Raw genomic sequence first — 72,089 nt, 5'->3', positions numbered from 1 at the left:
TTAAATACTAGGACAACTAAATATACATGTATATGTTTTGTAATTTACAATTTTATCTATCTGATGAGAATTCAGTTCCTGTGTCCTCGCTTATAATTAGCTAACAATGATATGACAACCTGTAGATGATCTCGAACATGTCGAAAGGTCCTTTAAACAGAAAGTATAACGGAACGTTGTCAGTCACAGCTGCAGTTTTTCAATTAAATTGCAAATTCGTTGTAAATAAACTGACCTATAACTGTTAATTTCTGTGCCATTTGGTCTCTTGTGAAGAGTTGTCTCTTTGGCATTCATACCACATCTTCTATTTTATATGAATTATTTTTTATGATTTATTGATAATTTGATTTTTCCACGATTCACATCTCTGCTCACTCATTAAATCATTTAATAAAAATTAAATCCCACTTTACCTTCTATAATATAATTGTAATAGTACGTGAAACAGATTAAAGGAAAACGTAACGAAAAACTTTTCATCTTTTATTTTAACAACAATAATCGGCATACTGTTAAACATGGTATCACGTGGTGCATCACGTAGTGGCATGGCATGTGGTACCTTGCCATACATTTTTTTAAGGTATGCCCAATTATCACCAATAAACTGGTCCGCCATCCCATCTAAATCTCCGCACCGAGTCACGGTAGCGATAAGCAGTGGCGGATTCAGGGGGGGGGGGGGGGGGGGGTCCGGGGGTTGGACCCCCCACCCTTTATTTTGACGATCAATGCATTTGAATGGGGACATATAGTTGGAACCCCCCTTTTATAAATGGCTGGATCCGCCCCTGGATAAGTGAACACAACGGGGGTCCAGTTTAAGTAATCAAGGGGTGTTTACTGCCACAAATTACTATTATACATAATATGTTATTGGACTTTGCATATAGTAGTATGTTCTCTAAACTCGTACCCATTTTTCGATTCAAAATAAATGTTGATGAAATAAAAACAGACATAATCAATGACAATAATAATTTTAACTAATATAAATTGCAGAGCCTTCCAAAAGTTTAACAAACTCCCGGTAACAGGACAGTTAGACGATGCTACTATAGAAAAAATGAACACACCGAGATGTGGTCTTCCAGATATGAAGGTTGGGACAGACGGTTTACCCAAACCATTTGTAACTGGTAATTATATATACAAGATTAATATTTTATCATATCTTAATTATGAGATTGTTTTAAGAAAGATTGATGAAAGGATTCTGGGTTTTATTTTCGGGCTATTTGAAAAAAAAGGTTGGAGGATAATAAAGGAAGAACCAAAGCTCATACATCGAAGACTGACCAACAAAACCATAAAGAAATTAGACTAAAAGACTGAGCAACACGAATCCCAACAAAAATCGGGTGTTATTAAAAATGAAACTACCCGTTTTTATCTTCCTTGGGTGTGTCCTGAAATTTAAGTACTTTTTGATCAAAGACCTGGTATATTTTGGGTGTTCGTTTTATTCATTTTTTGGTCTGTGTTCTAACTACTTTGCTTCATTCTTCCTTTTAAAAAATATTTCTCTACCCCTTAAAATCAAATGGTAGAAATTTACTTCAAATCAAATTGACACATACATGTATAATATATTTTACGAAAAACATTATAATCGAGTGCTAACAATATTAGAGATTAATAGATATGCATAAACGAAAATAAAATGGAATATTTAGACAAAAATATTAAGATGCTTAATTGTTTATAAATAACCTTTTGGTGGGGATAATTTCAGGAACAAAAACATTATAGGAAAATGTGTTAAGATTACCAATAAGACAACCATCCATCAGAGACCAAATAAGGTTGATGTCACCTAACTGCCTTCAACAATACGCAAACTCCATACCTTGAAGTAGGCTACATCAGTACTGTAGCTTGCTGTTCAGTGTGAGCCAAGGCTCCGCGTTGAAGACCGTACTTTGACCTGTAATGGTTTACTTTTTACAAACTGTGACTTGGATGGAGAGTTGTCTCATTGGCACTCATACAACATCTTCTTATATCCATATGCATAAGGCACTGACATGACAATTCAAATTAGAAACCCAACGGTACTATTTATGCACAAACCAATAAAAGAAAAACAAATATGACCTTTTTAAAAAATGTTTAAATAGATTACATATGTATATTATTTATATCTTCAGGTCCAAAATGGAGGAAAAAGAGTTTATCATGGAGAATTACAAAGTACACCAGCGATTTGTCAAATTCAGTAGCAAGGTAGATATCGGTTACTTTGCTGTATTTACTAATTTATAAATATAAATTGTATAATAAAAAAAATCCACAAAAAAATAAATAGAAAATAACAATTATAATTAAAAGTGCATGATCAAACACTCTTCCCAAATAATTTTCACTTATAAAGTGACCGATCCGGTTGTCCTTCGTTATTTTTGTTTTTTTGTTTGTTTCATCAGATATGAATTGGTAGGTACCAGCAAATATGCTTTTTCTTTTAATCGTCATCGGAACTCGACTTGTTCTCAGAAAAATGTGACATGGTTAAAATGTTGCCACTATGGTTATGCTATGCCAGCTCAAGTTGGAATTTCCGGAGGAACTCTGTGCGAATTTATAAACATTAATTATATCTATAATGCAAATTAATGAGACTAGTATTTATAAACAGGTAAAAACACGGCTCTAAAAAAGCGAATTTCTCGAAAACAATTTGGAACAACTAACCTTACAATGTAAATATATTTTATTCCGAAATTAATTCATTAAGAAGCATGGTGATAACGTTTATACTGAATCACTATATTCAGCATGTACTTGTAACATATAGATGGGGTTACCTTTGAGTGCACCCTGTGCCTCTGATATAATTATGAAACGTATATATGGAGTTACCTTAGGGTGCACCCTGTTCCTCAATATAATTTTGAAAGATATAGAAGGGGTGACCTAAGGGTGCACCCTGTTCCTCTCAAAATACGTTGAAACATAAAGACGTGTGCCTTGGGTGCATCCTGTTCCTCTAAAAATACTTTGAAAGATATAGACGTGGTCCCTTTGGGTGCACCCTGTTCCTCTGAATTATTTTAAAAACATTTCGACGTGGTCCCTTAGGGTGCATCGTGTTCCTCTGAAAAACTTTGAAAGATATAGAAGTGGTCCCTTTGAGTGCAACCTGTTCTGTTGATATAAAATTGAAACATATTGACGGGGTCCTTTTTGGTCTTCAGCCGATTGGTAAATAAATTAAGGTGGTTCATATCACTAAAGGGAGAAAACTCTGTAAAAATCAGCTGAACGTTTTAATCACGTTTTATTGTTAGGGAAATATCAAGCTTCTCTATGATCAAAATTAGTGTTTGGCAAACTGCTATATATCCAATAAAATTTCCGATAAAGTGTGTGGTTCAATTTTTAATAATTTTTTTTTTTATATATTTGTCAAAGGGTCAAAGTAAATAATTTGTAAAATATGAAAATTAAACAAGCCAAATCAATTTTAGTCAAGGTGTTTGGTACCACCTTAAGCAAATTCCAACAAAATATCTACTGTCAAGTACAAATTCATGAAGCACATCCACATCCTCTCCTCATCTTTCCGATTATAACATTGATTTACGAACTGTATACTAGACATTATGATACTCAGGAGTAGTGGTATTTATATAGATTATTAAATAACAATTTATTTACTCGTAGAATTTTTTATTTCTGCTTCCTAGATCTGAAATAGAGAGATCGATGCTAGCTTGGTCTGATGTGGCAGATTTGACCTTTACAGAGGTAACCACTGGACAGGATCTTAACATTAGATTTGAATCTGGAAGTCACGGTGATGGTAGCGCTTTTGACGGTAGAGGTGAGCCTCCTCATGGAGTTATTGATTATGTGATTACTTGGCCATTTTTATGGTGATTATTTGATTACCAGACAAAATATTTCATGATTATTTGATTATTTGATAATCTATGACTATATTTTTGATTATTTTATTATCTTGTTTTAAAAAAAAATTAATGATTATGTGATTATATTGGCAAAATAATTGTGATTATGTGATTACTTGGACACCTCCATGAGGGACCTCAGATGTATTTGCGACTTACATTTACTTAACTTAGCTACTCTACTGTTCAGGGATACATTACTCTAAGATACCAGTTACCGTCACTTAGCATTTCATGCAACAACACATGTTGAATAACAATGGCATTACTTTTGAAATTGATTTTTTTTCTCCAATGATTTTGTTATTTATAGAAAACATAAAACAATGTTTTTTCCCCCAAATTGTACCGATTGTAAGTTTGATTAAACTACTTTTTGTTGCTCTTACTTGACTGATTACGAGAATGTCTTACCAAAGAGTAGTTAACCTGTCGACAAAAAATATATATTACTCGGATTTGAAAAGTCGGTAATATGAAAATAGTCTATTGTTATTCTTACGGTATGATAACAATGAAATACAACTTTGAACTGAATGAAGAAAAACAAATTGAAACTTTAAATGTCTGTCATATATCATATTCGCTAGCCAAGGATTGCCATCCAATCCCATCCTGTGGGGAGGAGGGGAGTTGCTAGCAAAGACGGTGCATTACGTTTGCGCGCATTACCATTACATTTGCGCGCAAAAATCATTACGTTTGCGCGCAGCTTTTGATTACATTTGCGCGCATTTGTTTTACAGGTAAACTCAGGTAAACTGAGGTAAATACAGGTAGATTATACTTATTTATTTAACTATTATTTTCGAGCAGTATAAGTCCGCTTTATTCCTGGTCCTTAGGCTTAGTCCTGGAAATATATACAGTATGATAAAATGTAAAAAACATAGCAAATCTAAAGATTAAGGTGGCCGGGGGTCTTATTTAAAATCCATAGAATTTATTAATAATTTGTCAAAATGTAGTTTTGATCATGCTTTTTTCAAAAATATAATAAAAAGTATGGGTCACCGGACTTTTTTTCACGCTATAGGTTGTGCAAAATTGTCAGATTTTATATAGATTTTGCATGGAAAATCCAATTTTGTGTGATAAAAAGAAAACTACACCATAGAATTTTAAGATAAAATGTGAGAAGAGATCTCTTATAAAATGCTTTCAGATAAGAAAAAGAAAAAATGGAGTCACTGGACTTGTTTTCTTGCTACATATTAAAATAGGTAAATTCACAACACTTTCTATTATAAAAATTACTTTATCTAAGTTATCTCCCCTACTATCTGAGTTATCTCCCCTTATGTGGCAAAGTTGAAAAAATGAATCAAACAAAAATATTGTGTTTTATAGAAAATACAGCCGTAAATATGATAAAAGCACATACTTTTCTATATTAACATGAAAAGTCTTACACATGAATTACATACTACTCTCAAAATCTGCAGATTTCATTAAAGATATAGACCAATTGTTATCTGCTACTTCAAAATCAAAGATGGAAGTAGAAACCCGAGCCACCTTAAATGTACTGATATTACATGTCGTAACGTGCTGAATATTTGAAGCCCACTGCTTTATGAAACACAAAACTACATGGATGTGCTGAATAAAACTACTGATTGTAGTGAGCACGGAATGGTTCCGAGCCGTTTGTAGTACGCCTGGGTTCTTCTGACCATAGTGATGCCCAAGGAGGAAATAGAGAATCTAATGAAACATCTTTGTAATTATTTACGGTTTGGTCGCCATGAAATATCCCAGGACTTAAATGTTCTCTCGATACGGAAAGTAATTCATTCGTTCATTAATGATTTCCCCCCGATTTATTTATGACAAACGAAACTCCATGTTTGTGTCTTCACACAACCTTACAAACTGACTTAAATTATTTACTAAATCGATCACTATTCGATGAAATCAGGAAAAAGAATACAATTTATGTCTTAAGCTATTACGGGATTTTATCACGATCACTATATATTTTTAGAAGTCAATTTGAAAAAATATATAATTTGATATTAAAAATATTTTATCACAACAACTAAAAACATATTTACTATGAGTTATCTTTATTTTTACATGTGTTACCTGTAAAATGAATGCGCGCAAATGTAATCAAAAGCTGCGCGCAAACGTAAAATATTTTTATCCCCAAAAGCGCGCAAATGTAATGCGCCCAGCGAAGATGGTGATGTATGCAATTGAGAATTGCATTGTTAAAAAAGTGTAAGAAACACGATTATAACTGTACATTACATTTCCAAAAATATTTCAGAGGATATGCTATGTATTAAAAGGTGAATACAAAATATAAGTCATGGAACATCTTTGATATAACATTAAAATGTATGTTAAATTTTCCTTTTAATATTACTTATATTAACCTCCTCTACACAGTTTTGAAGATGTCAATTAATTACATTGTACTGATTTTTGAACCATGTCATTATTATGAGAAATTAGATTTGCATTTCCATCATAAATAAAATATGACTGCATACTTGCCTCTACTATCACAATTTTATAACATATTTTATTATCAATATTTCTTAACTGATTTACGTTATCGTAGGTGGAGTTCTTGCTCATGCATTTTTCCCTGAAAATGGAAGAGTACATTTTGACGAAGGTGAAACATGGGTTGTAAACAGAACCGGTATTGACCTATTTATCGTTAGTGCCCATGAATTTGGACATGCTCTTGGGCTGGATCATTCTGAAAATAACGATGCTTTAATGGCACCATTTTACACCGGATATATACCCGACTACAAACTCCGTCCTGATGATATAGCTGGAATACGATCCTTATATGGTATGAGTTTTAATATGTACACATAACTTGGAGAATAAAATACTTTGTTATAAAATAATTGTTAAAATCTATTCAAGCAGATAACAATTTAACGTTTTTCTATTTTTAAAAATGGGATTGATGCAGAAAATGGTAAATGAGAAGAAAACAAAAACAGTTGATCCCTTTTAAAGCAAAAGTGTTGCTCTTAATTAACCGTTAATGTCAGACGACTAATTCGTTTGTTTCTGTTAAAATGATAAAGAAACAACATTTTAGACTGATTTTAATCTGTCCACTTCTGTTTTGGAAGGTTGCTGTCTCATTGATATTAAACTTATATTTTATTGTTTTTCTTTAGTTTTAATGTCTCGCCATATAACTAAGAAAAGAACATTCTAATACCATGTATTTCACTTATATTACAGGTGCTCAACAGACGCCAGCACCAACTCAACCACCAACTCAAGCTCCAACTCAGCCACCAACACAGCCACCAACTCAATCACCAACTCAGCAACCAACACAGCCACCAACCCAACCACCAACTCAACCACCAACTCAACCTCCAACTCAACCACCAACTCAACCTCCAACTCAACCACCAACTCAAGCTCCAACTCAGCCACCAACACAGCCACCAACACAGCCACCAACTCAACCACCAACCCAACCACCAACTCAACCTCCAACTCAACCACCAACTCAAGCTCCAACTCAGCCACCAACACAGCCACCAACACAGCCACCAACTCAACCACCAACCCAACCACCAACTCAACCACCAACTCAACCACAAACTCAACCTCCAACTCAGCCACCAACTCAGTCACCAACACAGCCACCAACACAGCCACCAACACAGCCACCAACTCAACCACCAACACCTGCACCGACGCCAGCAGTGGACAACAGACCTAGACTTTGTAAACTTCGTTATGATGCCACGGTCAGAGGTATGTTTATTTCGATATCGCTTTAACCATGATGACATGGATAAATCGTTTATTTGGGATATGATAAAAATGTCAAAATAGAGGACTTTTTCTTGATTGATTTTATGTAATTAAATCATTCTGCAGTGGACATGCGAAAAGGTTGCATAAATTTTACTTTTGATCTTATTTTTTTAATATGAAATAAAATGCACTGTATTTTTTTACAAAACATAAAAAAATCTTGACAAATAATCTGTAATTGGAATATATTAAATGAATGGAGGCATCGTGAACAAAGAGATAATATCTAAGGTTAATCAACATAAGAAACAAGAGTGCACACACTGAAATGTCTCGCCTTCTTTACTAATCATTGATATTATGCTGATAGTCCTAAATATAAAGCTTTATTACAACTGTCACATAAACTTAACATTAACCAAGTAAACTAAACATTGACCAATGAACCATGAAAATGAGGTCAAGGTCAGATGAACCATGCTAGGCAGGTATGTACAGCTAACAATTCTTCCATACAACAAATATAGTTGACCTATTGCTTATAGACAGACCAAAACACAAAAACTTAACACTGAGCAATGAACCTTGAAAATGAGGTCAAGGTCAAATAAAACCTGCGTGACTGACATATAGATCATAAAATATTTCCATACACCAATTATAGTTGAACTATTGCATATAGTATTAGAAAAAAGACCAAAACTCAAAAACCTAACTTTGACCACTCAACCATGAAAATGAGGTCAAGGTTAGATGACACCTGCCAGCTAGACATGTACACCTTACGATCATTCCATACACCAAATATAGTAGACCTATTGCATACAGTATAAGAAAAACAGACAAAAACACAAAAACTTAACTATAACCACTGAACCATGAAAATGAGGTCAAGGTCAGATGACACCTGCCAGTTGGACATGTACACCTTACAGTCCTTCCATACACCTAATATACTAGACCTATTGCTTATAGTATCTGAGATATGGACTTGACCACCAAAACTTAACCTTGTTCACTGATCCATGAAATGAGGTCGAGGTCAAGTGAAAACTGTTTAACGGGCATGAGGACCTCGCAAGGTACGCACATACCAAATATAGTTATCCTATTACTTATAATAAGAGAGAATTTAACATTAAAAAAATCTCAACTTTTTTTTCAAGTAGCCACTGAACCATGAAAATGAGGTAAAGGACTTTGGACATGTGACTGACGGAAACTTCGTAACATGAGGCATCCATATACAAAGTATGAGGCATCCAGATCTTCCATCTTCTAAAATATAAAGCTTTTAAGAAGTTAGCTAACGCCGCCGCCGCCGCCGCCGCCGGATCACTATCCCTATGTCAAGCTTTCTGTGACAAAAGTCGCAGGCTCGACAAAAAACAATATTTATGACCAAGAATATTTATACTGAAATGATTGATCATATTTTGAGGGTAGAAAGAAAAACATAAATATAATGTTTTAACTATGTTTTTTTTTTTTTTTCAAAAGATGCAGATGGAAACTATTTGTTCTTTTTGTTACGTCGTTTTGTATTGGTATTGGATGAGGAAAATGGATTAGAACGCGGAACATTAACAAGCAGATTGTTTCGAGGAGCTCCACGACGACATAGTAGTGTGTTTAGGATACCACAGACAGATAAAACATACTTTTTACGGGGTACGTCCGCATTGGGTAACCATGTATACTTGGTAAATTGTTTTTTCGTTGTTTAATATTTCCTAATTATTTGACTTGTTGATAGTTTCACGGACTTCAGTAAAGACTATCCGAATTATTTATGCAAAGAATTCTGCTCAAGCCAGTGCTAGGGAACGTCTTAAACTTGCAGTGAGGTGAGAGTTTGTTTTGCTCCGTGTTGAAGGCCTCACTAACTATGAGATAAAGAACTCCCGTTTTGAGAGTGCAAAACCCATTTTTATTTTTATTTGCAAAACACGTTTGCGTATTGTTGCATGAGCAGAATACATATTTTGCTTACTTCAGTTTCAATATTATTCTGCCCTTGGCCACTTGACTCTCGAGTCAAAACGTTTAAATACCGATATCAAAATATTATATTTTTTTGTCGGGGGCAAAGGGGGAGGGGTATCCTGCTCCAAATTTACTTCGTATTGGGCTTAAAAATCGTTATATTGTTCGCCTAATTTTTTTTTAAATTACTTTTGCTTCAATTTTTCTTTTGTTATTTCGCCAAGACCGCTCTAACAGTGTTGTTGTAGTATCTTATTGGCCTCAAGTGCAGCAGTTTGAGGGACGAATCCTCAACCGGGTTAAGCTAATGGCTTTAAAACTGGCATATGCTGCTCTATACCAGACATGAAGCATTAATACGACCCAAGATCGGCGTCAGAGAAAATATGTACTAGTAGATTGATATTTCCTCCTGCGCAGCCGCATTAACATTGGGAGTAAACAAGCACGATACAAAATTAATTAGGCATATTGCTTTAGTTAAACAAATACAAAACATGTGTGTATAAAACACACCATCAAGCCACAAACAAACTAACAACGTAGACTACACAACTTGAAATTATTTTTTGCCATCATTGCTATTGAGCCAACGATAGACAAAGGGTATTTTTTTTACGTGTTTTCATATTTACGAACAGGACGAAGAGTGTATGAATTCAACTCGGAGGGAAGACGTACAAGGATGTTTTGGATCAGAGGAGGACGAAGCAGTATGCCCGAGAGACCACGTGCTGCATTTGCTATGAACGAAAATCGAGTTTATATCCTTGGTGTAAGTATGAAAATATCACATTTGAACCGTGTAAATCTTGATAACGATTACCAGTACAATGTACATTGTATGACAGGCGTGTACTTTTCTTTGTTACGAGATATATCAACTCCGGAAATTATGGCGACAACATACATATGTATATCATAATTGTTTGAAAATGATGATGAAACGTTTTTGATTAAATTCGCTTAGATTAATCGATAAAATCCCGAGAACACTTCACAGAAAGTATAACAAAAATTATTAAATATACGAGGCATTATCATTTAGAACGCCACACATGCGTTTCGTCTACATAAAACACGTCAGTGGCGCTCGAATAAAAACAGTTGGAAGATCAAATAAAATAAGAAGTTGCAATTTAAGAGCAACTAAAGCTGAACACCAAATTTGTGGCAAATCCTGTTTAACCTAGTTCAGTGCAATAGTTAGAAAAACTGAGTTTTCGGGTGGTTTTAATATATTATAAACAGTTAAATAAACACGGATGTTTTGAGCTCTGTAAAGCATAATTGCTTATTCAAAACCACTATGTTTTAAAAGTTTCCTTACCATGTCAGGACTTTGACAGTCAATCGCCGATTGTTTTTTAAAGATCATTTGAGAAGATTTCCACATATAGCTGCCCGTATACATGGATGTTGAATTTGTTAATAATAAATATATTGAAGTTATAATAAGTTCATTTGATATTCTTTATATTTTCAGTCAACTAAAGTGTGGCAAATAGATTTATCAACCAGACGTATGGTTGCTGATTCTGAGAAGCTAATTACAGAACAGTTTCCAGGATTAACAGAAGAATGTGATTCAGCTATGCTTTACGATGATGCTACAGTTTATTTCTTCCGAAGTAATATGTAAGTGTTAAAATATAATTCATAATTTATTTTTAAAAAAAAGAAGCTTAATTTATTTGAAGGACATATTTATTTCGTTTTGTGGACGCATTTTTAATACCATTGGAATTCGTTTGGGGAACCAACAGTGATCAACATATTGCCAAAATGTATCTTTATTCGTGAAAGGCAAACTATATATAGTAGAACGTCAAGGGTTGACTGGAGTATGAAAAATATGGTAATTCCCGGTCTTCTATCAGGCAGCAAAACCATTTGCGTTCGTTGGCTGTTCTGAATTGGGAACTTTATCCGATGACACGCTCTCTGCATAAGAATAAACCATTGCAACAATCCTTTCGGGGGTCCTTTAGTGGCCTCATGCAAGGCAATTTGTCTACCCCCGTATACCATGTCCTCATTTACTACTCATTCAGTCAGCATTTGCGTTCTTTATACTAGTGACCCACTCTGTAGAAACTTTTCAAGGTATTAAGTCTCCCAAACGAAGTTTTTTTTTCTTCTCTGATCTGACAATTATGAACCTGGTCGCGGCAGATCTCAAATACCTAAAGTCGAATCTTGGCAAAACATTAGATCATAATAACTCTATGTAGATATAAGAAGATGTGGTATGAGTGCTAATGAGACAACTCTCCATCCAAGTCAAAATATAAAAGTAAGCCATTGCTTAGTTGATTCCTAAAGTATAAAAAAGAAAGTTTTGGGTTTTAAAGTATAATTTTGAAGAATCAAAAGGAGGGCGTGGTGTACTTAAGAACCATAAAGAGCATTTATATTTTAATGTTTAAATGTTTATAACTTGAGAACATGAAGTGATTGAGACATTTGGGTCTTCAGTAATGATCATGGGATTATATGATCTACTCATAGGTCAATAGTCACCTATGACCATGAACAATACATTTTGTTTTCAAATTAAACCAAAAATCGTAAAAGATCCATGAGAATCTAATGATTAAAAAACATCGTTTGTCATGTCAAGATGAATTGAATGGTATGTACATTGAGTCCCTAGGGGTTATCCCTTCTCCATGTCATTTTATTATGTTCAAAAATCTTGCAAATGAAATGATTGAGGATATCCATCCTTAACTATAAATAGACACGTGTGTTACCGGTATATCAAGATTAAGTCACACGGTGTCATTTTGACCCCATGCTATTTGAAAATGTTCAAATATCTTGTAAATGGTTGAGACCCCCTCCATAAACCATTTTTGTTTTCTAATTTTATATATCAAGATGAATCGAATAATATGCGATGAGTCCTAGGGGGTATACATTTATGATGAGTTCGTTTAGGATAGCCCATAACAGCAGACATTTAAAAACTTCAGATACACTTCAGAATGTAATTAAATTTGACAAAAGAGGATTTTCAGATGAAAAGTGGAGTATTTTGTATGTCATTTAAAAAATCACAAATCTCCGTTGTCATGGGCGAAATGTACATGTTCTTGACTTTTCAAATTCATCAATGACCCAACGAATATCCAATAGCAGTCATTAATTATTAATTTGTTCTGTACTTACATAAATTATTTTCTTATGATCTTTTAAGCAATCAACTATAAAAAACCATATATTTGTTATTCATGAAGAATGAAAAAAATGTAGCATTATCATTTGATAACTGCACGCTTCGCCGTATCAATTCAGCAGCTCTTACATGTCTTTACTGACCAAAACCTAACTGGTTTCCCCAATAGTGTTACTGGATATAGAAATATTGGTTACATAAAATACTACAGGATCAAGAGAACTTTCTGTTAAATTTCAAATTATCTGTTTTCCTCTTTTTTGACCTCTTGGTAAAAATCCCTGCCTCTAAAAAAATGTGCTATACACTACAATCGATAATTGTCGACTGAGCAGAAACCTATGAGCACGCACAGGGATGATTGTTATTGTTTCTCTTCGTTATAAAAGGGGTGGGTAGGGTAAATAAAAATAATGGACCGACTGATGTGGTTGTGTCATTATTGTATATTTGTTTTAACTTTTTTAAAGAAGAGTAACATACGGATTCCTTGGAGGTTTCTATTTATTTTGCTCTAATCTATAAACCGTATTGAAAAATGTTTTCAACTTGTTATCATATATACATTCTAATGTGTCTGTTCTTTTCATACAGGTACTATACTTTTGACATGCAACAAAACACTCTTGCTGGACCATACGACGCCGCATCACATTTCATAAAGGACCAATGTACATTGTAGATAATGGATGACACGAACAAAGTGACAATTACATATATGTTCCTTTTCCTGTTCTTAAAACACTACATGTGCTTGAAAACCAATCATTATTCATCAAATCAGTTGCCATCTATTGTTATGTGATATTTAACTGATACACGAATGTTTTAATTGCTTTAATCTTAAAAATGTTTCATCTGAATAGAAGAATTAAAATTGTAAAAAACACCCGTTTCTGTTAACGTGCTTCTGCCTACCGTTTATTGGAATATATAACTGTTATTCTTCCATTCTGTATTTTTATATACAATTATAGTCTGACTCTAAAATTGGGAGAGAAGAGGGCTGTAATGCATTCACCTTGTTCCTGCGTTCAAAAAACCGTTAGTCCAACAAATATTTACTCCATGCTTCTCTCGTGTATTACATACAAAAATTGCTAAATATTTGGTCAGCACTTGGCAGTAATGACTTGTAACGTGTGAGCACTCTTCGGATCTCTCGGACACTTACTTCCTGTTTGCCGATACTTTGCATTTTCAATATATTAAATGACATATATATTTTTAGTCACACTGATCTCAAGTACTATTGAACTAAAATATTTCATAATTTGGTCAGTAGCCTCATAGTGAGGAGTTACAAGGTGTGATTGTTGTCCACTAGATACTTCCTGTTTGGTAATATTTTGATTTTTTTTTCAAAATGTTGCATTATCATAAATATTTTGTCACACTTTTCTCAAATACTGGTGAACAGTTTGAATTCATACTTAATCAGCAGCTTTTCAAGTTAGAGTTTAAATTTGTGATAGTTTACCGGATCAGTCGGACAGGTACTTCCTATTATCCAGTACTTTGAATTATGAGAGGGGAGTCCGAACATTTGACAAACATTGCTTATCTTCACCTATGTACATCTTTAACGATAGATATACGGCAATAAACGTCAGTCAAACGTACAGTACAGTACAATACCTTAAACAACTTCTCCTATTCTGTAAGCTGCTAGAATGTCATAAACATCAGCTGGAATACACCTTATCGCTAGTTAATCCAATCCGGATAAGTTCTAAAATGACACAACTTTTTCAAACCAGTTGATAGAATTGAAAATAGAAATGGGGAATATGTCAAAGAGACAACAACCCGACCAAAGAGCAGACAACAGCCGAAGGCCACCAGTGGGTCTTCAATGCAGCGAGAAAATCCCGCACCCGGAGGTGGTCCTCAACTGGCCCCTAAATAAAATTGAGTGCTAGTTCAGTGAAAATGGACGTCACACTAAACTCCAAAACATATAAATGAACTAAAATTAAAAAAAAAAACATACAAGACCAACAAAGGCCAGAGGCTCCTGACTTGGGACAGGCGCAAAAATGCGGCGGGGTAAAACATGTTTTGTGAGATTTCAACCCTCCCCCTATACCTCTAGTCAATGTAGAAAAAAGAAACGCATAGTAATACGCACAGTAAAACTCAGTTTAAAAGAAGTCCGAGTCCGATGTCAGAATAGGTAACAAAAGAAACTAAGCAAAATGACAATGATACATAAATGAACAAAGGACTACTAGCAGTTACTGACATGCCAGCTCCAAACGGTGAAATCTCAATTAAACTGATTGAAAGATTAGGTCTTCATCATATGAAAATCAAGTACAATCCCTCTTGAAGCCATCTGGGGCCCTGTTCAAACAATGTAATGTGCACAAAACTTTTCATAGATAAGTTAACACCCCCGTAAACTTATCACTGTCTCAGCTGATTGCTGATGACCTTTGTTTTGAAACACTTAAGCTTAACAGGATGTTGTCTAAGTAACTGTTTTTGCCGGATTAATTAACTAAATAGCGATAATTATAGGTTTCATAACGAGTGAGAATGGGATGTCGCTTTATATCAACTCGAGTTATTTAATTTCAATATTATAATAAACAAGCCTTCGAAGAGTTTATTATTACTATTTAAATTAGATAACGAGAGTTGATATCAAGCGATATCCAATTTTCTAAAGTTGTTAAACCTATTTCTCTTATGGTCAACACTCTCAATGTGTAAATTAAAAAATTCGCAAAATGTTGATCTAGTCTTTTGCACATTCCTGTATGACGTCATATGTCCTTTTCCGGTGTCAAACGTTAATATAAAAGAAGATTGTTTGGTGAAATGTGTAAGTGTTTTGTATATTATTGAAGAAATCACATATGTCCGTTGCCATGGACGAAATGTACATCCTGTAGAAAACTTATTTCAAACGGGATTGCACATCCTCATTTTTACGGCAATATTGTTTACCGTACCCGGAAATTTAGAAACGATCCTGGTAAACTTATCGATCCTTTAAATAACCTTATTCTAAAAGGTTACCAATTCAACACTGTAATTAGATCATTAAATATAGTTTTTATTGGTACTGATATTGATTTTGTTATCAGTAAATTAAAAGCAAACTAAATTTTAATTGTTATATACATATACACATTCATGGAATCTACAATCTGTCGATACCTGTATCTTGGCATTGCACAAGGTCATGCTTTTTCTGACTGTTTATGACGTCTTTACACTAAATCCATTGGATGTTGGAGGTGTACGGATTGATAATTTAGTCTTAGATGCATGATTTTTTTATTAGTTGTTAGTGGCTTTAAACTAGCTGTCAGTAACTGCGAGTACTCTCAGATCTGTACTTAGTGTCTTTTTGTTGTTTGGATGTACAAGTACCCGGCCACGTCCACTTGTAATTGTAGAATTTGTATTTTTATCCATCTGATGAGTTAAGCCTCTTTCAACTGATTTTTTATAGTTCGTTCTTCTGTTGTACTGTTACACCACTGTCCCAGGTTATGGGGAGGGTTGGGATCCCTCTAACATGTTTAACCCGCCACATTCTGTATGTATGTGCCTGTCCCAGGTCAGGAGCCTGTAATTCAGTGGTTGTCGTTTGTTTATGTGTTACATATTTGTTTTTCGTTCATTTTTTGTACATAAATTAGGCCGTTAGTTTTTCTCGTTTGAATTGTTTTACATTGTCATTTCGGGGCCTTTTATAGCTGACTGTGCGGTATGGGCTTTGCTCATTGTTGAAGGCCGTACGGTGACCTATAGTTGTTATCTCTGTGTCATTTGGTCTCTTGTGGAGAGTTGTCTCATTGGTAATCATACCACATCTTCATTTTTATATCGTCTTAACTTTTGAAAGTTATCAATGACCTAACGAATAGCCAATTGAAATGCCGTAATATCGTTTTGTGATACTGGATAAGCCAATCAGATTAACGCAAATTTTCGTACCACTTTTTCGTATCACACGCTGTGCCCTGTGATACTAGAATAATCTATTCATGCAAGAAATAGATAACAGGCCACTACCATAAGAGAAGGTGTTTTATCATACCTTACATCCACTTCAAAACAATCCCTAATATGCACTTAAGTATGGGTTATATGTAATAAACTTAAATGCGTTTAAAGAATTGATTTACCAGCAATAAATGAATATACACCAATTATATTTTTGTAATTATAATACGAATAATTACATAATTTACATGTATATTTGGGAAGAATCCGTACTTTTGATTGACTGACAGCAATCGAAAGACATTCCAAAATCTTTTTATTTCCCCAAAATCTCAACAACCTTGAAAGCACGCGATACCGGTGACATTGTCACATCAATGCATAGGAAAACATAACGCATATTTGGTATAACACTTTATAACATGGTTTCAGCATAAAATTTAATAACAAAAATTGCATGCTTCTTTATGCAATTCTATAGGGTTGTGAAAACGTTGATCGTGTACAAATTCTTCCCGAACAGCGCTTTCGCGCTTGATACAAAACATGCTCCTGTCATCGATTTACGCCCTAATAAAATACATGTAACAATTAAAACATTTAATTCTTTATTAAAGATATCTTTTTCAGTCTTATTCTTTAAAGTCTTGAAAATAGTATATTCATTTATAGTTAAAAATAAGTAGTTATTAACAGCAATTTTAATAACCTTTATGTTGTCATGAATTATAGTGTCTGTATCATGCCAAATCAGATAATAGATAGCTGATATACACATCGACCAGCGCTCTCCTCTCGTCCTGTTCCTAGAGCTCTTAACTTAAATAACATTGTCTCCGACAACGTTGTACATGTATGTTGTACATGTATGTTGTAAATATTGATATTTTCATGAAAGTGGTCTTTAGTTTGTATCTTTATTTTGCACTATTTGTTTATAAAAAAATATTCTTGTTTACTTTTTTTTAAATTATTTTTTTTATTATTACTGAACTGCACAATAGTTGTTATTTATAAGAAAGAGAAAACGGAAAAGGACAAAGATTAACATAGATACGTCTTTAGGCATTGAAAATTTCATGAATTCCTAAAGATTTTTAATGTGAACAAAATGAGATGTGCTGTATAAATTAAAGACACATCAACTAACGAAAAAGGTAAACGGATAAAGACATCTATAAGGCTATAAATAGTCTATCACAATTGACAAAATTTATACAATATGTCCCGCTATAGATCGTCCACAACGGATAAATTAAACAGGTTAAAAAGAAGATAATTAATCTACTGAAGAATTTAGAATTTTTTGATGGTTTTCAACTCAAAACTATCACAGCTTTTTTACCGTCTCGACACGAAAATTTGGACAGACTAGGACAGCAGTTTTAAATCGTTACCTTCTTCTTGAAATCAAGCTAGAATAGCAAACGAAAGGTATGTAAGAATTTGAACAATTTCATAAGCCGTCAGTTCCTGAAACTGTTCCGTATTTAATGTACTCTCAACTTATATAAAATTATGCCGATACAAACAAAAACTAGAGACCTTAAAATTCCATTATTGTTTCAGGTTATTTTGATTTTGTATAAACTTACTTTGCTGGGAAAAGCAAAATTTTTTTTTGAAAACATCCAAATCAAAATTATCTCATTATGCAACTTAACATTTTTATCTAAGTCCTGATTTCCAAGTACTCTCATAAATAATAATTTGAATCCAATTTTGTAAAAAAAATAATTCTGTCGATAAAATGCTTAACTGAGACGATGAACCCCGAATACAGAGAGACAAAATGAAAAAAAGTATAAGTTCTGCATATTAGGAAATCAGTAATGCCTGAATCAAGAAGAGTTAAGTTATTCTCAGCAGAATCTGTCTAGTCTGTTAGGAGTGTCATCATTACTGTTCGCTACATAACGCAGGTTGATTTCTCCTTATAATAAAGTGCTATACCTAAATCATGTTTCATTCTTAAGTTGTCATTTGCTGAATAAACTTATGTGATTTTTAAATATATCCTGTCTATCCACATATATGTTACACATTTTGTTATGCCGGTGCTTTTATAGTTACAATACGGTATCATGGGTTTTCTCATTGCTGACGGCCAAACGGTGACCTTTACATTTAGTTGCTAACATCAATGTAAATTGTTATAACATGTATAAGGTGGATTATCATATATTTTGAATCATATCACATCTTCTTATTTCTGTATTGTCATCTTTATTCGTTCAAAAGATGACAATTTATGTTCCTGAATGGAGTTTCAAAAGTTACGTCTTCCTTGTAAAGGTCTTTTAAGCATGCTCGTTTTTAAATTTCATACGAACATTATTCGGTATTACATGTAAGTGATAAACATCACACGCTCTTAGAAAGTCAAATTTCGCAGTTCATGGATACATTAAAATAAAAATCAAGTTACAAAACTTGATTAAGAAAAGATGTAGGAAAAGGAGACCAAGACTACTTAAACAGTGTTCCAGCTTGATCGTTTTCACAGGGCGGTTAAAGAAATAATCCACAATGCTTTCCTCCATAAAAATGATACCATACGCAACACATTTATTGTTTTGGGATATAATTCTACATATTTTGTTAAAAAACAGTCCGAAAATTAAACATGCTTTAACGAAGAATAAGTGATCAGTATGCTGGAGTTGACAACATATTTGTTGAATATGGTGGTAGAATTTTCCAGCAGATTTTACGGCATTCCTATGGAAACCAATTGTGCACTCCTCCTAGCCGAATGTTTTAATTTCATATGTGTCGGAGTTCCTTCAGACACTTGTAAAAACAAGAATATCAAAGAAGCTATATTATTCAATTTCCCATACAGGTATATTGATGATTTTTTTCCCATATGGCAAAATTTGGGATACTTTGCTGATTTGAATAGCGGCCATATTGCCATCTTATGACGGCAGCCATTACAATAGGATTATATATTCCCTTAAATAAAATGCAAATATGTCAATTCCTAAGTCGAATCAACAATTTGTCAGCATGTAAGTGAATTGTATCCGTTTGTTGCCTTCTGTTCGTATACAAATGAATATTGTCTACTTTGACAACTTTCGGCCTTTTCAGTTTGAAAATCGGAAGCGTAACCGTAGTATAATTGTAATAATTAAATGTGAAAAAGCAAGATTCAAAATAGAAATAAAGATACAAGACGGCATTGTTCATGCTTTGTCCGCATATAGAAAACACCTTGCAGGTTGAATTTTCAGGTTAAATAACTTTTATCTCACCAGATTTCTTAAATTTTCGGCCAAACTCTTTTAAAAGCATGATGATTTCATCCTTCCCATTTCGTAAATAGTCAAATTTTAAGCATTTTTCCTTCAAATCACACAAAATATTTGTAAATATCCGCCAAAGGAAGTTTTCATAAACACGTTAGTTTTAGATTCAAAACGGAAACAGATCTAGACCAGATTATCCGCCAATTATATATAATTTATTTTCAATCTACAACTAAGGGAAGTAATTTAACCAAAGGGGCAAAAGTCACGTGGAGCAAATGATATGAATAAAGTACCTAGGATTTTGTCATATGCATTACAAATCCAAACTTTTCTGATTGGGTTCCGTTTATATATCCTGCTGAACTAGAGATTACAGAAACCACAGATACAGATTCCTCCGCATCATTTTTAGACTCGTAGCCCGAATTTGACAACCGCGGTCATCTCAGTACCAGAATCTATGACAAACAAAATGATTCCAATTTTGTAATTATTCATTTTCCTCACCTTAGCAGCAATAAATCAACTTCAACCCCGCGTATGGAGTATACATTTCTCAACGCATACGACATTCAAGAGCTTGCAGCTGCTACTTAGACTTTAAAAAACGTCATCGGTGTCTGAGCAAAAAAATAATGAGCAAGGTTGTAAAAGAACGTCTTGTCCTTTTGCTCAAAAAATTCATCGGAAAGTACAAATACCTTACTGATTTTTGACCTTTGACCAGGCTTGGTATTTATGCATCCCGCCTTCGTCTTTTTGGATTATTAACTTTAGGCGTTCGTAGTGCAGGTGGGTCCCGAGATACGATTCGGACACACAGGGGTATTACAGTCCTGTTTCATATTTACTTAATTTTTACTTTATCGAGAAAGTTTATTCTATGTACGGTTTGTATAATCAACGACAAAACCTTTTTTATTTTTACCTCATTGTCAAACTTCATACGCATGATATTTATAACGTAAAAACTGACAAAATCATTTTTAAGGACCTGCTTCACCTTTTTTTCTTGACGCCTTTTTAAGATTAATTTTTTTAATTTTTTTTTTAATTTTTTACGTCAGTTTTGTTGTACATTTTGTATGTCTGTGCTGTAAGCTTACACAATTTTGGCTGCTGGGTCCAAATTATTGTCATATTAGCCTATTATATGTCTGTTTGGTTTGCTCACCCACCTTTGTCAGTATAATGGAACTCTAAACAACTGTAATACAAGTGAGAGGTTTACCTAGTTATATCTAGGAACATGAAAGATGTTTTTCACTTATTCCGTAGCTTGATAACGTTCGATTTTGTCAGTTTTTATTGACTTCCTTCCATTTTGAAATTGCCTTGTAGTACTGTATTTTTGTTATACTTTTTTATAAAGTTAACATTTTTTAATGCTCCGTGTAAATGAGGTCAAGTTCATATGCACCATACCAGACAGACATGTACGCCTTATAATTATATCATGCACCAAATATATTTAGCCTATTGCTTATAGTATCTATGAACTACGAAAATTGAACATTGACCAATGAAATTCAAAAATGGGGTCAATGAACCTTGAAAGAAAACATGTAAACGAGGATATCATATCATACACCACATATCGTTGATTTATTGTTTATAGCATCTGATAAACGGACAAAATCATGAAAACTTAATATTGACTAATACGCACCAAAAATTAGGTCCATGTCCGATAAAACTTGCCAGACGGGCATGTAGACCTTACAATCATTCCATACACGAAATACACAATGAAACAATGAAAATTAGGTCCATGTCAGATGAAACCTGTCAGATAGGCATGTAGACCTAACAATCATTCCATACACGAAATACAGCAAACATATTACTTAAAGTATCTGAAAAACTAACCAAACAACAAAAACTAAATAGTGTTTGTTAATACTTTGCAACTTTACTGCAACCAAACAGAAATGAAAACATTTTGTCAAGGATTTCTCAGCTGCTACGAAGAGAATAATTTGCTTTACTGTCTGAAGCTTTCTGATTTTTAGTTGTAGTATGTATTTGGGTCCTTAATGCTCTTCAACTTTGTACTTGTTTGGCTTTATAACTATTTTGATCTGAGCGTCACTGATGAGTCTTATGTAGACGAAACGCGCGTCTGGCGTATACAGTTATAATCCTGGTACCTTTGATAACTATTTGCAGCAGTTTTTAGTCTGTCGTATACCCAATGAAAATATGAAGGGATATGGAGTAAATGTACATGAGACAATATCAATATCAATACATAGTAAAACCCAAAAATGAAACGTTTTTATTGTTGCCCTTCATCTTCAAGTCACCATGAGGCATTCAACAATGATCAATATTTCTTTTAACTGGTAGTAAGTTCAAATTGACCCCTCGCATCGGTTTGAGCAGAATTCATTGTTAAATATTATACAAAGCTACATTCATATTTTTATGACTGTTTGTTGATACTTTTAAATTTCACCCAAACCGAATAGAAATGAAAACATTATGTCCAGGATTTCTCAACATTTACTGAGAGGAATAGTTTGACATTTGTTTGCTTTAAGACTTTTATATCTTTTGTCAAACAAAGTTGGGGAAGGGATATAGTGTTTCATCAAGTCCATCTATCTGTGGAAGTATAAGTCATAGTTCATGATATTTTGTTCATAGATGCGTCTTGAATAACCAAGGCGTCCTGATGAAAACACAAGGAATACAAATATTTTGTCAGTAGATGCAACTTTGATTGTCACGTGTTTCAAAATCAAGTCTTGAAAATGAATTAAATGATATTCCATTTCATCAACTGCAGTTAAAAGATATTCGATTTCATCAACTAATTCAATTAAGTTATATTTTATAGCATGATCATAACTAGTTGGATTGGAACAGTCCTGGCAATTGAGGATTTAAGTCAACTCAATATACAGATTGTTTATATAATATTTTGCACTTTTTTTTTACGCCAAAAACCTCCATATTTCCGGCCCAAAAGTTTGGTGCGAGCACCAATTAACTCTCTTGTATATCTTTTAAATAATATTCTTCAAATACTGATCACTAGTCTGTCAAATATCAGTATTGTTCTTAATTACATTTTGCATAATTGTATTATGGCTTCTATTATTGAATTTATTATAAAACTGCAAGCATTATTTGAGATATGAATATTACATTAACGGTACCACTTTTACTGCATAAGATGCGCATTCCTACAATAAATGCCTCTTCGGTGATCCTCGAGGCCAACATATTTGGATAAACGATATCTGGTGAAAAAAAGGTTACTATGGGTAAGATATCACTTTTAGTTAAAGCCTTGGCTGGTAATTATTTTGATAAAAACTGTTCAGTATTTTCATGATTGTTATATCCTATCATGAAATTTGATATACAATTGTAGCTTCTTTTCTTTAAGAAATTAACTTCAAATGTTTTTTCTAGCCATGGTATTGACTGTTGACTTGTGAATTTTTGATTGTCCTCTTGTTATGTTCTGCCTCTGTTTCCAATACCAGGGTCCAAAAAATTGATCATTCATTTCCTATTTTGTTTTAGCTCACCTGTCCAAAAGGACTATGTTGTTTGTGTTACTTTTACGAAACTATAGAGAAAAACGATAAAAGCAAACAAAATCAATGACTTTACGCGTATATTTTAAGCTAGACAGTTAAACAGTTATTCAAAACATAACTGTTTAGGAAGAGTTTTAACATAACACACAAGGATAGTAACCTCTTCATTGTTGTCTTCTCACCAGTTACATGTAACCCTAATGTTTTGTGGTTTAAGAGCGTATGTCTACTACAGTGACATTGCTTGCTTATAACCAGTTGTTTCTACACATTGTAGAATGATTTAAAAAATGTAGGACAGCAGGATGGGAGACTAAATACTTTGAGCTTGGTTTCAACATTGATTCACCGTAGGGGTATATATTGTTTTATTATATATAAACAATATTTATCATTAATTTAATGTATATTGTTATAGGGATTGAAGTAGTATCACAATGGAGTCAATATAAGGAGTGCGATAACGCGTACGTGTAATGTTACTATTATTTTACGTCCACATTTACATCCGGTGTAGTTAAACATAACATATATTAGGCACTCTTATGTAATACTGACGTTTCCTGTTCGTACCTATAATTTTTAAGTTGGCTTTTCTGTATGTTCATTTCTGGTTTGGCTTTCCTTTACCGAAGAAACGTATGCCGCCTTAACAAAGATATTTTCATAACCACCTTTTGTCGCCCAGGAAAGGGCTGTCCATCCTTCACTGTCTTTTTGATCGATATTTGCTTCCTCCGATAGAAGGACTTCAATTATTTGTTTGTATCCATAAAAACCTGCAACCATTAGTGACGTATTGCCATAAGCATCCGTTTGGTTTATATTTGCTCCGTTATATATTAGTAATTGGACTATGTCAGTATACTGTTTTGTGCATGTTACTAGAAGACGTGTTATTCCTGCATTGTTGGCAATGTTAGCATCTGCCCGATGACTTAGAAGTATTTCTACAATGTCCTTATATCCATTTTTACATGCAAATAGAAGGGGAGAATATCCGCGAGCATCCGTTTTGTTGACGTCTACATTGTTTTCTAAGATAAGAAGTACTATTTCCTTTTCCCCAACTTTACATGCTTCTAAAAGTGGTGTCCAACGGTTTATATCTTCTTTATTGACACTGGCTCCTGCTTCTAACAGATTTTGTACTTTTGCTATATTTTTATATCTGCAAGCTTCCAGCAATGGAGTTTTACCTTTTTTGCCTGAAATGTTCAAAATATTCTCACTTGCTGCTTCCTGTAATAATGATGGAAACATATGCTCATTTATATTTCTGCAAGCTTGCAGTAACGATCTGCCTGTAACTTTTTTAGCATCGGTCAAGGATTCATTTTCAGAATCTGAGCTATCAGAGATCGATTCATCTGAGCTCATAGTTTCAAATCCTTTATCGTGTGATTCCATTTTTAAAGTTTTTCCAGTTTGATTGGCGCCTTTCTGTATAAGCAAACTAATTATTTCATCATTACCAGATTTTTCAGCCATTTGCAGAGGTGTATTCCCATTTTTGTAGGTTTGATTGACATTATTTGTATACTCAATTAATCTATGAATCATGTTACTGTTTCCTGTCTCACAACTATAACCAAATGGATTCAAACCGTTTTCGTCAGTTGAATTTACATCTGCACCCTTGCTAAGAAGCTGTTCGATTATTGGTCTACAAGGGCCAATTGGTGCCTCCATTATAGGCTGTACTATATCTTCATCCTCTAATAAACAGGCTTCCATTAAGGCAGTCGATTTATCTTTTGCTTCTAAATTTACATTTGCTCCCATTTCGGTCAAAATATTGACAATACGATTGTATTGCCATTCACATGCATGGTAAAGAGCAGATTTACCTTCATTATCTTGGAGATCTATATCAGCTTTTGAAAGTAATTGTTTAATTACAGATTCATGTCCAGGGGAGTCATTATAGTATAAAACCCTTTCTGTTACAGTTTTTAGAAGTGGAAACCATAGACAGTCTCCCTTTTCTAATTGATCTAAAAATCTATCCCAGCTACCGTTGTCATTGTCAAAGCAAGCTTCCATTAAGGGGGTCCAACCTTCATGGTCAGATTCGTCGACAGATTCCAAATGCTGAAGCAAATAGATGACTATTTCTTGTCGTCTGAAATAACATGCAGCCATCAGTGGTGTTTTCCCATCAGTATTAGAAGTTGAAAGTGACCCTTCTGCTCCCTTTTCATGCAGAAGGACAACAAACTTTTGAAAACCAATAACTGAACACCAAAACAAAAGAGTTGATCCATCATTACTAGCTTGATTATCATCGGCATCGTGTTCCATAAGGAGTTTTGCTACCTCTTCTCTGTGCAATATGCAAGCCCACAAGAATGGCGTCCAACCATTTTTGTCTGCCAAGTTTATATTTGCATCTTTGTTTATGAGCATTTCTACAACACCAGGATAGTCATTTTGAACAGCTACTATAAGAGGTCTTCTGCCAAAAGAATCCATTTGATTTATATCTGGTTCATAGTCAATTAGCAAGTTGACTATGGGTTCATGTCCTCTTTCACAAGCTGCAATTAAAGGTGGAAACTTGTCTTGGCTGTCCTGCAATTGTGCTGAAGAAATTCGTAAAAGGTATTTTACTATCTGCACAAGTCCAAAGTATACTGTAACATAAAGAGTAGAAGCGGTGCTACATGACCCTGTTCGATCAAGACTGTTCACAATGTCTCTTTTTTTGTCATCATCTAGGATTTCTAAGTATTTGAAAAATCTTAAACTAAATGTCAATGATGTATGATCGTGATGAAGTTGAGTATTTTCTAAAGTATCCCAAATAATTCCGTCACAAATGTCCTCTACCATTCTTTTAAAATAAATCTGTTCGTTTTTCGATGTGATCGAAATTGTAAATCTAGGAACATCGTCTAACTGCAGGAGGGAATCGAAAACAGTTTTCCTGCTTATAACTTGACTATGTGCGTAGTTAATAAACATCTTCTGCATTTTTTTAATGTTCTCACCAAAGAAAAAACAAAGAAAATCAAAATATATATGGTACTTAGCGCGAAAAATACCCCTTTCATTAACAGTTAACCGTCCTTCAAACATCATTAAATGATCCTCTATGCTAGATCTTGGAGTGTTTTGTTGAATTCCAAATTCCTCAGAAATGCTTTCTCTTTGATTTCGATCATGCATAGTCTCTTTGACAGAATAATAGTTCTCGTCAATATTACCATTGTGAACAATCAGGAAAAATAATGCACATAGTTTTGATTTGTCTTCAACATTATTTAATGCATTTAATTCCTTAGAATAAGTTTCAATTGGGTCTGCATAAAACAGTGGAATGTTTTCGTCGCAATCGTCAAGCACTATCGTAAATGTAAGGGGTGCGAATTCTATATTACGTAAAATGTTAATTTGTCTACAGTTATCTATAATAGAACCATCAGCCTCATCGTCCATTGATAGAAGCTGTTTTGCTATTGTACATTTCTGATCAAGTGTCACGACATTTTCATCTGACATGTCTATCAGGGCAAACTTTAAGTAGTTTAATTCTGAAACCAGAGATTCTTGAAATACCTGATTTTTCACCGAAAGAAGAAGTTTTGATTTCCCACGGCTGAGAATGGTTGTTAAAATGTCTCTTGACAGTTGGGACGACCATCTGTTAGCTTCTCAGCGATCAATCGTATATTCTCCGCATATATCATCACAAACAAATACTTGGTATGCTTGTGCCTTATAGTTTGTTTCGATATCCTTAGATTCTCTACATAAAACAATTTCATATTCATGTTTACACTGTCGGTCCCGAAGTTTTAATGCAATATGCCGAATTGTAAAGCTTCTCCCAGACCCTGGATTTCCTTTTATTAAAATGCATTGTTCATTCTCAATCAATGACATTATATGTTTGATTGCATTTGTATGGACAAAAGTTTTGTTGTCGTATTCCCATTTTTCTATCATGACTTTGTGAATATCTGCAAGAAATAAACTAAAACATTTCAGGAAAGGATTAATCTTGCAGTTTAATGATACCACTATAAAAAGTGCAATTAAGATTATTTCAAAGAAATTATTCCAAACACATGATTATTTTTTAGCTTCGCTTAGATTTTCAATTTTTGTATCCACATGTTCTCTCACTAAATTATAAAAGAATTGGTGACTATGTTGAACGAATCTATCTCATCGAACTAGAGATACAGGATACTACAGATACAGTTAAGTCTGCCTCATATCTTGACTTACATCTAGAAATTGACAATGAGGGTCGGTTAAAAACAAAACTTTACGACAAAAGAGATGATTTCAGCTTCCCAATTGTGAACTTTCCATTTCTATGAAGTAACTTTCCAGCAGCGCCTGCATATGGAGTATATATCTCCCAATTGATACGATATTTCCGGGCTTGTATTTCCTATCATGATTTCCTTGATAGAGGATTACTGCTCACAAGGAAGCTATTAAATCAAGAGTTCCAAATGGTGAAGTTGAAATCATCCCTTCGTAAATTTTACGGACACCATCACGAGTTGGTTGACCGTTATGGAATAACCGTTTCACAGATGATATCGGATATGTTCCTTATATGTTGTAACTACAATACCCTTCCCTTTTCACGAATGTGACCTACCGAATTATACTATTTACCGGATTTGTAATAACATGAGCAACACGACGGGTGCCACATGTGGAGCAGGATCTGATTACCCTTCCGGAGCACCTGGGATCACCCCCAGTTTTTGGTGGGGTTCGTGTTGCTTAGTCTTTAGTTTTCTATGTTGTGTCATCTGTACTATTATTTGTCTGTTTGTCTTTTTATTTTTGGCCATGGCGTTGTCAGTTTGTTTTCGATCTATGAGTTTGACTGTCCCTCTGGTATCTTTCGTCCCTCTTTTAACGTCCGTGATATAAAATATTCGTTCCATGCTCAGATTAACGAAGAGTTATTTCTATGCGAAGAAACGAGTGTTTGAATTACCCGAAATATAGTCATTAATATGATTGATTATTATACGAAGATTTCAGGTATTCGTCCACAAGACAGCAACGAAACAACAGTGAAAACACAATTACCCAAAAGACAAACTTTCTTCATAAAGTAGTTAAGAAAATAAGGGATCCTTGAATTTTGGATACGGAACAATTGAAATTTGGTGTATAGTTGTATCAATGGCAATCATACCACATCTCCTTACTTTTGTATACAAACATCCTTCAAAAAGATTGATTTTCTTGAAAAGAGATACTTACTATAGGATACTGTGTTTAGAATTTGACAGGTACAGAACATGTATGAAACCTATATCATCTATCATATTTCATCAAAACTGCTTAAAACATTTCTAAATTCTTGTCTCACAATGTTGACACAATCTATGATAACTGATTTTTTGGCATATCAATTTTTTTTCTATTTCAAACTGTTCCCTTTGTTCTGAAGGTAATGAAGCAATATTTTCCTCAATCATTGCAAGCAGCTGTAGTTTTGTTTTGTTTTCGTCTTAGCAAAGTTTATTTTCTTCTTATGTGGCTATTGGAATTTTTGATAATTCTAAAGGCAAATTCTGAAAGGGTAAGTCGAAAATTGAACATTATAAATATCAAATGTTATATTCCTGACTTGGTACAGGTATATTCTGAAGAAAATAAAGGATTAAACCTGGGCATTGCTAGCTAAACCTCCAACTTCTTTGACAGTTGTTTATAGTTCCATGATATTGTCAAATTGTATGAGCATAAGAGACATCAAAGATACGGGAGGAAAGTTTAAATATGATAACAAATATAACTGTTACGCTATTTCTACTACATTTTTTTCCCACGCAGTTAAAATGTTGAATAGATTGGAGCATGCATATGTAATCATATGTTAATATCAGTGTGATGGCTTTTTCAATTTGGCTTTTCAATTAATCACGGGACCAGGCAAAGATGACACAATCAATATATTCGTTTTTTTTAATATTCAAAACATGATGTTTTTTGCTTTTCAAAAGGTTCGATATTATTTGGACAAATTGCATACCAGATGTCGTTTGGCTATCCATTTGTTGCTCAATATTTAATACTCGCTGATTTATGTCACTCAATTCATCTATTAACATGCTTTTTAAACCTTGCACTTCTTGCTGAATATTGCTGATGATTGTGGTGTCAAATGTCATATTTCTTATATCATCGCATTTCTGTTGGTACTTGGAACCTCCAAGTCTCAGGACAGCCTATAAAGACCAATATTCTCAATTTGATAACAGCTTGTACATGGAGTACACAGTAGAAAATTCAGTTTATAAGTACAATATATCTGAAGTATTATAGATGAACATTGGAAACTTTTGTATTTAGTTCAGAAATGTTTTATCAGATAAGACGATGTGATAAATCAATTTGATAAAATATATTAACCACAGATAATGTAAACACGTTAACGACCAAACACCATGTTTGATCCTATTTTAACTCTTAGTAAGGGGACAGTCATTGCCATTTGATAAGTTTGGATAGGTGCAAGAGGATATTTTAAACGCATATCATTGCAATGTAAGAACTAAAGAAAACAATTCCTCCACAGACTGGACGAACATGAATATATCTTCCAAATGCATCAAATAATCGTGAACAAAAGTGAAATAAATACATTTGTGTAAGTCATTCTGGCAAAGGTGAAAATGAATAATTTGTGCGAAAAAAATATCCTTCTGAACCCTCCCTCTGTGAAAAACAAAATAGTTGTCCCTAAATCACATAACTTCAATAGAAAAATAACTTTGCACCCTCACGTTTGGTCATCAAAAGTCACGTGACTTGGTGAAATCACATGAATCAGAATATATGCTATTTTTCCAAACTTTTTTTATATTTGGACAAATCAGGAAAATATCTGTTGCATAATTGATATTCAGAAATGAAAAGCCACGTGGGATGGGCTATCGATGTTCTTAACATAGAAAATACCTATCTACGATCATAATAATGATAATTATGGATGGCTGTTTATCGCCAAATGGCAAAATAGAATAATACGCAGGACGTAAATGCCATATGATTATGAACCCTGCTTTTTACTAGACTGACATAAATTTTTGTACCGAACCGAGTATTTTGTGTGCTAGTTTTAAAGGCGCGCAGGCAGTCATGTCACTTTTCCCGGACACAGTATTTTAACTCTGAGCTAACCAGCCTTTGCTCATGCTCCTTAATGCTGCGGGGATAGTTTTCTTGAGGAGCCAAAAATACCAATATTCCAATCTTTGGTTTTACCTGTCTTGGGACTGAAATCATGAACTCTTGCACTCAAGGCAAGCATGTTACCACGAGACACCCGATGCGTTCAGCATTTAAGAAACTTTTAATTGGGCATAGATTTATCCAACAGATATTAAGGGATGTTCAAAATATTCCATCGATTAAGAAGATAAAATTCAAGGTACAAAATTAAAACAAAAACTGATTGTATCTCATGACCTTCGTAACGTTTTGTTCATCAAATGGACCACAGTTGAAAATGTTACACATTTTATCATTGAACCCTGGTGCACAAGAAAAAAAATATATTTATTTTTTTATAATTTTAAAATACGAATTCATAGTGGCATTAAGTTTTGCAACACACTGGAAGCCATGGCACAAATTATGAACATATGATGTAGACTCAATGATGATTTAAATCTGATTCTTGAAAAACAATCGATAAACGCTGTAAAAGTAGTTATCTTTGGTTTATCTGATCACATAAGGAGTTTATTTTTTTTATGGATTAAAAACCGGTTCACGGAAAACTTTCGTACAAAATAAAAAAATAAAAAAGAATAGACGGTTGCAAAATGGGTACTTGAAGTTAGATATATCGATTCTATTTTATCTATAAGACCGTAAACTTGATAATATTATTTTGTATTTTAAAAGAAGGTCATACATATATTCCTATTACACAGATTTAAAAAAAGGGGCGAAAGATACCAGAGGGACATTCAAACTCATAGGTCGAAAATAAACTGACAACGTCATGGCTAAAAACGAAAAAGACAAACAGACAAATAATAGTACACAAGACACAACATAGAAAACTAAAGACTAGGAAACACGAACCCCACCAAAATCTGGGGGTGATCTCAAGTGCTGCGGAAGGGTAAGCAGATCCTGCTCCACATGTGGCACCCGTTGTGTTGCTCATGTTATTACAAACGCGGTAAATAGTCTTATTCGGTAGGTCATATTTAAATAAACCATTTTTTGATATACCATAACAAAAATGGTCATTGTCACTGAATGCGCTGAATAAGAAATTATATTTTTTACTAAAAAACTAAAAGGATATTTTTCAATATATAGGGAAAAAAATACCTGTGTGATGTCTGCCCACATGGTTGTAAAGATGTGCGTATTTATCGTGTTTCTCTCTATATGCCCAATCGTATTCCTGTGAAATCTTAATCTTACTAAATCTGCTCCCTCACTCTTGTCGGAAGATGGTGGCATTACATTCGTCTTTAGTGAGTGCGGTTGTACTTGTTTAAGATTCTGCAGTAAACACACCATTAAAGTAATGTCAAAATTATTTGAGGATGGAAAGCCTGCCAAAAAGAAAACACATTTTTTTAAATCCTTTATCAATAAGTATAATGAGCAAGTGACAAACAAGGCAAAAATAACATTAAAGGGTCACTAGTTACGAATTATGAATAAAAATTAGAATATGATTTCGTTTGGTTCAATCACTAATAAAAGTGAAATAATGAAATAATTATTCGTTTTTAGCAGCCAATTTGGTTCAATTTTGTCAAAATAAGCAGAAAAATATCGCTGATGAATTATTCACTTGCAAGTGAATAATTCGACCTCATTCAATCCGTATTCATATGACCTTCAATATAACCCATTAGATAGAGATTGGTTACGCATGCATAAGTCGTGTTCAGCAATTAAAAGGAAAAGAATGTCAACATTAAAAGTAAAACAAAGGTGAACCACTTCGTTGATTGAATCGATCCACAAAAAAATAATTCTTATACAGGTAAAAACGTTAATTAACTTATTTTTTATCCCATAACATGAAATCAAACCGACCTATAAAAATCCAATTCCACGAGGTTGCTAGGCTATTCATATCTATGTTTATGTGACCATTGGCAGTATTCGGAGGTCATCTCGATAGTTATTTAGATGGTATCTAGACTAAAATACACACGAAATTCTGATATATATTATCGTGTACATGCATTGTTAACTGTTTATTCTAGACTTATTGTAATTTGGATATATGTTTTACTATGTTATAAATCAAATATGAGGATTTGAGTCAAATCGGTGAACATGAATTTGACAGCTAGTGTCCCTTTAAACAAACATAAAACAGATCTAGCCATTACAGTATATTTGTACTTATTGAGATGTGCAAAGTAAGTGAACAGATTAAGAATAAAGATCAGTCAATTATTTCATAATAATACAAACTAAAGACTAATTCAAGAACATTTTTTTCTTCTTGATTATTATTTTTTTTTAGTATTATGAAAAGGGTTTTCCGATATTGCTCCTGTGCAGATATTTCATATTTGAAAGGTTAATGAATCATTCATTTATCAATAAACTTATTTAGTGTGTTTACTTTCATTGATAGAATCACTGTTACTATAGTTAAATTCAACCATGATCATAAAAGTAAGACTTCGTGACACTTGGTTTCTTTGATATTTTGTTTGAAAAGGAAGTGGTCGACATTTTCGTTTGCTACATATATTTCTGTTTTGAAGTTTCATCTATATATACAACAGTTTTTAAGATATAAGGCAAAAAGATACAAAACGATATAAGTCAGAATAAAGGGTAATAAATCCTAAAAGTAGTTAACTAACAGCAAAACGCAAAAGGATTGCTGCCATGAAACTACTGTGTAGATCTTGTCATGCTGATCATTTTTGCTATTTAAAAAATATCTGTCACGATAATAGGAACAAACACATAAATTTTGACAATCTTAAGTTTAGGACATTAACACCAATATAGAGTCAACTAACGATTTCGGATATTAAAATTGATTAAAGACCTTGTTTTGGTTACCATTTTTTCTATGTAAATGTTGTTTTTATGTAATATTTTTTTTAAGACAATGAGCAGAAAAGGAATAATTAAATGGAACAAAAAATGTCATTTAAGGATAATGTCTCAAAAAAGGAGTCATTTGACGATTTCGGAAATAGAGACTCATTTGTGAATCTTGTCCTGTTGATCATGTTTTCGTTTTAAGTTTTTCTTTATCTATTCTTATAATCAAGTACAAAAAAAGTAAAAAACAAAACAAAAATATAAAATTCGTCCTAAACGGCAATTACTCCAAGCAATCGTCTGAGAGTTTTGACGTCAATGGACAATATGTAGATCTCAACATTCTGAACATTTCTGCCACGTCAGGTTTTGTCTTTCTAAAGTCCTTTTTCAAGACTATAAACAAAACCTGCATTTTACCCAAATATTAAATTATTGCGATGTCAGCTATGTGGGTTTGTAAAGTACACATTTACAAAATAAAAACAACTAAATTAAATGATAAATGATGATTATGGATTTTTGCTACATTTAACTCAGTAGTTTCAGAGGAGAAGATTGTATAAAACGGAACGGACGACGATGATGACGGACCACAAGTGATCAGAATAGTTTAGGCCCAGGTGTCTTAGTAAAACGTTAGACCCTGCAAATTTATGTTTAGCTTGTGAAATGTATTGGTCAAAAGTCACTTATAAACAAGAACAAATTGTTCGCACTCTTTCATGAGTTTCGGAAAATGATAAAATGCATTGTAGATGAGTTGACGATAAATAAGATAATGGGTTATGTCATCTGGATTGACTTTATGGTCATTTATACTCAATGGGTGTTTGTTAAGTCCTTTATTAGTTCATTGTTAACTTAATAAAGATATGTCATAAATTAGCTATCAATGATGGTATATTTTTGAAGACAGTATTGTAAAAAGTTAAGGTGCATCAGATAAAACTGCATATGAGGCAGTGTTTACAATACAAACTTTATTATTAGTACGTGTATAGGCAAACACGTGCTGCTGGAATATTAAAAGGGCTTTGTAGAAACTAGATATTTTGAATGTGAAATTAATCTTCTTTAAAAAAAAAAACTAAAAAACAATTTTTCATTCATGGTATTTTGACACCTTCGTTGAAACAAACAAACAAAAATGGCTTGCAAAAATCAAGGTAAGTATTTATTTTGTCTGAATAATAAGCTGTTTTTAAAAGTTGTGTATCTTCATGGCATGCAATAAAAGTTTTCAAGGTGCACAGGTATGTATGCACAGAGAGTAAATTGTGTACTGTAAATACGTCTTTTTTTATTCCCTCTGATGAACCTAAACATGCTAAACGTCCATTAGAAAACAACTCGTGTATACTTTTTGTAATGATTAGTTTAATGAAAAGATTAACCTGAGGCTTAGATTATTGTTAACTGTTAGAACAATATTTACAAACTGTATATAAATAAAATGGTATTGTTTTTACTTTTTAGATTTTTTATGTAAACATGTGAAAAATTAATGAATTAAATACAAACAAAGATTATTATACATGCTATAATGATTAATAAAATATCTTGAGGAATGGTAGATTTTGTTCATCGTGATAAATATTAAAAAAGTAATAAGAAAAATGAAAATACCAAGTGTTTGCTAAATGAAGGGAAAAAATACAAAATGCATTAGAAAAGCCAAAAATGTTTTAAATTTCCATGCAGTTATTTAAATGTAATTCAAAGTAATTGAAAAGAAATTCACAATTACATGGCAAAAAGGCAGTGTAATTCATTACTTTCAATTACATGTAATTGAAAATATGCTCAATTACGCATTACATTGAATTACTTTCAAAATTATAACTAATTACAGCTAATTGCAATTACATTTGTAACTACCCCAGGTCTGGTTGACACCCCTGTTATCAAAATAGCTGAAATCGGGAAAATGCATATATAGCTATTAAATAGCTGTTAACTCACGTTACCAATGATATTTATGGATTACGAAACACTGAATTCTAACCTGTTGAGGGAAATAAAACATCCATCTGAGATTTTCTCAATATTTGTTTCTTTTGTAGATCTTGCATATCTTTCCTCTTCGCTTGAAGAGTGTGACGTAACGTTAATGGGGGAAAAAACTTGTCAAAGATAGTTCTCACCGCCTCAACTACTACTCCAAATATTAACTGAACGATTCGTAGAAAATGTTCTTCCTCTATTGTGATTGGTGCCATTGTCTATCGATGTTTATCTTGCTGTTACATTATGCCTACAACAATATAGAAATTATTATTGAGCGAAATTTGTTTTTTTTTATAATGACTTTTACCTCAAATTTAGTATTACCAGTCCAATGTCCTGTTTAAGCTAGGTTCACACTGCCGATTAGATCAACTCGATTATCCCGATTGTCCAAATTTCCACGACCAAGGTTAACCAAATTCTTGATCGGGCCTGTTTACGACTTCTACCCGAACGCTAATCGACTGTTCACGACTTTAACTCGACTATTCACGACTTCTTAATGACTCAATCACGACTCCAAACTGACCACTAATTAAATACATATTCGATAATTCCGACCAATTCACGATCTCTACACAATCTTTACTCGACTAGCTAGTCCTAATCAACTTTACTCGATCTCAGCGTAATCTCGATCAGACCAGATCGACCTGATCGTATAGGGGTCGTAGTGATAGTCGGGAATTGATCGGGTATGTACAATTTCAGTATAAAAACGTCTGATTTTTTTATGCCCCACCGCAGCGAAAGGGGTATATAGTGTTACCCTTGTCCGTCTGTAAGTCTCTAATCTTATTTTGCCACAACCAAATTTATGATAAATAAAAGACAGATCAAGTGCGAATTTGGTTAGCGTCACTTTTACCGTTCTTGGGTAATGACCCTTTATAACGTTATATGCAAACTGGAGCATTATCTGTGTCCCATTGACATATTCTCCGTTTATTTAGTTAGATTCAGTAGTTCATAGAAGGTCTAAGTAAACTCATACATTTAAAATATCTACATGGAAATAAAGCAGTTGGATTTGTGGGCAAGGTGTTTAGAGCTCAGAGAGACAGAATAATAGCTTTGATGGAGCTGGAAGAGAGCGTAGAAGACGAACAAGAAGACTGATATTCAGTAGTTGAATGATTAAAGATATTTCTTGTTGGTGTATCCATGGCAACAACCTGCATGTATTTGCTAAAAAAAATATTGCAAAAAGGGGGTAGAGATGTCACATATTCCCCAAAATTTGGCCAAAAGTAGAATTTCAATCCCCTGGAGTGATACCTTTTCTGAAACTGTTAACAATTATCTATCAAGAGATCAAATAAAAATCATTTGTCTTTCGTCTCATCTTTGTGTAAAATTGCGTCGAAAAGTTCGTGTGAAAAAAAGTGTTTGTAAACATTTAACCGAACGGTGACCTATAGTTGTTAATTTCTGTGTCGTTTGGTGTCCTGTGGAGAGTTGTCTCATTGGCAATTATACTTCATCTTCTTATTTTTATTATACAAAAATTTCTGGACATACGGAAAATACGGACAGTCAAACAGAAATATCCCATAAAACAGGTCAAAAATAATCTTGATCTTCTTATAAACCCACTTTGAAGGCCAAATGAGTCATCAGCTGTCTAATAATTGATTTTTATTGCACAATTACTTTCATATTTGAAAATCCACCGGGGCCAAAATGCAACATCTACTTCCCTTCCGGAGCACCTGAGTTCATCCAAGGTTTTGTTGGGTTTCGTGTTGCTAAGTTTTTAGTTTTCTATGTTGTGTTATGTGGAATGCTGTTTGTCTTCTCGTCGGTTTACGTTTTTCGCCATGGCTGTGTCGGTTTGTTTTCGACCTTTGAGTTTGATTGTTCCTTTAGTATTTTTTGCCTCTCTTTCAAAATTTTACCCCTACTTGCAAAACTACAGACAATACTGGACATGAATGAATTTTTGTACCGTTAAAAAAAAATAGTGACAATATATTTTTGCGGAAGCTAAGTTATGAGAGTTACTAGTAATCAGATCTGCATACACTTTTAGAGAATCCTGTAGTAGTCATGTGTACTCGTGTATGGCCGAGTAGAGATCGAAGAGTGGTCGAGTGTGGTCGCGTGGAGATCAGGTATTGGTCGAGTGGGTCTGAGATAGAAAAAATAAAGAAGTTGCAGTGATCTGGAGGCGATCGGGCATTGGTCGAGTTAATCTGGATCACAGATCAAACAGGTTGGCGTTGATCGGGAAATTATCGGATATTAGTCGAGCAAAGGTCGAGATGATCGAGTACTGATCGGTAAAATATTCTAATTCCGACCAAACTCGATCTCTACATGATCAATTCGACCACTACTCGACGAATTATCGATCTCTTCCCGAGTGGCTGGCTCTCGATCCTTACTCGAATTTTATTGACATGTCAAAAACTCTCGGGTAGAAAGTAAGATCGATGATGACCAAGGTAGACAACCCCGAACATTCTTGTCGATTGAGTCAGACCAGTCTCCCGATCACTTAATCTGTCTTAATCGGGTTTGATCGAGTTGATCAGATCGGCAGTGTGGACCTAGCTTTACCATTGTTCTATCATTATCAGAAAACAATACGATATTTGTATTATACTGTTATACACGTTCTACTTTAACGGAAGTATCATGAATCACTACTAGTATTTGTTTTTCTAGTAGATAACATATATGACAAGATATGATTTTAACCTTACGATTAGTCGGTCTCCTTTGAGCAAAAGACTCCAAAGTATCCTGTTAATGTATATGTATGTATAATGGATAAGGTAAGCCACCTAAGAACCCATCAAAGAGCTTTTCTTAGTTTTCCTTCATGAGAGACCAATGAAACGTTCTTGTCCATTCTGTATGTGCTGTTAATTAATACAGTATGTAGATCATGATTTGAGGTCTACTGAATTCACGGTCGGGGATTGTCATATTTCTATACCCTACTTACCTTTATCTAAAAATAATGGATGTAAGCGAAATCTTTTATGGTTGAACAGTGATTTATTCTGACTTCCGCACTGCATGACAATTCAGAATGTATTTTAAGTTCAGATATGTCAAAAATCATATGATTTGCAATCAATTTTCGTAAATATAATTACTACCTTAGAATAGTACGGTCACGTAATTAACATATCAAATGTAAATTTCAACAATTAAACATAAAACAAATTACAAAGCACATCAATTTAAAGTCACTAACACGGAAGAATTGAGTATTGTACATTTTTTCTTTGTGTATATTGTCACATTTAAACTAATTGTTATGTAAGTTAATAAAATGAACATAAGAAAAACTGATCATGGTTTAAGGTATCTGACGAGTTTGCAGAACCACTAAACTACAATTTTGCGATAATCATTACTTAAAATCTCTTCAAATATCAAAGACTTAAACTAGACAAACTTACCTGGTACAGTGTTATATTGCAAATGTGATATATGATATAAAAAGATTACACAAACTATTCAAATATAAGTACATTTAAAGATAAATTTAGAAACAGTCATCATTGATTTAATCTCTGTATTTTCTATATATAGTAACATTTACAGAACTAGTCAGCTGTACAGCACTAGATGCGCATTTCGACAATCAATATCCCTTCAGTGATAATCTATGCTAAATATCTGAAAATCCGAAACCATACAAACGTTGTAGAGTTGACAAATCGAAATGACAGAAAGTTATGCAAAACCCGGACAAAGATTCAGAGGTTTGCATGACGATGATGCATACCTTGATTTATACTAATTTTGAAATTTTACAACAGCAAATTATAATCAAACAATGTCTGAATTTGCACGTAGTTGATCCAGAGGTAGTAATAACATGAATTGTACCAGAAAATGCATGTCTCTTTAGTGATGCTCGAGCCTATATCATTTGAAAATATATAACCTAACATAAACGTTAAAGGCCTAATGAAATCATACAGGACAAATCAGTTTTTTTTACAAAAAGAAAAGCAATACGCGCACCCGAGAATGCAGACAGGTCACCGAACAATTTTTGTTGTTTTTTTGGCTTTTGATTTAAAATAATTGACCGTGAATAGAATAAGGTGATGATGTTAAAACACCTTGATTGTGAATATATATTTGTGAGTACATTTTTGCACAAGTCAAATAAAAGCAATATTGGATATTAAAGGTTAATGAATCATTCATTTATCAATAAACTTATTTAGTGTGTTTACTTTCATTGATAGAATCACTGTTACTATAGTTAAATTCAACCATGATCATAAACGTAAGACTTCGTGACACTTGGTTTCTTTGATATTTTGTTTGAAAAGGAAGTGGTCGACATTTTCGTTTGCTACATATATTTCTGTTTTGAAGTTTCATCTATATATACAACAGTTTTTAAGATATAAGGCAAAAAGATACAAAACGATATAAGTCAGAATAAAGGGTAATAAATCCTAAAAGTAGTTAACTAACAGCAAAACGCAAAAGGATTGCTGCCATGAAACTACTGTGTAGATCTTGTCATGCTGATCATTTTTGCTATTTAAAAAGTATCTGTCACGATAATAGGAACAAATACATAAATTTTGACAATCTTAAGTTTAGGACATTAACACCAATATAGAGTCAACTAACGATTTCGGATATTAAAATTGATTAAAGACCTTGTTTTGTTTACCATTTTTTCTATGTTAATGTTGTTTTTATGTAATATTTTTTTAAGACAATGAGCAGAAAAGGAATAATTAAATGGAACAAAAAATGTCATTTAAAGTTAATGTCTCAAAAAAGGAGTCATTTGACGATTTCGGAAATAGAGACTCATTTGTGAATCTTGTCCTGTAGATCATGTTTTCGTTTTAAGTTTTTCTTTATCTATTCTTATAATCAAGTACAAAAAAAGTCAAAAACAAAACAAAAATATAAAATTCGTCCTAAACGGCAATTACTCCAAGCAATCGTCTGAGAGTTTTGACGTCAATGGACAATATGTAGATCTCAACATTCTGAACATTTCTGCCACGTCAGGTTTTGTCTTTCTAAAGTCCTTTTTCAAGACTATAAACAAAACCAGCATTTTACCCAAATATTAAATTATTGCGATGTCAGCTATGTGGGTTTGTAAAGTACACATTTACAAAATAAAAACAGCTTAATTAAATGATAAATGATGATTATGGATTTTTGCTACATTTAACTCAGTAGTTTCAGAGGAGAAGATTGTATAAAACGGAACGGACGACGATGATGACGGACCACAAGTGATCAGAATAGTTTAGGCCCAGGTGTCTTAGTAAAACGTTAGACCCTGCAAATTTATGTTTAGCTTGTGAAATGTATTGGTCAAAAGTCACTTATAAACAAGAACAAATTGTTCGCACTCTTTCATGAGTTTCGGAAAATGATAAAATGCATTGTAGATGAGTTGACGATAAATAAGATAATGGGTTATGTCATCTGGATTGACTTTATGGTCATTTATACTCAATGGGTGTTTGTTAAGTCCTTTATTAGATCATTGTTAACTTAATAAAGATATGTCATAAATTAGCTATCAATGATGGTATATTTTTGAAGACAGTATTGTAAAAAGTTAAGGTGCATCAGATAAAACTGCATATGAGGCAGTGTTTACAATACAAACTTTATTATTAGTACGTGTATAGGCAAACACGTGCTGTTGGAATAGTAAAAGGGCTTTGTAGAAACTAGATATTTTGAATGTGAAATTAATCTTCTTTAAAAAAAAAAACTAAAAAACAATTTTTCATTCATGGTATTTTGACACCTTCGTTGAAACAAACAAACAAAAATGGCTTGCAAAAATCAAGGTAAGTATTTATTTTGTCTGAATAATAAGCTGTTTTTAAAAGTTGTGTATCTTCATGGCATGCAATAAAAGTTTTCAAGGTGCACAGGTATGTATGCACAGAGAGTAAATTGTGTACTGTAAATACGTCTTTTTTTATTCCCTCTGATGAACCTAAACATGCTAAACGTCCATTAGAAAACAACTCGTGTATAACTTTTTTTTCCTTTGGTAGATATTTTCTGCGAGAGTAGTTGAATATAACGCGTAAACCAAACGAGAATTCGATTAGTTGACACCAGACCTGGGGTAAACTACAGGCCAAAGTAATTAATTACATTTAAATGTAATTAATTACAACACAATTACATTGATTTTCAAATGTAATTAATTACATTACAATTACATTGCCAATGTAATTAATAACATTTAAATTACTTTTATCCAACGACGCATTTAAGAACTATATCATTTAGAATAAAATCATGAAAATGACAACAAGCTAGAATAAAAAGAAACTTGTATATACATATATACCGGTACGTTCACTTTTTAACAATGAAAACATTTGAACAAGATTTGTTTAAAAAAAAAGTTCTCAAGTTTGTTAGGAATTTGAAAACTTTTTTTTTATTGTTTGATTGCATTTCTTATTTTCATAGGAAAACTATTTATAAAGATTTATATATATATATATATATATAAAGAAGTCTAAATTGAAACAACGTTCAACCCTATGATTGCGTTGGATAAAAGCCGCAATTTTTATACGTGTGCATGCAAAACAAATTTCTTGGTAGAGGGTCTAAATACAGCACAAACAACATTTTCCAAAAGACCAAAAAAGTATATATATATATATATGCTTGGATTTGCCTTCTAATTTTCATAGTACATACTTTTTCCGTGTACTAAGTAACTACGCATGAATGACCACAAGGGTAAGATTGCATTGTATCGTAATCAAGATATTAAAACAAAAATTGCCACTGGCTATTTTGAAATAAAATGCTGTGTTCCAAATTAAAATTATATAGTTTGTAAATTAACTAATTAGTTTTCACATTGATTTTTAAATATATCCTGCTATTAAAATCTTTGGGTCTAAAAAATATTTTTAACAATTGCAAGTTTCTTCCATTTAAATAAAAAGTAACACATATGGTTCTTTATACCTTGATTAGAGTACAACCCTATCTTAAAATTGTAATAATTTATTATCCATACAATTACTTTGTACACAAAAAAGTGTGTACTATGAAACATTATGAAGGGAAATAAAGGCAATTTGGTGATGATTTTTTTTTAACTTTCTTAGGGAAATTGATCTTTTTCGTCATGAATTGATTGATTGATTATTGGTTGCTTAATGTCCAGTGGCAATTATTCATGCATGTCATGAATTGAAAAACCGTGATAATGTCTGAAGAGAACATGGAGAATGTGCCACCTAAATATATACATATTATGATAAATCTTTTAGTTTTTATTTTGAAAAAAAAAATCCAAAAAACACAAAACCTATAAATTCTCATCTATTGGTAGTTGCTTTTTAATGCTATCCACTAGACTATCTTTGGGGACAAACTATATGTTTCAAAATTATTATAGTTTGTAAAGCTTCAACTGCAGTTTAATTATTGCCTGCTGTTGGTCATTTATTTTTGTCATCTTACCATGTAAAGAAGTACATGTATAGTAAAACACCGCTTTATATCAATATACATACTTACACCACCAGCTACAATCTTTTCATTCTGGAGTCAAGGGCCTTTTGAAATCACATATATTACAATGATACTAGTGAGTAAATTTACAAAACATAAAATTCGTTAAGCTCCGTTTTACAAACACCTGTGATACAAGTAGTCAGCCAAAATAAACTATCAATAGACCAATTAAAAGATTACTCGAGTTGTAAATATGTGCTAAATTGGATAGTCTATAAAAAGATATATATACTTTTGCTCTAAATTTCATAGTATATACCTTTTCATAGACTAACCTAGACATATGATGGTTCAAAAAAGCATTGCCTTTGGCTTTTAATCAAGGGATAAATTTGTACTTAATGATTAGTTTAATGAAAAGATTAACCTGAGGCTAAGATTATTGTTAACTGTTAGAACAATATTTACAAACTGTATATAAATAAAATGGTATTGTTTTTACTTTTTAGATTTTTTATGTAAACATGTGAAAAATTAATGAATTAAATACAAATAAAGATTATTATACATGCTATAATGATTAATAAAATATCTTGAGGAATGGTAGATTTTGTTCATCGTGATAAATATTAAAAAAGTAATAAGAAAAATGATAATACCAAGTGTTTGCTAAATAAAGGGAAAAAATACAAAATGCATTAGAAAAGCCAAAAATGTTTTAAATTTCCATGCAGTAATTTAAATGTAATTCAAAGTAATTGAAAGGAAATTCACAATTACATGGCAAAAAGGCAGTGTAATTCATTACTTTCAATTACATGTAATTGAAAATATGCTCAATTACGCATTACATTGAATTACTTTCAAAATTATAACTAATTAAAGCTAATTGCAATTACATTTGTAATTACCCCAGGTCTGGTTGACACCCCTGTTATCAAAATAGCTGAAATCGGGAAAATGCATATATTGCTATTAAATAGCTGTTAACTCACGTTACCAATGATATTTATGGATTACAAAATACTGAATTCTAACCTGTTTAGGGAAATAAAACATCCATCTGAGATTTTCTCAATATTTGTTTCTTTTGTAGATCTTGCATATCTTTCCTCTTCGCTTGAAAAGTGTGACGTAACGTTAATGGGGGAAAAACTTGTCAAAGATAGTTCTCACCGCCTCAACTACTACTCCAAATATTAACTGAACGATTCGTAGAAAATGTTCTTCCTCTATTGTGATTGGTGCCATTGTCTATCGATGTTTATCTTGCTGTTACATTATGCCTACAACAATATAGAAATTATTATTGAGCGAAATTTGTTTTTTTTTATAATGACTTTTACCTCAAATTTGGTATAACCAGTCCAATGTCCTGTTTAAGCTAGGTTCACACTGCCGATTAGATCAACTCGATGATCCCGATTGTCCAAATTTCCACGACCAAGGTTAACCAAATTCTTGATCGGGCCTGTTTACGACTTCTATCCGAACGCTATCAGACTGTTTACGACTTTAACTCGACCATTCACGACTTCTTAATGACTAAATCACGACTCCAAACTGACCACTAATTAAATACATATTCGATAATTCCGACCAATTCACGATCTCTACACAATCTTTACTCGACTAGCTAGTCCTAATCAACTTTACTCGATCTCAGCCTAATCTCGATCAGACCAGATCGACCTGATCGTATAGGGGTCGTAGGGATAGTCGGGAATTGATCGGGTATGTACAATTTCAGTATAAAAATGTCTGATTTTTTTATGCCCCATCGCAGCGAAAGGGGTATATAGTGTTACCCTTGTCCGTCTGTAAGTCTCTAATCTTATTTTGCCACAACCAAATTTATGATAAATAAAAGACAGATCAAGTGCGAATTTGGTTAGCGTCACTTTTACCGTTCTTGGGTAATGACCCTTTATAACGTTATATGCAAACTGGAGCATTATCTGTGTCCCATTGACATATTCTCCGTTTATTTAGTTAGATTCAGTAGTTCATAGAAGGTCTAAGTAAACTCATACATTTAAAATATCTACATGGAAATAAAGCAGTTGGATTTGTGGGCAAGGTGTTTAGAGCTCAGAGAGACAGAATAATAGCTTTGATGGAGCCGGAAGAGAGCGTAGAAGACGAACAAGAAGACTGATATTCAGTAGTTGAATGATTAAAGATATTTCTTGTTGGTGTATCCATGGCAACAACCTGCATGTATTTGCTAAACAAATATTGCAAAAAGGGGGTAGAAATGTCACATATTCCCCAAAATTTGGCCAAAAGTAGAATTTCAATCCCCTGGAGTGATACCTTTTCTGAAACTGTTAACAATTATCTATCAAGAGATCAAATAACAATCATTTGTCTTTCGTCTCATCCTTGTGTAAAATTGCGTCGAAAAGTTCGTGTGAAAAAAAGTGTTTGTAAACATTTAACCGAACGGTGACCTATAGTTGTTAATTTCTGTGTCGTTTGGTGTCCTGTGGAGAGTTGTCTCATTGGCAATTATACTTCATCTTCTTATTTTTATTATACAAAAATTTCTGGACATACGGAAAATACGGACAGTCAAACAGAAATATCCCATAAAACAGGTCAAAAATAATCTTGATCTTCTTATAAACCCACTTTGAAGGCCAAATTAGTCATCAGCTGTCTAATAATTGATTTTTATTGCACAATTACTTTCATATTTGAAAATCCACCGGGGCCAAAATGCAACATCTACTTCCCTTCCGGAGCACCTGAGTTCATCCCAGGTTTTGTTGGGTTTCGTGTTGCTAAGTTTTTAGTTTTCTATGTTGTGTTATGTGGACTGCTGTTTGTCTTCTCGTCGGTTTTCGTTTTTCGCCATGGCTGTGTCGGTTTGTTTTCGACCTTTGAGTTTGATTGTTCCTTTAGTATTTTTTGCCTCTCTTTCAAAATTTTACCCCTACTTGCAAAACTACAGACAATACTGGACATGAATGAATTTTTGTACCGTTAAAAAGAAATAGTGACAATATATTTTTGCGGAAGCTAAGTTATGAGAGTTAATCAGATCTGCATACACTTTTAGAGAATCCTGTAGTAGTCATGTGTACTCGTGTATGGCCGAGTAGAGATCGAAGAGTGGTCGAGTGTGGTCGCGTGGAGATCAGGTATTGGTCGAGTGGGTCTGGGATAGAAAAAATAAAGAAGTTGCAGTGATCTGGAAGCGATCGGGCATTGGTCGAGTTAATCTGGATCACAGATCAAACAGGTTGGCGTTGATCGGGAAATTATCGGATATAAGTCGAGCAAAGGTCGAGATGATCGAGTACTGATCGGTAAAATATTCTAATTCCGACCAAACTCGATCTCTACATGATCCTTTCCCGATCAATTCGACCACTACTCGACGAATTATCGATCTCTTCCCGAGTGGCTGGCTCTCGATCCTTACTCGAATTTTATTGACATGTCAAAAACTCTCGGGTAGAAAGAAAGATCGATGATGACCAAGGTAGACAACCCCGAACATTCTTGTCGATTGAGTCAGACCAGTCTCCCGATCACTTAATCTGTCTTGATCGGGTTTGATCGAGTTGATCAGATCGGCAGTGTGGACCTAGCTTTACCATTGTTCTATCATTATCAGAAAACAATACGATATTTGTATTATACTGTTATACACGTTCTACTTTAACGGAAGTATCATGAATCACTATTTGTTTTTCTAGTAGATAACATATATGACAAGATATGATTTTAACCTTACGATTAGTCGGTCTCTTCTGTGCAAAAGACTCCAAAGTATCCTGTTAATGTATATGTATGTATAATGGATAAGGCAAGCCACCTAAGAACCCCTCAAAGAGCTTTTCTTAGTTTTCCTTCATGAGAGACCAATGAAACGTTCTTGTCCATTCTGTATGTGCTGTTAATTAATACAGTATGTAGATCATGATTTGAGGTCTACTGAATTCACGGTCAGGGATTGTCATATTTCTATACCCTACTTACCTTTATCTAAAAATAATGGATGTAAGCGAAATCTTTTATGGTTGAACAGTGATTTATTCTAACTTCCGCACTGCATGACAATTCAGAATGTATTTTAAGTTCAGATATGTCAAAAATCATATGATTTGCAATCAATTTTCGTAAATTAATTACTACCTTAGAATAGTACGGTCACGTAATTAACATATCAAATGTAAATTTCAACAATTAAACATAAAACAAATTACAAAGCACATCAATTTAAAGTCACTAACACGGAAGAATTGAGTATTGTACATTTTTTCTTTGTGTATATTGTCACATTTAAACTAATTGTTATGTAAGTTAATAAAATGAACATAAGAAAAACTGATCATGGTTTAAGGTATCTGACGAGTTTGCAGAACCACTAAACTACAATTTTGCGATAATCATTACTTAAAATCTCTTCAAATATCAAAGACTTAAACTAGACAAACTTACCTGGTACAGTGTTATATTGCAAATGTGATATATGATATAAAAAGATTACACAAACTAATCAAATATAAGTACATTTAAAGATAAATTTAGAAACAGTCATCATTGATTTAATCTCTGTATTTTCTATATATAGTAACATTAACAGAACTAGTCAGCTGTACAGCACTAGATGCAAATTCGACAATAAATATCCCTTCAGTGATAATCTATGCTAAATATCTGAAAATCCGAAACCATACAAACGTTGTAGAGTTGACAAATCGAAATGACAGAAAGTTATGCAAAACCCGGACAAAGATTCAGAGGTTTGCATGACGATGATGCATACCTTGATTTATACTAATTTTGAAATTTTACAACAGCAAATTATAATCAAACAATGTCTGAATTTGCACGTAGTTGATCCAGAGGTAGTAATAACATGAACTGTACCAGAAAATGCATGTCTCTTTAGTGATGCTCGAGCCTATATCATTTGAAAATATATAACCTAACATAAACGTTAAAGGCCTAATGAAATCATACAGGACAAATCAGTTTTTTTTTACAAAAAGAAAAGCAATACGCGCACCCGAGAATGCAGACAGGTCACCGAACAATTTTTGTTGTTTTTTTGGCTTTTGATTTAAAATAATTGACCGTGAATAGAATAAGGTGATGATGTTAAAACACCTTGATTGTGAATATATATTTGTGAGTACATTTTTGCACAAGTCAAATAAAAGCAATATTGGATATTAGTTGTAAATAAAAAAAGTGTATACATCTATTATTTGATATCACCTTTTGACTATTTTATTTATTCCTTGGAAGTGTAGATTATTTTTCTTCGTGTTTGATATACAAGGTCCTAATCCTATTGGAATTCATAGTTTCTGCACACCGTATTTTTGGATACATTTCATAGACCAGTCGCAATATAAATTTCAGCTCTCATTTTGCTTTATAACCAGGATGCATGTACAAAGTATATTACCTTTCATATACTCATTTTTTAATTCCCGAATGACTTTAATTGTTCTTATACTCATAAGTGAAGCTATCTACACTCATGGTATACATTTGTAGGTGGTAAAGAGAAATTGAAAGTCCAATGTCCATGTAAAGTGTAAGTCTGTGGCATGCAACGTATTATAAGGTTTCGTATTTCGTTCTTGAGATTAATACACCAGTTTCATTAAGACCTCATTTCGTTCTTGAGAGTAATACACCAGCTTCATTAAGACCTCATTTCGTTCTTGAGAGTAATACACCAGCTTCATTAAGACCTCATTTCGTTCTTGAGAGTAATACACCAGCTTCATTAAGACCTCATTTCGTTCTTGAGATTAATACACCAGCTTCATTAAGACCTCATTTCGTTCTTGAGATTAATACACCAGCTTCATTAAGACCTCATTTCGTTCTTGAGAATAATACACCAGCTTCATTAAGACCTCATTTCGTTCTTGAGATTAATACACCAGCTTCATTAAGACCTCATTTCGTTCTTGAGATTAATACATCAGCTTCATTAGGACCTCATAAATACTGACAATTAGTTTGGTCTAATAAAACACCTCAAATCTTAAGGATTTCCTGAAGTTTCTTTAGTCAATCCAAATATTCTTCACGAAAATTTTAGTTTTGAAGAATATCTTGTTTTCAGAAGTTTTATGAATACATGCACCTGAACAAAAGAACCAATTTTTATAAAAAGGTATGTTTGGTAAAAAACAACAAACTCATCTTAGATACCAGGATTAAAATTTTCTACTCCAGACGCTCGTTTCGTCTACAAAAGACTCATCAGTGATGCTCGATTTAAAAAATTTAAAAAGGACAAATAAAGTATGAAGTTGAAGAACATTGAAGACCCAAAAGTACAGCTTCGGTGATCTATTTCTAGGGTAGAAAATCCTTAGTATTTTGAATATTTTAAAGATTATAATAAGACAGTCACCTGAAAAAAAAAGAAAAAAGAAAAGAAACACATCTAAAGATCAGAATACCTTAATGATGACAATGTTTCAAAATCACATGTCAAGTTCTTACTACCGAATCTTGATTTTAGATAAGAAATGTAAAAATTCTCATTCTGCGAGTGAAATTAATATTAATTTATGCATGCAGGATGTTTTCTTGCGCAAGAAATTGAAAAAGCAAACGCACGGATAATTTGGATTAGAATATGCATTTGCGTCATCACGTATATTTATTCTAGGCTCAATTTAACGTTAATTAAATTCGAATATCAAACTATTTTTCCCAAGTTGTTTGACTAGGAATTCATTGCCATTTACTCTGGAATTTGAGTGAACGCAAACCGACACTGTTGTCAAATCAAATTTCAAAAACGATTTTTTTTTAGTTTTGTGATAATGTGAATGACCCAAAGCGCGTGTAGAATAGCTGGTCAACACAACATGCACAATGCATACACATTTTCAAAATCGCACAATATTGCAAATATTTAGTTGCTAATATAAGGTTCAACTTTTAAAAACAAAAAATCTATCCTTTCTTCAAATCTAACTATCCATTTTATGAATATCTTGCAATACAAAATATATAATCGCTTTTAAAACAAAGCTTAAACATTTTCGGGAGATGGAAGGATTTAAAAAAAATCTTTATGAATTGAAACCATGCACCTATTTTTTTATTCACCACAGTCTTAATTTGAGTTAATAATTTATTTGAGTGCATCCCTGATATTTGGTGCTCATATGTTGCATATAATTTTCATACATGTACAAATGTTCATGTATTCACTGTTACGAAAATCTGTGGGACATAGTATAACAGTATAAATTATATTCTATTTATGATAAATTTAGGTTCAGTTGAAAAATAATAATTTTAATGACAATTCCCTTGGTGTTAGTACAAATGTATCTATTTATGAAACTGAATAATTTTGACAGAAATTTTGTTTCAGAATTATCTTAAGTTTCTGTTTTCCGATCACAGTAATTCCGACCGAGGATACATATTTTTAACAGAAATATCGTAATGTTAATGATTTTCTTGCTTTCCGACATTTGCTCAGGCTATGATGGAAATGAAAAATATCGCGTGATTATCGTTCAGAATTAATCTGTTTATTGGGACATATTTACTGTCAGTACATTTTTCTCAGGTTTATTGTCACAATGCACAGTAGTACATGGTATCAAATACAACACACATACATTGTAACGTGTACAGGGACCGTCTCAAAACATAAATTATATAATTGCGTTAACATTATATTTTCCGATCTACAAATGAACTTTTGATTGTTGAAGGAATAAAACCACTTATTTATAGCCCGATCAATTTCTATGTTAAATTCTGTAATTCCAAGCACGAATGGCTACTTTGCCTTAAGCTAAATAAAAGTGGCAGTTATTTCATGTCAAAACTTCACTTTATCCTGGCTTGTGCTGAAACAAATCGACATACTTTTAATTCAATATCAGATTGCACTGGTTGAAGTTTGGTAGTACAAAACAGGTACTTCTGACCTGAACAAAAGGGCAAATGTACACTCATATTATAATTTCTTTTTTTTTTCAACGAGGGTTCTACAGTGATCCCAAAATCATTAAGCTTTCATTTAATACCAAAATTACCTAAATATTTTACTTATTGACAAAGTAACGGCATGTGTAGGATTTTAAAAGCTGATAAAATACACGTGTAAGAATATTGACAGATAAGAACTGTGCTTGACCATCTCTAACATAATTTGGCAAACAGAGTCTAAAAGTACTTGACAGTATTGATCAGAATTGGTCAAAATCATCTCAGATAGAAAGCTCATATTATAACTGCCTCTGTTGACGTACATGTAACAGGTATTATGATCCAACATTTGCAAATTAACAGGAGGCAAATAATATATAAATGTTAATATTATAAATATATACATGGTAAGTACCATATGCAGTTAACAACTGTTCCTAGTGAATGTAACACCGAAAAAATCATGGTTCATTAACTGAAAATTATAAGTAATCATGACTGCATTTTTACTTCATTATGTAAGGAGAAAATAAATGAAATGTCAGGGCCTTGTATAGCCGACTATACGTTACGGGTTTTTTAAATTATTGAAGGCTGTATGCATATGGATGTCTATAACATGTATAATTGCTTATAGAGTTTTCGTTTGAACTCTGGTGGATAGTTGTCTCATTAGCAATTATACCACATCTCGTTCTTTTTATACTTAACTTTTTTGGTACGTCGGGAAGTTGAACTTATGTAGAAACTATAAAAAAAATTACATCTTGATTATGTGCTCTGCTTATTTTTACAAACACGCTGCAAAATTAAGCAGTTCGAACTTGAAACCTATAGCAGGATTTACCGCGCATGTGCATAGATATACATAATAAAATCAAATGATGTTTTTAGTATTGTAAGTAGGTCTTTTCGACGAAATACTAATGCAGCGCATATGGTCACAACAGATTTGAATCGCTGTATTGGATATCACCAAATATCCTCATAACTTCGTTTTTTTTTAATTTTCCGATGGCGATTTCAACCTTTACTTTATAGTGTGTTACACGTCTATTTAATTTTCTACACTTACTCTACAGTTTCTGGGGATTTCGAACAATCTGTTGTCTTGTATAAGGTGTCAATGCTGGATATCTGTTCGGATATATGTTGTCGCCCACCAAAAACAGCAGAGAACCATACGCTCTCCCTCGAGAAACAGGTTACTGCTCTTTATGTTATGTTTCCAAAATTGTGTCTTCCTTATTTTAGTATAGAAAAATCTGCAATCATGTCGTTTACAGGGTACTCTACAAATGGTGTACTTAGAAATCACGGGAAAATGCATTAAACGAGTTACACAACACAACTATTTTAAAACCCACCGCAGCGCAGTGCTTTTGAGATACATATGGATCAATGTCCTTTGTATTACACTTTTGTATCCGCGACTGCTCTATAACCGACTAAAATCGTGTGTGTTTTTTTTAACTACTTATCGCCTGATAAACCTTTGCACCTTTTATCCATTTTAATCAAAGGAATACTTTTGAGAATAAACTTTGTGTTGAACTGTAATGAACACCGTCTGATAGGTGCACTCTATAGTACAATTTCAAAAACAATGTACCGGTCACGGATCATATTTCGAGCACACCAGATCCACCCATGTTCATGGGAGAGAATTATCTACACCGTGAACAAAAAACGTCCATACTCACAAGATCTCTATGAAAATTGCACAAAAACAACTCAGTATTTTTTCTGCGTCGCTAAAGGCGAAAGCAGGTTTAATAACCGCTCCACTCTGTCCGTCCGTCTGTCCTTTAATCTCTGAAAAATACCTTGGGTAGAAAACTTTCCTCAAAGTTTTCCTGGCTTTTATTGAAGGGAGTCATTTTTTATTTCGTTATAATTTATAATTATGAGTTGCAGCGTGAAAGTAATTTCTACATTGGCAGTGCAGCCACTTCCTGTTTGGTGATAGTTTGACATTTTGCAAGACTCAATCCACAAAGAAAATTTTCGTCAAGGTTTTCTTGGCTTGACGGAAGGGAATGATCATTTTTGCTACTGAATAAGTATAATATAACCTCCATCAATTGCATGCACCGACGCAGGTCCAGACCCGGTATTGGTCTTAAACATTAAATATTGCAAACGTGCTTCTTAGTTGATCGCTCTTTATTAACACTAAATATAAAAAAGAAGATGTGGTATGAGTGCCAATGAGACAACTCTTCACAAGAGACCAAATGACACAGAAATCAACAACTATAGGTCACCGTACGGCCTTCAATAATGAGCAAAGCCCACACCGCATAGTCAGCTATAAATTGCCCCGAAATGACAAGGGTAAAACAATTCAAACGAGAAAAACTAACAGCTTCATTTATGTAGAAAATAATGAACGAAAAACAAATATGTAACATAGTCTTGTAAATATAAATTTCTAACTGTTCCAACATGGCCAGCGACAATTTTTTTTCACGTCTCGTGTAAATTTTATTCCGTAACTGATGTTTTACCATTCTATCATACTCCGTAGATTTGACAACACCATGTATACTAATTAATATATACACGTTACTACATACATTTTTTTTAAAACCCAGTCGTTCAACTATAGAAAAATTTCATGGGAGTTAGACTTTGTTTAGGAACGACGTTTTATATTTTACACTTTGAGACGACCCAAGAATTAAATCCTACCTGTAAGTGTAATTGTAATCCGAATCATAGGTGTATGACATTGTCCGCAAATGTCTAATATGAAAGTTCTAGCAAACACTTGAGATAGACAGACAAACAATGTTCCCCATATGGGACGGACAGAAGGACGGATAAATATAGGTAACACAAACTGCGTTTTACAATAACCTAGGCATGATGTTATAGTTTGTCTTCTGATAGAGAACAAAGTATGTAATTGCTGTACGGTGACTTATGAATGCTAACCTTCTTCGTCACGTGGTTTGGTAGAGAGTGTCACATTGACAATCTTACAACATCTTCTATTTTAATATTAGCTAAATTTAGTTACAATTATATTTAAGATTTTGAACAACTGGTAAGTACATTTTATTTATAATATTTCTCATTTCAATTTTGAGATTTCTGACTTGAATCATGACAGTTCTCACTTTCAATTTGACATTTCCCGCTTCCAAGTTGACCTTTCTCAGTCAAATTCAACATTAGCCACGTCATTTGTGAAAAGGAGATTAAGTTGTAACTTAAGCAAACGGACTGGAGACGAAAGAAAATGCTGTTCGGTTGCAATAAATTATGTAACGTTAGATGTACAACAGCCTCAGAATATAATATACAAATGCATTATTTCACAAGGGTTTGAGTTGCTCAGTCTTTAGTTTTTCTTTTCTATGTTATGCTTTGTAAACTACTATTTTTCCTATCGCCGTTTTTTAGTTGTTTCTTTCTAATTTTTACAATGGCGTTTTTCTTTTTTTTTTTTTTTTTGCAATGGCGTTTTCAGTCTATCGTCGATTTATCTTTTTAACCATTTTCTAAAATATTCTGATTTTCAACATTTCCTATTCCTAATTCATTCAAGTTTTAATACTTATATAGACAAATATGAATTTTAATCAGAGTAAGTAACTGTCCCTTGATAAGACATTTTTTCTTCTTCATTAAAATCAAGTGATATATGGCAATGAATTTCCAGCAATAAGGCCTTACAACCTTACAACGATTACAAATTACTAAAGCATTTAATTATCAACAACATGCAACAAATAGAACCGTAAAGAAGCCAATACCACTAGCAAGTGCAATGAGAACGAATGTGGCCTTTGATCCACATAAGAAAATTAAAATATAATCATTGTATCTTGTTTAAAACTTTGTGTTAAAATGCATACCAGTCCTGAATAACTGATTAAAGGAATCATTTTCAGTACATTTTAGTTTTTTTTTTTGCATTAGAAAAGCTTTTAAAATTGATATTCAACATATAAAAGCAAGGCCGATGTTGGTAAAGAATTTTTCTTGAATGAGTTACATTTTTATTAATAATTCATTTTAATATCACTCATATGCAATTTTCATAAAGCAATGCTACTGTTACAGTGTATATCTTTATTAATGCTAATCTTCATCCATTTTTTGTGCTCTAGCGAAATCTATTCCTAAACTGTCCATGTTTCCTGTCCGAGAAATATCAAGTCTAGCTAATGGGTTACATATCAACTTTTCTATATCTGTCATGCGTTTTGTTAGGAGATCAACCTTATCTAACACTTGATCCATTTTATTGCTACTGTCTTCTTGACTGGAAGACATTCTGTGACCAGATTTTGTTCGAGTTTTTGTCTCTTTCTCTTTAGGTGTTGGTCTTCCAGATCCCTGTTGTTCCTGTTTATGTTTCAGGTCGAACTTCTGCATTTGTGATTGCCACTGTTTTTCAAATTCTTTTCTATTGACCATCGAAACCAATTTTCGTCCAAATGAGTCTACAGGAAAAAATATCAATTGTAAGTGACATTTATAGAGAATATGACTCCATATAGATCTTAAGAATATCTATGCAAAAGTGAGCTTGCCGAAACACAAAAGTACAATGTTCATATGAAATATGAAATCTTAAAACTTGCAAAACAAATTTTGTCGATTCTCACTTTTTACAAGACAAGCAAATATGCTGTATGTATAAAATTGATTTAAAGGCGAATACAAATAAAGATACTGAGAAAGTGAAAATTTCAACTGAAAAGCCATAAACTGAAGGTCTGGGTTATTTTTCGGCAGGGGGGCATTCATTTCTAAGACCATACTTTTTAGAAAGAAAGAAAGAAAAGAAGTTAGCGGTATCTTTTAACTTTACTTTACTTTCCGCTATAAAGATGATGTTTTCTTACTAAATAATTCAAAATTTGGTGACTATGTTGAACGCTTCTATCCAATCAAACTTCAGATACAGGATACAACAGATACAGTTAAGTCTGTTTAATATCTTGACTTACACCTGGCAATTGACAATGAGGGTCGCTTGAAAACAAAATTTTACGACAAAAGAGATGATTTCAGCTTAACAATTTCAACATTCCATTTCAATGTAGCAACATTCCAGCAGCGCCTGCATACGGAGATATATCTCCCAGTTGATACGATATTCCAGGGCTTGTATTTCCTATCATGATTTCCTTGATAGAGGGTTGCTGCTCACAAGAAAGCTTTTAAACCTAGAGTTCCAAATGGTTAAGTTTAAATCATCCCTTCGTAAATTTTACAGACCCCATCACGAGTTGGCTGACCGTTATGGAATATCAATATCACAGATGATAGCAGATGTGTTTCAATGGTCGTAACTACATTCCCATCCCTTTTCCCCCGAATGTGACCTATTGATTTAGACTTATTACCAGGTTTGTACTAACATCAGCAACACGACGGTGCCACATGTAGAGCAGGATCTGCTTACTTTTCCGGTTTACCTGATATCACCTTCAGTTTTGGGTGGGGTTTTTGTTGCTCAGTGTTTAGTTTTCTATGTTGTGTTTTTGTATAATGTTGTATGCCTTTTTGCCTGTTGGTCTTTTTCTTTTTTAGCCATGGCGTTGTCAGTTTAATATCGACTATCGACTTTGTTATTTGATGTATACTTATTCAGTGTTATATCTAGTCTCACTATTTTTAATATAAAAACCTTTTATAAGTGTTTAGTATGACGATAAATTTTGACTTTTGTTCTCGTACTAGGAACAACAAAATTATACATTTTTTAAAAAATTATTTCCGTACTCCATGTATACCTTACAACAAAATTATTTTTATTTACCTGTGTACGTTATTTTATTTGGCGGCATTTTGTCCAGGTTATGGTTGTTTCTGATATTGTTTTACATCTAACCCCCTTGTTTTATTAATTTGTATTGACATTGTGTCTTAGATCAAATTTATTCGTTCAGTGTATGTTCACTTGTTTTGGTTAATATGTCTTTTGATCGAGTTAAGCCATTTCAATTGATATTTTATAGTGTGTCTTTCTGTGTTGTGATGTTACACTATTGTTTCAGGTAGGGTGAAGTTTGGCGCCTATTAAAACATTTAAACCCGCTGCATTTGTTTGCACCTGTCCTAAGTCAGGAACCTGATGTTCAGTGGTTGCCGTTTGTTGATGCGGTTCATAAGTGTTTCTCGTGTTTTGTTTTTTAGATAGATTAGACCGTTGGTTTTCCTATTTGAATGGTTTTACACTATTCATTTTGGGACCCTTTATAGCTTGTTGTTCATGTGAGTCAAGGCTCCGTTTTGAAGGCCGTACTTTGACCTATAATGGTTTACTTTTAAAAATTGTGACTTGGATGGAGAGTTGTCTCATTGGCACCCATACCACACCTTCTTATATCTATTATGAGTTTGAATGTCCCTTTAATATCGTTCGCCTCTCTCTCTAACATATTTTATATTAGCACTCCCTTATTCTCTTTTTCAATTTTTGGGGCTTTATTTTCTGTTCTGTAAACGCAAACCAGACCGGCTTCGGGATAATTTACTTTCATACGTTCTTATACGTCATTTTATCGTAAATTGGTAATAAAAAAATGTATAAAGATTATGCATGATTAATGCAACACAGCTTCTTAACACTAAATTTACTAAAATCTGGCCAAGTGAGTAATTTCCAAAAACTGACATTCAGTTTATTTGAAGCGACATGGATTATTCATTGTTCAAAACAAAAGCGCAGGGTTAAATGGCACTGTGAATACGAAATACAATCTTTGAATTATATACTAAAATGAGAATTCCGCATTCTATGCAAACGTCACAATTCCCTCGAAACTATTGAAATGTAATTGCTGTATTTTTTTTTTAACATGGATATTAGTATCATATATTTTTATTTCAAATTTGAAATATTATTATTTAGACATACATTTAAGACACAAAGACGTTTTCAAACGCTTATATTGACATTCCTTACATTAAAAACCAAGTGTATTTATTGTCAGTGAAACTGTGACCCTTTACGTGAAATCAAACAATCTTGTATTCCACCTTCAACTACATTACATTATGTAGGTTTCTCTAATATTCCTACATTGTACAACCAGACAACTTGCATGTATTTGTTAATTTCTTTTTTAGTTTGAGAAATCTACGGATTCTTTGTTTTTTTTTAGTTTTAATAGTCGACGGAGATATTACCTAATGGTTTATATTTCAGTTAACGATAAGTAAAAAAAAAGTAACAATTTTGATCAAAAGGAGATGTAGGGTATGCATTAACAAAACAATGAAATAAGTCATAAAAAAATCATAAAAAATTGAAGACACATTAAAGTCACTATTTATTCTGCACAGATGATTTTATTCTTTTTATTCGGATGTGAATAACCAGTCAAACACACAAATATTTACATTTATATGACATCAGAAAACCTGAAGCAAACTATAGTTTTGGATAAGGCAGTTATTTGTTATTTAAATATTTATAAAGAAATCTAAAAATGAGGGTATAATGCAATTTTAATAGCTGTAAATCAATATAAAAAACGGAATCAAACATAATTCAACATGGGTTCACAGAAAAGTACCCGTCAGAAGCAATGTTTGGCCCTAAAATTGAGAAATGAGATATGAACAAGGATAATGAAGACGATTTGGGCAACCATGTGAACAATAACAGGTACAAGTCATAAGTAGAATTGTTCATAATGTTTGAACTGATCACTTTAAGCCACACGTTAAGCCCCACTTTTGAAAATCTGTAGTGGTCTTATATATTTTTTTTATTTTCATTCAAGATAGTTTCTCTAATTTTTCTCATGTGGTTATAGAAGTAATTGTGATGTACAATCATATACTTTTAATTGATGTGCCAAAGTATACACCAAATACTAATAAGCAGTCGTTTTATGTCGTTTATTCAATGTTAGTGCGTATAATGCTATTATGATATTCTAGCAAAGACACCTAAGTCTTAGGTAGAACTCGTTTTATTATAAGCTATCAATGTCAACAGCTGTTTTCAGCCGATGACGATCTAAACATAACGTAGAATTCAATTTATTCTTACATTTTGGGTGATTTAAAGTTATATTATTAACACAAAACAACATAACTCAACACGATCTGTTCTGATCGGGTTATTATGATTGTACGTCTTTAACTGATCGCAAGTTATACCAGTATTTGTTCTAGACAAAAACAAAATAATAAAAAGATTTGATGGTACTACTTAGTGAATTTTACTATTTTTTAAAAAGAATCATATATGTTGACAAGAGTTGATTGATGGTTTCTGTGATATTGTTATTTTGAGATCATGGTTTGTTTTTCATTTTTGCTGTTTAAAATTCGTTTCTGTCGAAATCTAAATGGTATAAAAATATCTAAAATTGTCATATAAAGACAACAAGTTCAACACGGAGTCCATGATGGTTTGCAGTTTTATGGGTATATATGTAGATCTTGAATTTCGAAACATTTTCTCTGTTCACAGTACTAGTTGTCTCCTTGGTATCTTCTGTCTAATTTCTGTCTGTCTGTTATGTATCTTTATGATAATAGGCAAAATTTTATCAAAAATCGTTATTTGAAGGCAATAGACACCATAAAGAGTTTGTTGACGGTTTAGTCAAATTTACTTGATTGTAAATCAATTTTGTAAATCTTCCTGGTTCTTTTTTTCTGTTTACAACGTACTACAGACACTAAGTGATGGAAACAAACTTACATAACCCATGAGTTATGTTAAGCAAATAACATAAACGGTTTCAATTTTACTGAGACACCTTACTTATATTGTACCCACCAATGTCAAGAAGACTACCACTTCTTAGTTGTTCAACTGTCACCAAAGCTTCTATGAAGCAATGGTTCTCTAGGTGAAACATTTTTTCTTCATTTTGGTTAATTTCAAACGTTTGCGTCAGACGTTTTCTATCTGCCTTGGTCAGAAATGTACTCGCCTCTTCTAAATAAGGCCTCAGTTGTTGTAGGTCTACCAGTATACCTTGAAAATTAGTAAAATGAGCATCAGCTATCATGTTTATGTCATAATTATTATGCTAATTGCGAGAAAGCTGTCGTGCGTGAATAACGTAATAAAAAGTAAATAACTAACGATCTTAAACCTTTCAATTTGTCTATAAATTTAGAATTTGATTATTGCCATATTTTTATAATCTACAAATTTTCCTTAAATACCCGTGTTTAAGCTTATGGGTTGTTACAATATTTTTAAAATCAAATGATCATTATTTAATTCAAATTTCATTAAATTATTGACGTCATCTTTAATTTCATATTTACTTTAGTGTTTATGGCATAAAAGTTCGTAATTCAGGTTTAAAGGGATAAAATGGACACATGTCCATTTAAGTATATGTCATAAAAAGATAAACTAAAATTGTAATATTGCAGTTGTATTGAATTGAAATTGATTACGAGTGTATTTTGGTATTATGATACGCTGATAAATACTTCGCAGTGATCTAGTTTAACCTCGCCACATTCTATATTTGCCTGTCCCAAGTCAGGAGCCTGTGATTGAGTGGTTGCCGTTTTTTGCTGTTTCTCATTTTTGTTTCATTTATTGTTTTGCAGAATATTTTCTTATCTTGTGCCCTTACACCACTGTTCCAGGTTAAGGGGAGGTTTGGCGACTTTAAACTAGTTTAACCCCGCCACATTCTATATGTGCCTTTCTCAATTCAGAAGCCTGTAGTTCAGTGGTTGTTGTTGGTTCATGTCTATCATTTTTGTTTTTCGTAAATTGTTTTGTTATAAATTAGGCCGTTAGTTTTCTCAAATGAATTGTTTCATATTTTTCATGTCCGATCCTTTTATAGCCGACTATACTGTATGGATTTTTCTAATTGTTGAAGGCCGTACGGTTGCCTATAGTTGCTTACATCCACTTCATTTGAACTTTGTTGGATAGTTGTCTCATTGGCAACTATACAACATCTCCTTATTTTTATAGTGACGTCCTTGAGGCATGATATAAATCTAGTTTGAAATTATTTGGTGAAACAGGTTATTTTTATTGGAGTTTTGTGGGTTTATACAAAAATCGAATTTTTTGTTTTGTTGTTGTTGTTATCTGTTTGTTGTAGTTTATATTTTTTAGCTTATTGTTTGTGTTTTTGACGGGTTTTTAGTAGGGTATAGATTTAGTTTTGTCAGTCACATTTGTTTAATTATCATTATTTGTTTATTTTTTTATGAATACAATTTGATGTATAGAAAATGTAACCAAAGCAGCTAATTTGAGACACAAATGACCAAAGCATATCTACGGGTCAGCATACAGTACTTAAAAAACAAACAGGTATCTATACAATGTTTCAAGACCTTAATCATCCCGAGTCTCAATAAATGTGAAAAATTTAATAGAGACCATCATAGATATGTCTTTAACGCTGTTTTTTCCTTTTGTTTGAAGGTTTTTTGTTTTGTTATATATCTGTATTTTTGATATTGTTTCTTTTTATAAAGGATCTGTTAGTCCAATCAATATACAGAATATTTACGGATTTGTCGTGTTCAGGTGAAAAGAAGTTACTTCACATGTAATCAAATATTGTATTGTATGAATTGGTGTTGATTGGTTAAAAATTAAAAGTAATTTACCTAATCCATACTTAACAGATATACTAGGCAAGGCTTCCATAATACCATGAATAAAAAATTGGTCGTTTCTAGAAAGTACTTCTTCGTGGACACTCAGCCCTAGAAAGTATTTTAGTTTATCTCTTTCATATTGTACAACTCTTGCAACATGTTCTAAATTCCGAATTTGATACTGTTGTTGTTGAATCAAAAGTCGATGTTCTTCTAGTTTCTGTTTTCTAACAATTATGCTCTGTGCTTCTAACAATGACTGAATAACGTGTACATCATAGCCCAAACCTTTAACTTTCTCCAAACTATGTTGGAAATAATTATGTGCACTTTGTACCGATATTGAATCTACAAACTTTGTCGACCTATATTTTACCATATTGAAAAGAAATGTTAAGAGCAGTGTCAGTGATCTAGATAAAGCAGTCGTTAGTTTAAATCCAGCATTAATTTCGTTGAGTTGGTATTGTTCTAATTGTTTTTGAAGAGTGACATTTCTTTTAAAGTAATATTGTAGTTCTTCATTCAGTTGTATACCTGGTATAGGTTTTTTGTCGAGCTTTGCATCTGAAATGCAGTTAAAACATGTTATCAAAATTCGTATTATATGGCAGAAAAACAGGTTACGTTTATTCTAAATCGATCCGTTCCACTAAATTAAGTCTGACTTTATGACCATAAGAGAAATATTTAAAACGCTTGACGTCCTTGACAACCAAGGACTACAGGAACAGAAGTTTATAGAAACAGATGAAGAAAATGGTATGTGAAGATATTAACAGTAATCAATTATGACATATTAACAACTTCACTGACAATATTACCGTTATGCCCAGATATAATTAGCCCGCAAAATATTCTGCTCTGGAAGCAAGTTTTGTTTTCTCCAAATAAAACATAAATTAATGTACATGGTTTTAAATTAATAGAATATTTGGAAAGCTTACATCTGTAGCGGATGTTGCAAATATTGATTTGTTCATCTTCCTAGAACAAAAAAAAAAGTACCCTGATGGTCGAATAATTGTTCTGGCCTGCTGATGGCTGCCTTTTATTCAGTCGGCAAATAATTTTGCGTGAAGCCTGCATATTGTACACATGCGTTATTACAAAGGTTCATAAGCTGGAGTAAAAGTAGTCAGTCTGTATTTTCTTTATAATTTTAATGACAATACGAATTGCATCAGATTACATGACATTGTATAATAGATGACAACCACTACGCTATACTTTTGTTTAGACCATAGCATTCCAACAAACAAATTGTAAAAAGATATATACCTTGTAACGTAATAGTTTTGCCCTCAACAACTATAAAATCCACACCAAGAGATAGTAAGCACTGTTTTTCGGATGGTTTTAATCTGGTCACATATTCTATGCAGTGCTCTGGTACCATAAATGTTATCAAGTAGCTTTGAGTAGCTTGGATCCCCTGAACTGTTACAAAATGAGAAGGTACATTCATATACGTACTAGCGGCCGATCGTATGGCTTCTAATGTGCTTCTGTTATTACTTTTTGTTCCAGCTACATGGAATCTTACATATTTGTAACCATTTACTGAAAAGGTAAAAATGTTTCTGGTAAGAAGGACACAGGTAAATGATTACAAGTATGCTTCAAATAATACTATATAGATTTTACAAGGTTTTCCTTTTATGTTTTTGTTTCAAATAAATTCTCTTTTCATAACTAACGAAAAAACTTTATTACTGCAATCTCTTTCTTCTAAAATATTATCAATTATTGACACGTGTATATATTATACTTTAAATCTTCTCGGGTATAGAAAAATTACAAATGAAACTACTGATTATATGTAATTAATCTAAATCCTACATTGATAAAGATTTCTTTTATTAAAATACGTAACTATTAAAAAAATAAGAAAATGTGGTATGATTGCAAATGAGACAACTCTCCACTAGAGAGACCAAATGTCGCTATAATTAACTACAGGCCACCGTACGGCCTTCCACTATTATCAACACCCATCTGCCATAGTTAGCTATAAAAGACCCCCGAAATGACATATGTAAAATTATAAAAATAACGGTCTGATGTATGTAAAAAACAATAAACGAAAAACAAATATGTTATACATCAACATACAACAATTACTGAATTACAGGCTCCTGACTTCGTTCAGGTAAAATACAGAATTCGGCGGGCTTTTGCTGTCGCCAAACACTTCATCTTAACTGGGTCAGTGGTGTAACAGTAGGTTTGTTCAAGGGGATATATGATAGAATATAAATTTGTAGACAAGATATCTGCCAGATCCGTTCTAATGTAACTTTCGCGATATTATCTAAGCAAACTTTGAATGTACAGAAAATATAAAACATGTTGGAATATTTGCTAGGCTCTAAAACGTTGTAACAGTTTACGCGGAAAATTAATAAAATAGATCAACAAATAAACACTTGTATTAATCATAACAAAAACAAACTAACAAATTTACCAATCAAAAGCTCAAACACATCAAACGAATGGAAGCAACTGTCAAATTCCTGACTTGGTACATGCATTTCTTTATGTAAAAAAATGGTGGATTAAACCAGATTTATAGCTAGGTAAACCTTTCACTTGTATGACAGTCGCATAGAATTCCATTATATTGACAACAATGTGTGAGTTAACCAAACAGATATAATAGGTAAAAATTTTAAAAAATTTAATCACTATAAAACAAACAACTATGTCAACAATATAAAAATGACATATAGACCCTGTATAGACAAAGCACATGAGCAAAAATGAATACAAAAATATAGTAAAAGAACACTATTACACGTTATTTATATGATCATACCGTCAGTACCTAGAATCTATACTTCAAGACCATCATGCATTATGGTGTAGTTGAAACGAAATATTTATCAACATGGTCTTGGTATCTACCGCTAATTTTTTTTAAAACAAGGACGAGACGTTTTTTGACATAACCTTGGTTTGTCAAAGATTCTGGTACTGAGATGACCACTTTTATATAAGTCGAAAAATGAGGCAGAGGAAGCCGTGTCTGTTGTTTCTTTAATTTCTAGTTCTGGAGGATATATTAATGGAACCCTATCAGAAATGTTTGTATTGTTAATGGAAAGAACATAATCAATATATATGAATTTGAAATCAAATTATATGGCTTCGTTTATCTTCTTGTTTTTGACAAGTGTCTGAAGGAACTCCGACTCATATGATAATACAAATAGATCGGCAAGGAGAGGCGCACAGTTCTTTTCATAGGAACGCAAACGAATTGTTGAAAACGTCTACCTCCAAATTACTGACACTAAAACAAGGTGTGCGCTGAGATCTCATATTCTGTATCTCGTTTTTTTTATAGGGGCGGGGGAGGGTAGATATCAAGTAATATAAATTTAATTATTTACCGAAGAATCTCTATTTCTACGAAACATATTTTATGAGTTTTTACGTAATACCTCCAGTTTATAGAATAAATAATCACACAGAATGAATCAGACAATAGTCATAGCTTTCTGCAGTTCTGTATAAACAAAATGGAACAAGCATTCTGAGAGTATTGCATGGCAATACATAGTCCCCTACCTGTTAAAAAATAATTGTACTGGAACAAAATGCTAACTTGGTCTATAACTTGTCAGGGTGTAAACTATATAACAAATATCTAGTCAATATCTTCAAGCATGACGAAAAAAAAATGTGCGGAAAACTGATTCTTTAAGTGAATTTTTCTGAGTCCAAGGACCATAACTCTGCACAAAATCATCAGACCAGACCAAAATTTGAATTTGGTCTGTAACTTGTCATGATTAAACTATATACCAATAATCAAATCAATATCTTCAAGCATGACGATAAAAAGTGTGGAAAACTGCTAATTTGAGTGAATATTCTAAGTCCAAGTACCATAACTCTGCACAAAATTATCAGACCGGAACAAAATTCGTACTTGATCTGTAACTTGTCATGATAAAACAATATACTAAATATCAAATCAATATCATCAAGCACGAAGAAAAAAAATGTGGAAAACTGATTTACCGGACTGACAGACAGACGGAGTGCAAACCTAAAGTCCCCTTCGACTTCGTCGGTAGGGGACTAATAAACATCTCATGCATAAGGTATGAATGAAACTATAAGGAATAATAAATAATATAATGGAAAAGTTAACTAAACTTATACAAAATATTTTACTTTATATTTTTTCGTTAAAAAAAGTAATGTATATTAATATACAATGTATTTGCCTACATATGTAGTTGTATTTCATTCAATATACTAGATATATGTCTAAGGAGTATTTCATATTTTGTTTGAGACATAATAAGTAAGTTACTTAATCAACAGTTTTATTGACGCCATCAGTACATAAACTCACTTTTGACAAATATTGTCATAGAGCCAACCACAGCTTAGTTTCATTTGTCAAAATTAGAATAATAAGATACATTGATTTGCTACGTCTCTGATTAGAAGATTGCTTCAATGTTCCTAAAAAAAGACTCCTTACTAATAATCATTTGAGTATTATAATCACGGATATTCTATCACAAATATCTTATTGTTTCAAAACCCTCCTCACTTTATTTCCGTCCTTTTCGAAGGTAATGTCGAAAGATTGGGAAAAAAACTTCTTATGGGATAACAAAATCTATACAGGCTTTCTGGACGGATAATTAATGTACTATATATGATAGTAATTAATTTGTGTTTTACTTATTTGAAAAGCCAGAACTATTAAACACAGGAGTTTCATATTGAACTTACACATTTAGATGCCAATAGTTACTTAAATGATAAAGTTACGAAAAAAGCGTCAAATGTTAAAGAATTAATATAAATTATTATGAAAACATGAATCACATGAAAATCCATTTGAGGAACTTTCGCCTGTGGGACGGATAGCATTTCAAAAAGCCCAACTGAAACAGTACCAATAACATACCAGTACATAAGAACAGGTTACCAGGTTTTGTAATATTCAACGTCATTTACTAAGTAAAACATTAGACGTTTAGTATACACATTCATTTCTCCTTAGTGATGCTTTACATCACATATTGCAAATGTAAACGTATCACATTTAACATCTTTAATAGCATTAACCTCGAAAAAACACAAAAGAATAAGGTTGCAATTAATTTAGCTGACTTTTGAATGTAGTGCAAATCATCATCATATGTTCCTTGTCTTATGCAAAGAAGTGACAGGTGCAACCAATTAGTATGCGTCGGTTGAAATGGCTGATCGCACTATTTGTGAATATAATTTTAAGGACAAAGCGATGTAGTTTAAGATGGTCTTGCATCGTCTGACCATCAAGGAAAACATTACGTGAATGTAAAATTTTACAATATGTATTCCTCCCTTATCCACTTTAATATTTTTGTCACTTTATCAATGCCAATTATTACTTTAGTTAAAGCCTTGGAACTCGTATGACAATTTTTAGCAAATAACAGTGACTTGTACTGTTTAAGCTGTAATTGATGGCTACTATAGTGGACAATTTAATCAATTTTACTGATTGAGAATAGATACATAGTAATAACATATATACAATCGTTTGTGTAGGTTCAAAAACAATTCAATATTTTCGAGAAGGTGAACATAATTTCATTTATAATCTTATTGTTCACAACATAAGGAATACAAAATATTGAGGCTAGTTCAGCATTGAATCTTGACCCTGGGAATTTACTTTCTAAGGACCGGCCAAAAAAAGACTACACATGTAATGCTATCGGAAGGTATATGACAAAGCCAAGTGTATTTTGGACCATGACTACGGTAAGCGTATTATTTTCTTTTAATTACATGGATTCGTGTATTTAAATACCTGGTCTATCAGATTCTGGATAACAGTGTAATGTGTCTCCTCTTTCTTCCGCAAATGCAAGCAATTCTTTGAAAAGATCAATGCGTCGAGCATGGTACAACATTGCCTGGAGGCATAGGATATTGTCCCTTGAAAGTAGACATCGTCCTTTCAGGTGTTCGAACAATTTTAAAGCAGTGGTTATTTTCTCTAGAACACCTCTTGGAGATCCTTGTTCGCCTATTTATACAACAACATATAAAAGAGTTGAATATGAATATATCTTATACATATAAATATCATATAAAATGATGTCAGGAATATATCAGACACTTTCTGAATTTTCCTTTTTATCAATATAACGAAATCCGAAATATTTAAATAGAAATTAAAAGTTTTATTTGTTTGCACTTGTAGTTATTCAACGTTGTCGTAAATGAAAAGAATCAAAAACTAAAATTGTTCACATTAAATTATATTCAGTTAGACATTATTTTTTTCATTAATAGCATAACGTAACATGCTTAATGTACATGTATATAAATAAGTGAAGTCATCTACTTGCATGACAGTTATTCACACTATACTTTGATGAAAATTCATTGCCAGTCATAATATTACAATCACACTACTGTTAATAACATCTTAGATGGGTTACCTGAAATCAGACATTTCATGATATCTAAGTCCTCGTCTGTTATTTCCCTAGAAATATTAACTAGGCAGACATTCAACTTGTAATCAAGACTAGGGAGGTGAGTGACATCTTCTGCGGTGACATCGATCTCCATTTTATTAGTTTTTACTGAGAGAAAGTGCCTATAAAATATAATGAAATACATAGATAAGGTTGATGTTAGAAATGTTATAAAGACATAGTTTGATGTGCGTTAAGAAGCTAAAGTGTCTATTAAATTATAAATTTAATATATAATACGAATAACACTAAATTATGTACAAAATATAATTATCTTCAAATTTAAAACAAAACATTTGTACACACTACATTTGAAACAACCTTTTGTACACATCGAATATTGTATTTTGACTTTGTACACATAGTAATTTCTCCACAAGGTGCTTGTACAAATTCTGATATGTACAAAAAATCCTCAAATTCACATATAGCTTGTGCAAAGGATATATAAGCATTTAAGAAATAATACATGTAAAGATTTTCAACATTTTGTCAATTTTAAGTGTCCTGAAAAAAACATCATTAGTGTTTCATTGTCCATGTAGACTGCACCTGTTCATTATATTTGGAGTAAATATCTCTTCAAGTGACCAGTGTTGGTTTTCTCAAGTGTTCTGATAGATTCTGTTGGTGAGAAATAATATTTATGTAGGGGTGCTTTGACATGGTTCATTCGCATGCCTTAACAAATTAAAAAAAGAAATATTTTCAATAAATGATCATTAAATAAAACTTGTGAATAATGACAATCATATTTTGACAAATTATAAATACAAAGCACTACAAACTGCTCAGAGTCTGAAAAGACCATATTTTGTGCTCGACCATTAAGGTCGAGCACATATTTTACTTGACAAGACTCGACATTTTAATTCTAAATTTAAAGATTTAGTTTATAGGTATCTTATCTGAATTTAGTCCAAACTGAAAATTCCAGCTTATTAATTGAGATAGCTGCAAAGTTTTATGAAAATCCAAGTTGATTTGAAAAAGTTCAAAGTTGACTGAATCTGAATTTAATCAGAACTGAAAATTCTAGCTTTTTTACCCATTAATTAAATCCTTTAATTTGACAACAATGAACCAAACTTTTGTCGAGGCCATATTCAGACTATACCAAGATTATCAGATTGTGGTTTAACATCTATGTCGTCTGTCTGTCACGAACCGAACGTGACCTTTTCCCGAATATGACTGTTATACCGAGTGTGAATTTGCATTGCAATACGAGGTGTCTCGGTATTTTGTACATCCAACATTTATGTATTTATTTTTGATGTTTCTGTTATGGTTTCGGTTGATTATGTGTTATGTCTTATCGTTTGTTGTCCAAATAATTATAAAATTGCCCTTCAATACCATCATTGTCATATTCCCGAATATGACTGTTATACCGAGTGTGAATTTGCATTGCTAAACGACGTGTTTCAGTATTTTGTACATCAAACATTCATGTATTTAATTTTTGATGTTTCTGTTATGGTTTCGGTTGGATAATCTGTTATGTCTTATCGTTTGTAGTCCAAATAATTATAGTGCCTTTCCATAACATCATTGTCATGAAAATTGTTTGGACGAGTATTGTGAAAATAAAACGTGTAAAGTTTGAGATTGCATGTTAGTTACGTAAGCGCGTCACTGTTTGTGATATCCTGTGGTGTCTGTTGTTGATATTATATTATGTGTCTGTGCTGTATTTCTGTCACGTAGAGTTGTCATTTTAGCGATATTTTTAACATTGTCATAAAGCAGGAGGTTTAGCTAACAATTGAACCAGATTCAACCCACCATTTTTCTTAAAATGTCCTGTACCAAGTCAGAAATATGGCAGTCATTATCAAATAGTTCGTTTCTATATATGTTGGCGTTTGTTTTTGTTGCACTTCAGTGTTCCTGTTGTTCCTTTGTTTTCCTCTTATAGTTGATGTGTTTCCCTCGGTTTTAGCTTGTAACCCGGATTTGTTTTCTCTCAATCGATTTATGACTTTTGAACACCGGTATACTACTGTTGCCTTTATTTATTAAGTAAAATTATACATAATATTCAGTTCATTTTTTAATTAATGAGTAGTACATCGGAGAGGGAGGAAAGTATTTGAAAATTGGGAGAGATGAATCTTTAATTAGGTGTGAGGATATAAACATATATATATTCACATAAACATGTACCTATAGTTTCCTTAAATGAAACACATACTATAATTTTTTTTTTTTTATAAAATAACCAAGAGGGTACTTTTGAACATAATAGTAAAAGAAAGAAATTTTCTTACTGATATATTCAAAATATCCATGCAGCCATTACAATGACGGAAGTCTTTTTTTTTTTTTTTTTTTTTAGTGCGCAGTCTCTGTGAGATATGCATTAGCGGTAAAATATATCAGTGACGTATTCAATGAGATTACGTGTGTATAAGGATTTTCAGAAAATCTACATGTTTATTAATAGACCAAAATTAGGTTAGAATTGATGACATAATATGTTTATCTTTCAATATCTATTTTTAGCGTCTTATTGTTATCATAGGAACATATTGAAATACATAAACTAAATTATCTCTCCTATATTTCAAAGTGGTTCATATTATCAACTGGAAGGTAAAGTTAAATAAGACGCACAAGGTGATAACCGATGTTCAAACTCTTATATCAGTTTTGAGTATATAAACAGAGAGAAAAAAGGGGAATCGTATGAACTCCGAACCGGTAAGAATCTCCAGATATACTTGCATCGCCCGCCTTTCGAATACACTAACACGATGTCTCGTTATTTAGCAGGTACTCCTTGAGTTATATAACTCGCTAGTTCGATAAAAATAAACACAAACATTTTTTTATCCAGTTTATAAGATTGATGACTTTATATAACAAGTATGAGAATAATATAAACAGACACATTACATTCGCTTATATATGCAGATACGTTAATAAGGCATTTTTTCACTGTAAATATCTGGTTGGGATTAAAAGTGAGTGTGTGGTCGTGAAATTAACGGTACCATTTTTTCTGCACCAGATGCGCATGATTAGAGATGATAGAGGCTAAACCATTTGAAAATCCAAAACAAGTATAGCCAGGTGCGGGTAAGGGGTCAGAGCTTCACATGAGGGAGATATGCACATATCCATACAGTTGTAGATTATCTGATATAACCACAATAATTTGTCTTTGATGTGTGAATATGTACGTTCATGTTTTATTGACATTTTCATAGTAATCATGTTATCACAGTATCACTTGCGTCTTTTATTAATCTTTGTGGATTAAAAAAGAACGTACAGAGAACAATTGTGGAAAATGCATGCAAAAACATTTAAAACATATTTGTATAGTTCTAAATGAATTTCTATTCTATGAATGTATTAAAAGACGAGGATAGAATGATTAACTTAAAAGTGGCTAGTCATTTCATACCTGGACAGTTCCGCACCCAAAATTATCATTTCGTACCCAATTTTTACCATTTTGTACCCATGATCAAAACTATTGTATACCCTATGGGCCAACTGCATCAATCATTTCGTACTTCATAGACCAAATACATGTTTACTATTTCGTATCATACTTGTAAATCGTTGAAATGTTATTCGAAACATCGGAATTGAAGATTAAATAAAACAAAAATGTAAATTTCAAAAAAGAAAAGATCCTTCATACTCCCCATTTATAAGTTTTCAAAATGTTTTATATTTAATGCATACTGGTCCATTCAACAAGACGTATACAAAATATTATTTTTTTTTTTTGATAAATAAGTAAAATATGTAATAAACGTTTTGAGATGATTTTAATCATTTTTTTTAAATTGTATAACCTAACAAAAATGCTTCTAGCAGTAGAAAATTTCTAAAGACCTATTGGTTTAATAATTAATTAAGCAGTACTTGGAAACTTTAATAGTTTTTATTACACTTTGGTCATGTGTTGGTTGCAGGGTTTATCCTTAAAT

At 32.7% G+C, this 72,089-nt stretch overlaps 3 protein-coding genes across 7 annotated transcripts in view; 1 reads left to right on the top strand and 2 right to left on the bottom strand.

The window, feature by feature from the left end:
- Positions 1-13,726, top strand: part of LOC127711611 (matrix metalloproteinase-9-like) — a 15,823-nt gene extending 2,097 nt beyond the window's left edge. Inside the window, exons 3-11 of the mRNA XM_052217707.1 lie at positions 1,006-1,142; positions 2,154-2,229; positions 3,693-3,829; positions 6,490-6,732; positions 7,140-7,667; positions 9,171-9,341; positions 10,298-10,431; positions 11,143-11,294; positions 13,432-13,726. Coding sequence (XP_052073667.1) covers positions 1,006-1,142; positions 2,154-2,229; positions 3,693-3,829; positions 6,490-6,732; positions 7,140-7,667; positions 9,171-9,341; positions 10,298-10,431; positions 11,143-11,294; positions 13,432-13,519 — 1,666 coding nt within the window. The 3' untranslated portion in view covers positions 13,520-13,726. The remainder of the gene's footprint in view (positions 1-1,005; positions 1,143-2,153; positions 2,230-3,692; positions 3,830-6,489; positions 6,733-7,139; positions 7,668-9,170; positions 9,342-10,297; positions 10,432-11,142; positions 11,295-13,431) is intronic.
- Positions 13,727-23,763: 10,037 nt separating this feature from the next.
- Positions 23,764-47,615, bottom strand: LOC127711110 (ankyrin-3-like). Of its 5 annotated transcripts, none has more exons than XM_052217058.1 (6): positions 47,567-47,615; positions 44,153-44,400; positions 35,655-35,903; positions 31,946-32,175; positions 29,628-29,823; positions 23,764-27,576 (listed from the first exon to the last, which is right to left on the bottom strand). In XM_052217058.1, the coding sequence occupies exon 6, from the start codon at positions 27,113-27,115 to the stop codon at positions 24,194-24,196; it is 2,922 nt and encodes a 973-aa protein (XP_052073018.1). In that variant the 5' UTR covers positions 27,116-27,576; positions 29,628-29,823; positions 31,946-32,175; positions 35,655-35,903; positions 44,153-44,400; positions 47,567-47,615; the 3' UTR covers positions 23,764-24,193. The 5 variants fall into 5 exon arrangements, with proteins under 5 accessions (XP_052073018.1, XP_052073019.1, XP_052073020.1 ...); XM_052217061.1 differs by having other exon boundaries at positions 25,251-27,576; XM_052217059.1 differs by lacking the exon at positions 44,153-44,400.
- A 6,879-nt stretch (positions 47,616-54,494) lies between these two features.
- Positions 54,495-70,494, bottom strand: LOC127711006 (uncharacterized). The gene is made up of 7 exons (XM_052216944.1): positions 70,413-70,494; positions 68,101-68,261; positions 67,464-67,682; positions 62,915-63,196; positions 61,643-62,200; positions 59,820-60,020; positions 54,495-55,512 (listed from the first exon to the last, which is right to left on the bottom strand). The coding sequence occupies exons 2-7, from the start codon at positions 68,231-68,233 to the stop codon at positions 55,148-55,150; spliced, it is 1,758 nt and encodes a 585-aa protein (XP_052072904.1). The 5' UTR covers positions 68,234-68,261; positions 70,413-70,494; the 3' UTR covers positions 54,495-55,147.
- Positions 70,495-72,089: the final 1,595 nt, after the last annotated feature.

Source organism: Mytilus californianus, unplaced genomic scaffold, assembly GCF_021869535.1.
Source record: "Mytilus californianus isolate M0D057914Y unplaced genomic scaffold, xbMytCali1.0.p SCAF_8, whole genome shotgun sequence".
NCBI lineage: Eukaryota > Metazoa > Mollusca > Bivalvia > Mytilida > Mytilidae > Mytilus > Mytilus californianus.
The sequence above is the reverse complement of the archived record's forward strand: the minus strand, read 5'-3'. Positions and strand labels throughout refer to the sequence as shown.

Excerpts from the sequence above, each read along its gene's own strand:
- LOC127711110 (XM_052217058.1), bottom strand. The coding sequence starts at position 27,115 with ATGTCAGATGAAAATGTCGTGACACTTGATCAGAAATGTACAATAGCA.
- LOC127711006 (XM_052216944.1), bottom strand. The coding sequence starts at position 68,233 with ATGGAGATCGATGTCACCGCAGAAGATGTCACTCACCTCCCTAGTCTT. Across the intron at positions 67,683-68,100 it reads CATGAAATGTCTGATTTCAG|GCGAACAAGGATCTCCAAGA; the intron begins GTAACCCATCTA and ends TTGTATAAATAG. Across the intron at positions 55,513-59,819 it reads TGGTAGTCTTCTTGACATTG|ACTCATTTGGACGAAAATTG; the intron begins GTGGGTACAATA and ends TTTTTCCTGTAG.